This window comes from Sciurus carolinensis, chromosome 7 (assembly GCF_902686445.1).
Source record: "Sciurus carolinensis chromosome 7, mSciCar1.2, whole genome shotgun sequence".
In the NCBI taxonomy this organism is placed as follows: Eukaryota; Metazoa; Chordata; class Mammalia; order Rodentia; family Sciuridae; genus Sciurus; species Sciurus carolinensis.
The window spans coordinates 79,967,919-80,040,007 of NC_062219.1; the positions used below are offsets into that span (position 1 = coordinate 79,967,919).

The window sequence follows — 72,089 nt, forward strand, 5'->3', positions numbered from 1 at the left end:
TCAGCAAAAGAGTTTGCCTAGCATGATTGGGGAACTGGGTTCAATTCCCAGCACTGCAAAAAAATTTAAAATATAAAAATTAAAATAAAATTAGAATGGTCCACAACCTTTGACAAATGAAGTATGATTGTTTGTTTTTTTGAATTAAAGTTTGCAAAGTACATGCCATTTCTCCCTAGTGTAACAACAGCAAAGGAAAGTGTTTGCCATCTTTTGCTACTAAAAGGGAATTGGTCCCACCAATCCTCTTGGAATGGTGGGTATGTTCTTTCCCCAAAGGTCAATTTCCAGTCAGTTCTTCCTAGTTTATATTAAAAGAAGAGATTAACTCCATTTTGAATGAACAGAATTTTCATTCTGAATTGAGAAATATTCTCCCTTCCTTTCCTTCCTTCCTTCTTCCATCTCTTTCTTTCTCTTTTCTTTTTTCAGAATGATTAGTATCTATTAACTGAACAGGTTATGGATTTCATTGAGACTTCCATACATGCACCCAACGTGCTTTGCATATCCACCTTCCCTAATAACCTCTGTTATTCCCTGGTCTGTTCCCTTTTGTCTCCTTCCCCTTTCCAAAGAGGTCCCCTTCTATTTTCAAGTCTGCAGGAAAATGGATAACACTGAAAATTTTCATGTTAAGTGAAATAAGTCAGTCAGGAAGATAAGTATTGCATGCTATCCCTTATATGTAGAATATAGATAATTTAAAAAATAAAATTTAAAAAGAAAAGTGTTCTTTTACCAATAAAGACTTGGAATTCTTTTCAGAATTTTTCCAGGATTAGCATGACATTTCTGTACACTCAAATTTTCCTTGGAAGAAATTTAATAGGAAGCCATTCTTGATAGTGGTAATAAAAAATGCTTTATCTGTGTCTAATTTATGATAACTTTCAGATATCTAGTCTGGTCAATTCCTTAAAATTATTCAAGATTGAATGTGAAAGAAAACTAGTAGAACAACTTATTCAAGATGTTCTAGCTTAAAATGTATAAGTTCTTCAGTTACATAAAATTTTTTGTACAATTTTAACATATAAAATGCACAAAAAGTGCTGTGTCATTTATAAATTCAATTTTTATAATTTATTATTGTAAAATCACTATATGTAAATGAATAAACAGTTTTGATAAAACAAATATCAAAATCATGCACTTCCTTTCCATATGGATAATTTTAAAAGCATTCATTTAGAAATATATATTTAAAGCTAAATTCCTGAAAATCTCAGGATATTCTTCCACTAAATAAAAATAGCAGTTCATACTTGAGCAGGCAAGAGGGACTAGGTTGGAACAGAAACAGTAATAGAAGGAAAATGGAATAGATGGGTAGCATTGGAAGTAAGTGAATAGACTTGTAAAAAAATAAAAAATATTTTAAAAAATCTTGCACAGAAACATATATTTAAAGCCAAATTCCTGAAAATCTTAGGATATTCTTCAACTAAATATAAGTAGTAGCTCATGCTTTCTTGCGTGATAAACACAAAACAAGATAATTTAGCAGCACTAAATGTATGGAGACTCTCCAAAGTACTATAGTTGGAAAAGTAAATTTTAAAGTAGACATATTGCTTAATTTGTTTTTGACTACTAAATGTGTGTGTGCACATAAAGTATCACATGGGATTGTAAAACTAGGCAGAATTTAGTTGCAAAATCATTTTTCTTGTCTTCCTTGCCCACCCAAAAAATGGAAAAGAAAAAAAAGGACATAAACTAAACCAAGAAGCAGAGAAACAAATTCTGCTCTTATCACTTTATTCTGAGAATTAGAGAGCAACATAACAATTGCAAAACATGTATTTTCCAAATTAGATCTAGATCTTTATCATAACCTTTCAGCTCAGTTTACTATGCACCTGTTGCTGACAACATAGGGCATTATTTTAAATTCAGGGTCAATTAATTATTTGCTCTGGTTGCAGGTGAACCAACTTTATATTTGCTTATTTTCTCTACTCCTGAACTTGGGATATTCATCCTCTGAATGGGAAAAATGTGCACCATATGTAAAGGATTTTCCATTGTACTTAAAGATGTTGGCTTTGTGTCTCATCCAAGAATTCTACTTTCTGTAAATTTATCCTGAAACCACCACAAGCACCTATTAAGTATCCCTCAGCACTACTGAATTTGCAGTTAAAGTGGAAATATGATGCTTTCTCTGGGTTTGAATACTAAAAGGAAAATTCATAAAGTAAAAATAACATTGCAATTTGGATTCTTTAATAAATGTAAGCAATATATATTGAATTTGTAACAAAAATACTTTGCTTTTTTGTATTTTAAATTTTGTATAATTTATATTCACTTTCTACCCATTAATAATAAAACCTTTCCATGTGGAAACAAGTGTGACCATAACTTTTGCTTGGTCCCATTTAGAATTCCAGGATCTAAGGATTTTCCCTCTGGCTCTCTGTGAATCTTGTATTGGAATTTCAGTACTGTTCTGTCAGCTTTAGGAAGTATTTTATCCTTAGTCATAATGTAATGTAATATAATATAATATAATATAATATAATATAATATAATATATGATAGTTATATGTTAAAGACACTCAAATATTTTAAGGTGCATATCGATTTGCAGCTTTCAAACTAAGCTCTACTTAGTCCTGGCATTCCATGAAACATCTAGAGTAGACTCTTGAAAGACATGACCAAGAAAATTGGCTCAACTCTTTAACCTGAAGGTCTGTTATCTATGTAGATAGTTGGTATTACAATGCATAAGAAATGATCCTCGCAGTTTTCATGACCATACAAATGATGTGGTCATAAAGCTTTCTGTATAGAAAAAACATGAACCTGACTACACACAATGCCCTGGGAAGGTCTCAAGTCTCTAAGGGACATGGAATGGCTTCCTGCTTCTTAATGTCTTTTCCTGTTAGCAAAGGGGAGACTGCACAAGGTAAAAGAATGAAAACTTAAAATTGTATCCATGACTAAATATGGGGGTGGGTGGGTGGGTGTGGAAAGAGAAAGAGAGCACTCAGGAGAGAGGATTTAGGACATTCTTACATCTTTTTATTTTTCTTTTCACTCTTATTGGTAGATTATTAGTTGAAACTGCTATGTTTTGTTATGAAAATTTGTCCTCTAGACTGTTTTGTGAGTCTGGATTGGATAAACAATTCAGTTATGTTCATCTAAGTCTTTACTTGTTTTTACAAATTCATATTTTTTTCCTCTACAGCGATTAAATAAAAATAAAACATACTTTAAATATCTTTGATTATGTTTTTTTTTGTAGAAAATAATTTTTTAAAATGTCATGAGACTTTATCTGATGGATTGTGTGATCACTCTTTATATTTCTAATTTCTGGAGTCTTTAGTATTCACTATACTGAGAATTACCATCACGTGAAGGACTGTGCCTTTGTTATAAATATATTGAAAAATGTAAAATTATAAAGGTTTTGTTTTCCCAAGGGTTGTTAAAATATAGAGAAGATATCCACCATGCTTTTGTACATTTCTCTATAAAATATATAATTTTAATCCAAAGACTATTATTAATTAGTTTATTGTATTTCTTGCCTATCTTGTCTCCCTATAGGTAGAACATAGACAAAAGAAACAGAAGCAAGACGTAGGCTGAAGTCTAAAGTCCCTACTTTCAATTTAAATTTCAAATAATACCAATCTTTCAAAATTAACATTTAACACTCACCGATGGTGTTTCTAGGCACTTTTGTAGCTTACCTGAGTATTGGGAACTAGGAAGTGTCTACTACAATCCATAGTCAAGTTTCTTGGGTGTTACCAAATCAGTTTCCAGGAATAAAATTGTTTTTCTTCCTTCTTGTAGCCCCATTTGCAAGCACAAACTCTTATTCCTTGGGGACACACTTGTAACTTTCTAATTTTGTTTGAGGCTCTGTGGGGCAACATATACAACTTACTGGTTCCGGGACATCCAGAACAAGACTATTTCTCAAAACAGAGGATAAAATGTTAAAAGGACCATTTTTATGTAAAGAAGGAATTCAGATACTTTGAGTGCATCGCAGTATTCTATCTTTGTTAAAATCTATATAATTTTATTTTCTGTGGTGGAATGTGCTTGTTTAAGAATGACATTAATAGAATGTTAACCCCTTGGTTTGCTATGAGAAGGAAAGTATGTCCTATGTCAAAGCTCAATAGTCCTGCTCCAGTGACAGCCCATTAAAGATTTTCCAAAATAGAGGAACACCCTTCCCTTGGGAACCCGGTACTCACTAATCCTGTGTCCCTGAGTGAGACCTGGTCAGACTGCACTACCCTTCATCATGCTGCCTGGTGCTTCCTGTTGGACAGTCAATGGTACTGTCTTTTCTTTCCTGCAAAAAGTCAGTGATTTTTGCTCAGGTTGAGAATAAAAGGCAGAACTTGGAAGCTGGCTAGATTCAGTGTCTAGTTCTTCTACTTATTAGACACATGTCTGAGTCAGTCACTGATTCGCGAGTCTCTCTCTCTCTCTCTCTCTCTCTCTCTAAATATATATATATATATATATATATATATATGCGCAATATATAAGGAATATCTTGAACAAGTACAACTGGAAACATTTGTTGAGTATCTGAATTAGAAATGTGTTTACTTGTAAACACGTTCACAGAAAAGAATAAAACATATTTAAATATTTTTTCCTTTACCAAATATTTTCCCCATATAATTAAATAACTTAAGTTTCAGTCTTGATAGCAACTTTTTATTATTCTTGATTATTTGATATAGTCAGGAATATATGATGGCTCAATACATTTGTCTTGTGAATACTTTTTTAAAAAATTATTTTCAGTATTCAATGAAATAGAAGAGGATCTGAGATTTTCCTAAGGGATATCTCCTTATTTTCTTAGTAGAACCTGGTAACTAAAAGCATTTTCCTTGAAGCTATGGTTTGAAAGAGAATTACATGGCTTAGAACTTTGTCAAAATAACATTCCTTGGACTTCCGTGATTCAGGAGTTCTAGGGTAAAATCCTTGAATTTTTTTCAAAATCTCCCTAAATAATTCTGGTGCTCCCAAAGTTTGGTTTAGGAGTCATAAACAAATGGATATCAACTGGCATGATTAAGATGCTTCTGGATTGGAAAAGCCTGCAGTCCAAAATGCTAGGCACTTTGTGTGTGCTGCGGTCACAAAAGTGAATCCCTCAGGGTACATGTCCTCAATTGGCTCAGAGAATAAAGGGACTGGGATAGGAATGCGGAGAGAAGGAGAGAGTGGCACAGATATAAAGACAGAGACATAAATAAAGAGTGAGGCCAGGCGTGGGGTGCACATCTGTAATCCCAGTTGCTCCGGAGGCTGAGGCAGGAGGATCGCTAGTTCAAAGCTAGCCTCAGCAATGGCAAGGCGCTAAGCAACTCAGTGAGACAAGGTCTCTAAATAAAATACAAAATATGGCTGGAGATGTGGCTCAGTGTCAAGTACCCCTGAGTTCAATCCCTGATAACTCACCCTCCCCCAAAAAAGAAAGAGTGAGAGTGAGAAAGAGAAAAAGGAAGGTGGACAAGTAAGAGAGAAAAGATGAGTCAGCTCACTTAGAGAATGTGGCAAGACAGGGTGAAAATGAATCCTAAGAATTAATGGAGGAATAAGAAGGGTAGAAAAGTTTAAAGAAAAGAAGATAACTTCGGGTCTGTCTTGGATAGTTCAGAATCTACTTTAGAATGGTCCCAGACTTCTTCATGTTGAACAATGTGTGAAGGCAACTGCAGTTGTGGTGTGGGGGTTGCACCTGGCATTTAGAAACAGCCAGGGAGTCCCTGCATAAAGTGCCTGCAGGATCCCTCTGAGAAACTGCATGGGCTGATGAAATAGAAGTGAAAATCTCTGGTAATCATAAGAAAAAGAAAATGTGAGATAAGAATGTGGAACTACATCATCATTGCTGTATCCTTTATAACAACAATAATACAAAAAAATTAAGATTGGTAAAGGTTTCAAGTGACAAATTTTGCTAGTCTGATAATTGAATACCTATCACCATTTCAACTTGGAGATTTAGATTTGATAATACTGGCAGTGAAAACACTGAAATATAGTCAGGTTTTATTTTTTAGGAAGCAGCATAGAATGATGCCTTGCTTAGAGATCCTCAAGAACTAAGCTTTAAAATGAACTCTAGCATCTATTATTTCATAAATGCAATAAAGTCCTCTCAAGGGTATTCTTAAAACATTATTTTTAAAGTTTTTCCCTACATCTGTAGCATTTCTGAAATATGCTTTTCTTTGTTCTGCTATGTATGAAACTATTAATTGTCTCTTATTGTTAACCTTGTTTTCAGGATCCTTGAACAAAATTTAACAGGTGACTTTTCTACTAAACTGGAAATCCTGCTGATAGGGTCAGAATACTTGTGACCATCTAGCTAATGAGTACATATATTCCACTAGAAATAGACTTCAAAGGACACAAGGGAATTATTTGCTAAATATTTATTAATTTTGACTAATAAGACATACAGTAAGTCCTTCTATTTGTTTAATTATTTAAACATGTATTAGTTGTACATATTAGTTGAGTTCACTGTACTGTTTTAATACATATATATCATTTGCACTGATCATATCCAGTGAGGAAGTTCTTTTAAAACTGCCTCTGTCCAGGTTCTTGAATAACATTCAACACAATTCCTTTGAAAAGATTAATTCCTAATTCTCCACAGTCAAGAAATTCTGCTTGATTCTAATTGCCTTGGTATGCTTATGTGAATGAAGCTCTGAATCTTAGTATTTTTAAAAGTTTCAAATATACAGTTATCTTTAAGTATGTTGAATAATTTGATATTAAAGATTTTGAAATTATTGACATTTTCCTTTGATAGTACACTAACACAATGCTTCTTAAATAAAAAAAATTTTCCTGTGGTAGTAGGGAAAATTGAACAATTTATCTGTTTTGTAATAAAGAAACTGTAAAAGTGTTTTAAAGACATTTGACAAAAATCAAATATCTGATGGATTTGGCAGCTCTGGGACTCTGATTCTGAACTTAGGAACCTGTATTTCCAAGAAACAGCCCTTTTCTTCTACATTCTATTAAGATTCTCTATCAAGGCAGAGTCTAACTTGAAATAATTTGTCCAAGTTTTACCAATAGCCACAGAAACATATTATTTCAGTCTTGTCCAACTGTATTAGGAAATATCCAGCAGTGATTTGGTAGTGAACATGAGTCTTAGTGCATTGATCTTTACGTGTGACTAACTAAAATGATGTCATGCAACTGCTATCAATAAAATAAAAATTTGTTTAGAATTATTCACATCTGACCAAGTGTTCAAATTTTAAAGTCAAACAACCTTTCTTTCAGTCATTTTCTATACATCATAAACCATTGAACTTATATCTTCCTATGTGATTTCAGTCACTAAGCATGTAAAAGTAATCTGTTCATTCCATGAGAGAAGGCAAGGATGTTCATGGAATCAGTCTGACCAGAAGTTAAGAGTGGTTATCTGGTTTGACTCCTCAAAACATAAACTAAAATCTCTTGAGAGATTGGAGAGTAAAAATTGAGTACCTTCTAGTATTCATTGTTTCTTCCTCTAAGTTACAAATATTTCTGCTCAAAACTTGCTCTTACCACCTCCAACTCTAACCCTTAGGATGGCTAGTGGCTAGGAGGAATTAGTCTGAGACTGCACATAGCTCACTCAAAGGTCATTCCCATTCATGTGCTTTCACACAAAAAGCATGTCCTGCTGATGGAAGATTAGAAGCGTGATTGTTCTGTATGGGCATCCTATTTTCTCAGCACATTTTGGACTACAGAGCAAAAATTAAGATTTAAACACTGAATTAGTATGGACTGTTGAGGTCAAGATAACTCTTTCCAATGTTAAGAATGTCATGTTGGGGTAAAACAGTCATTCTTTCTAAGCCCTTTTTTTTTTTTGTTTCTTGTCAAAACTATTACCACTATGTGGGATTTTCAGGATTAATAAAATAAATGACCTATCTTAAATGTTTTATTAGTGAATTCTGCTGCTATTAATAATGAAGTCTCTCTTAGGTCCTTCATGGTTGTTAGTATTAGCAAGAAAAAAAAACAGACTGAGACTCTGAGACATAATTTAGCTTCATAAGCAGCACTTCTTTCTAGATAAACACACTAAGAGAAATGTACAAACTGTGTATATAAAAATTAAGTATCTGCAAATACATACAATAATTTCCTTCCTTTGACAGGCAACTCATATTCAGATGTGTAATTATTTGTGCTATAATTATGCTTACATTATTTAATAAGACATTGATGTCAAAGCAATAAATCAGTGTGCAAATGGAAAAAGAACAACACACTTTAAATTCTATTAATTTATAATATAACTTTATATAGAATGCATGATTCTTTTACAAATGCTCATCAGTCACAGAAGATTTTCAAAATGCAGAGGCATTATGAGTTATTAGTGTCACACAAGAAATAAATCTATTTTTCTTATTAACTCAAATAGCAGAGAATGTCTCAGTAGAAAATATTTTCATTCATTCCACAAGTTTTCATGGAGTTTTTAAAAATATTACTTTGCAAACACAGGTTATTTATTTCATATGGTTTATTTAATCATTTAGTGATTATTAAATGGGCTAAACAGAATTATATTTTGTCAAAACGAAAAACTATGGTAAAATAATGTTTTCATTCACTTTGTAATGTAGCTATGCAACACCATTAGAACCCTAAGAGAGTATTACCTCAAAGAATAGGTAAAACTCTTTCCTGTGTCCTTGGTTGAATTAATCTTTTATCACCACATTTCTTCTTATGTATTATACGTTTTGTGATTACATTAAAATTGAAGATTTTCTAACTCAAGGATAGTAAACATTTATCAAAATGAAGTGAAAGTGCATTTGCTAAATTGTACCAAAGAAAAGCAACAACCTGGTAGGGATTTTACCAGGGAGGTGATTTAGAGTCATTTTCTCTTTCTTAGCCTTGATAACATTGGTTCAAGCCTACAAGTATGTTATTCAGTGTAGAATTTGTTACTGGCAGATGGTCTAGGAGACAGAATGCTCACCAGAACAATACTAATATGTGACAGAAGTGTAAGACTTTTCTTTGAAATGTTGGAGTAGATTGCAAGTTGGCAAGTTAGACTGGTCTAATTTCACTTTACTTAAACTGTTGCACCTCAAATTTGAGAAAATATTTAGTGAATGCCTATTTTATGGCAGGTACTGAGCTCTTAACGCATATTGTGGGTTGCCTATGAGACATTTAAATCTAGGAAGTCCATCTAGAATTCAGTATGTTCAAGAACTAAACTGATTTTTTTTCACCCTCATCATCTAACCTGCTTCTTTTCCTGTACTTCCTGTATTAATCAATGCCCAGTCCTAAACCTAGAAGTTCAAGATAGAAATGCACACATCACTGAAATTCTTTCCTCTCCCTACATAAAATTTATTACCAAACACAGTTGACTTCATCCCCGAAATGCCTATTTAATTCATCCTGTAATTTGCATTATAATTCTCCTGGTCCAAAATAATCCTGAATTTCCATTCTGGACACTTTAATAGTTCACCAAATCTGAATTGAACTATTTAATCAGTCACCAATTCTGAATTGTCTGTGAGCACTGATACAGAACAGTGTACTAAAATATAGAATTTACAACCACACTTAATGTCTTATGTTAAATCCACTTTGCCTATATGACCATGTCAGAGTCCATAAAATCATCATTCTTGCCTTCTGCTCTTAACTTCCTTTCTCTGCTTATCCCCTATTTTTTGAAACCCACTATTTACATACTCTATTTACATGATTTTCCAGGTCTCTGTGACTTTGATTCTCTCCCTACCTACAATTCCTCTTTGTGACTGAAAGCAATTCTCCAGTTTCTTAGGATTCAATTTAAAGATTATTTACTCAGTAATGCCATTCTTGATGCTTCTTTTTAGCTTGTTTTTTCCCTCTTTCTCAACCCCAATTGTATTCTGTGCACACTATGGTTAAAGCTTCCTCATCATACTTGTGAACACTTATTAACACTCTCTACTAGGCTGTGATGATTAGTAGAACCTGCTAATTAGAGTCTGTCTCCTGCCCCTCATTCCACCCTTCTTCCATATTGTTTCTATATTATCTAAACCCCTTTGATTTTCTTTCATTGCTTATATGATGAAGTCTAAACTACTAGGTGCCCAAACCCCTTCACTCTCCATCCCTACCCCAATTCCATTACTCATTCTATGCATGCTATACTCTGCTACACAACAAATCACTCCTAAACTCATCATCATATTCACACTCTGTTTATTTTCCATTTCCAAGGAAAGTCCCATTTGTTTCTTTCAGGATGATAACACCAGCTCATTATTTGAAGGCTCAGATGATATACAGAGGTATGAAACCATCTCAGAACTCTTTGGTAAAGGCATCTATCCCTTTCTTTCCAGAATATCTGCAAAGGACACATTGCACATTGCAATCTTGTAATAATAGCCTGACTCTACTTATTCCACATGCCCCTTTGCCCCTTTGTCACAACAGATTGAGGAGCTGGAGCTCCAAGCCTCAGTTCTTGTGTTCTGACAAAAAAATAAATAAATAAATTACAGTCAGACATGAAGAGAAAGACCGGAATGAGAATTTTATTTTATAAGTGAAGTAAAATAAGGTTTAAGCTAATAACACTCTCAAGAGAGAGTGGGTCATCTCTAAGCAGAGAACAACAAAGGAAACCATGCTACTTCCAAATTTGTTATTGTTTTATGTTTGCCTTGAGAAGTGGGACCTACCTTCTGCAGTCTGTAACAATCAGACCTTTAATCCCTCTTTCTCCTCTGGAGGGGGAGTTTTGACCCTAGTTTCAGGAACTTTCACGGGAAAAATCCCATTGAGGGGTCTTCATCTACAAGTCAATCCTACGTTAATCCAGGTGCTGGGGTTCATGACCTGAAAAACTTCATCTTAGTGTGCCTGTACTGCTAAAGAAATTTTCCTTCTGAAAAACCTTGAGAAGCCTATGGTCATAAATCCTGTGAAAGGATCCCAGTTAACCCTGTCAGGAGTTAATCCCATCCATCTCTCCTACATGACATATTTCTTAATTAGCTCCCTTTGTTTCCCCCTGTGTATCCTCAGCATTAGTACACCTGTTATTTTTCTATAAATTACTGAATTATTTCATTAACCTTCAAAGCAATTTAAAGAAAATCCATGTCCCAGGAACATTACTGGTTTGCATTCCACTGCTCATTATTAGCCACTACCCAGCACTGTCAGTCAATCCTTAGAACAGGTACCACAGTGATTTGTTAAAAGAAAAATCAGATCTTGACTGTCCTCTACTCAAAAGCCTCCACTACTCTCCAGCCCATGCAAGTCTTGACAAGGCTCTGCCTGATCTCTTCTGCAAACTGCCTCACAGGACACTCCTCATCCCTCTTCTGCTGGCTGCTCTGTTCTTCATTAAACTCTCCAGAAAAATTCCTGGCTCTGGGCATTGGCACTTGCCTTTTCTCTACTGGGAATTTTCTTCTCAAAATAGGGGTATGGCTTCCCCTTCTCCTCTTCTGATGTTTACTTAAGTGTCACATCCTCAGTAAGGCTGTTCCCTGTTGTTTATTTAATACTGTATTCAACTCCTTTCCCACCCACGGTCCCTGTCTTCCTTCACTGCTTTCATTTTTTTCATATCTAATATCTCCTATTTATTTTTAACATTTCTTTTTGTTTCTTGATTTTACCCCTAGAAAATAAACTCCACAGAGCATGGCTTTTTAACTATTTTGTTATCTTAGGTATGTAAAATATAGTTTATGGTATAGAATAAGACTCAATTATATATGTTGAAGAAACATCCACATTCATGCTGTAAATTTTTTGAATGGAGAATCCATGTTTGACCCAAGTCCATGATTCCATATGGGAGTGAGCTGTGGCACATAATCATTAAATCCACAAAAGTTCCTAATGAAGAAATGAATACATTTGCCAATCCTTGGATATAATGTAGAAAAAAATTACCTGAATATGTAGCAGTTTGTTTGCTGAATTTCTTTTATTTAAATGTAGTTACTTATAAAAAAAGTATATGTGTAGTTACTTAAGAAGTTACTCAACTTAAGTGGAAAAATGGTCAATATTTTTTTTTTTTGGTTACTCATGGCAAAGTCCTTCATTTATCTAAAAGAATATTGAAACTCAACCAATTGGATAAGTTAGCAGGATTTGGGAGTTCATTTCTATTTTACTATAACAACAAATACATTTAAAAATTATTTTTGAAAGCCAAAACTGTTTTCAACCCTGTTTTCAAAGTCAAATCACTAGGGCATTATAGAAAATTCTAATGCCTCGTACCCCAAATCAAAAATTCTGATTCAATTAGTTGCCATGCAACCTAAGGACTGGCAGATTTTTCTTTTTTAAATCTCAGAAACATTGATTTCAGGAAGCAGAATCAAAGACCACAGTTTAAGAATGTGTGTACACTAGACTAACTCAACAGGTCTTGTGATTGCCACACACCACCTGTTCTTCCTTGACTATAAAGACAGGAAACTATTTTACATGAATGTGGTAGAAATGATGAAAGTTATATTGCTTATCTTTTTAATAATGCAAAATAATCTATATTTTTCTGATTCTAAGGATAGATTATTTTGTATGTTTCAAAGTTATTTTGTTGAGCTTATCATTTTATCAAGTGTAAAATTCCTCTCTTTTCAACCTTAACTATTGAATACAAGTGTTAGTAAAGGAGAGAAACTAATGTCCAGATTGACAATTTTATTATTTCCTTTAGAAAATTAAATTTTATCAATTATTTGCTTCTCTCCATGAATCAAAGTCTTATGGATGAATTTATCAAAACAGAGTTAAGAAAAAGCTATAATGGTGTTTTCCTTTGAATATTAAATGACATTGGAAAGAATTTTTCATTTTCCACCTATTCATTTCCAATAGAACAGTGAAGAATACATAATAATGGTTTCTTAGCTAACATGAAATTACCCTATTTGTACATATATTGATTTTAAATTTATCTGTCTGGGATATTTAGTTGTTAGCTACAATTTACTATTTATACAACAAAAAAAGAAAAAAGAATTTATTTTACCCAAATACTTTAATTTCTATATTCTTTACACAGAATGAGTTATATACACACAAATATTTGTACAAAGGAAAATTTAATCAGAAATCTATGCCTAGTTTATAGAAACTGTGTTTTGCCTAGTTTATAGAAACTATGGCTCAAAGGATGCCCATTTCTTCTCTTTTTGGTATTGAGTAATGGAGAAGACTTACAAGGATGATTGAATTTATTTCCACAGTTACACTGTCTGCATTTTTAGTAACACCTGGACTTTTGCTTTCTTGTTGTAATGAACTGTTTCTAGTGCCTGACTGTATGGAATGAATTGCAGAAAAAAATGACTGTTCTTACACACCACTCAGTGAATAATGACACTGGTGATGTTAATATTAGAGGCACTTGAACAAATAATGATCCATCAGCATGCCTCCCTTACTGCCCAAAAGACCATGTGCTCACAGCTTCTGGGGAATTTCCAGTTTTACATCACAACCTAAAACTAGGGTACCTCCAGGTTGTAAAAAGAACAAAAAGGCTACACTGTCACATTTCATCAGAGGAGAAACAAACAAATAAAACCTGATGTATTTAAGAAATTTTATAATTTGTGTTTAATTCATTCCTATCATCCTTTGTCTTTATGCCATTTTGTTTTGATTTTTTAAAAATGAGTTTTTGATGACTTCAGTCGGACAAAACTAGATTCTTCCTATTCTCCCTAACTCCACTTCTGTCTGTAAGTCCCATAACATAAATAAGTCCACGTGAATCACAAATCTGTCTGATTCTTAACAAAGGAAACTATCTCATTTGTCAAGATCTTTCTTGATTTTTAAAGAGTTATCTCTATATACGAAGGCAGAAAAATAGACTGACTCTAATATACAAACACATACATATAGTCTCCAAATTTTATTTACTTATTCATACTCAAAACAGAATAAGGTCAATTCATTTTTGTATTAATGCCATCAGTTAGATATTTAAGAAAGTTTAAATTCCATTCACTTACCCTACCTTTTTGCTTAGATGTACATATTTATTTAGACTTTGTTTTACCATCCCTTGTTAAAACAAAAACAAAAACAAAACAAATGAACCAAAGAATGACTTAGGAGGGACTTAGTAAGGTGTCCTAAAAATGAAAAGCAGAGCTTTGGAATCTGACAGACTGAGGTTGAGTAAGGTGGGAAAAGAGCGGGGCATTTCTCATCTCATTTCGATTATTCATAAAAGGTGAATAATTCACCTTACCTCCCAAGACTACTATGAGACTTAAGTAGTGAAATAGGCAGAATATGTACATCGGAGATCTTTTATTCAAAAATAAGAATTCCATTTTACTTCATTTTTTTTTTTTTTTTGTCTTTTAAATGAAAATGCTGACATCCAAGATCTTGTTATTGCTGACACTTTTAAGTGCCTGGGGGTGTGTGAATGACCAGCATATGTTCAAGAAGCATGGCTTGACTATTGGTGTCATCAGTCATTGGCAGCTTCAGTGGAGTATACATTAGTGGCTCTGAAATTGTTACTAACAGCCAAGGCATCAAAAGAATTAGAGGCTAGCTAATGTTCAAACCAAGTGCTTACTTTCTTATCAAGAAAACCATAAATATTTGACCCTTGGAAAGAGCATCTTCACAAAAATCAATTCTTTTTACAGTTAAATTATCATAATAGTTCTTTCAAATTGGCTTACAGAACATAACTAAAATCATTCAATTGTCTTTGGTGGGGATAGGTCATGATAAAAACAAAGACAGGCCCCAAAGAGGAAAATTGCATTAGATTTAGGGATTGAATAAAGTAGGTAGGATGTCTCCTGGATCTATTTTGAGGTGAAATAATCCAGATATATTATCTATTTAAAAACACTGTCTTGCTAATGTCTGTGTCTGGAGCTGCTCTAAAAAACATAGATTTGTCATAAAACCTGAAATAGAAGGTGCAGTCTCTGGCTGCAGAATACACCCTGGCATGAGATGACCATCTCAGCATCTGGTTAGTAAATTACCTCAGTAGAAAATCTGTCCTTTGTTGACAAATGGTCTAGCTACTTCTCAGTGAGACTGGAGGATAAGAAATTTCTGGAAACATAGTTTGTATTCAGTCCCTAAATATGGAAATTTGTGAAGTTCTCTAATCCAGGTGCTATTGTGAACTAAATGTTCTTATAAGTAAAATCAAATGCTTCTCTTCATGTCTTTTCTTCAAAAGCAAACTAAACTTGAGAAGTTAAATTTTAAAAATGCTTTTGTTGCAGTTTATTAATAACAAAACCAGCAAGAAACAAATCTCATATGGCATTTTATTAAAATAAATTTGAACAACTAGATTTCTAGGCTGAACAACTGAGTATTTCAAGATGTATTTATCAAATGACAACATTTAAAGCTAGGGAAATTCTTTTCCAAGGTAACAACCTCAATTCCTTTTATTTGGGCTTTTTCCATAGGAAAAACAAACAAACAAAAAGTTGGAACAGAAAAACAAGTCCATTTAATTAAAAAATATTAGTATTTGAAAAACACTTGGATATTCCCCATTCCAACCTATTTATAATATAAAGGAAATAACAGCATGAGATCTAAGCAGGTTTAGAAACTAGTCAAGATTATATAAAGACCTCCAATCTCTGTTTTCCTACTTTAAATTTAATCTTTCTTTCCAACACACCAAGGTTCATCTCCATGTTTAGCAAGGAGTTAACAGATAACTACAGCCAGGATAAAGGTCAAGAGAGAGAGGACAAGGCTAGGAAACTGGGCAGTAGAAAGTCACACCGATCTTCCTATGACAGCTGAACAGGCAGGACTTTATCCAGTGGAGAACAGGGATCCACTGCCAATAGTGTGGAAGCTACGTTAGTGGGCCAACAAGGAACGTAGAGCTGGTCTGAGATGTGTACATTCATGCTCTGCCCATGAAGCTCAGTAGACAACTTACCATCCATTTCACAGACTGCACTGCAGTGAATTCATACTTTTGCAGATTCCCTGGGTATCATGGTTATAGAAAGACCACAAAAGATAGAGAGGGAGCTAATTCTCTCTAGTAATAAATATAGCATGATATATTTAGAGAGGGAAGAAAAAAAGAAAAAAAAAAGATTTAATGATGCAAACCTCTTCTTTTTCTCCATCTAGTTCTCTTCGCTAACACTAAGGTTTCACTTCTAAATTCCAGTATACCTTAGAAAATGAGTTAAGATTACCATGATTCCTGACAGAGAATGGTGGGAGAGTTCGTTGTGAATGTGGAACTAGAAGACCTACAGCAATTTTGCAACATCTAGCAAGTCCTTTGGCTTAATTTATTAATGAGAGAGATTGATATTAATTACCTATATTAATCTTATGTATTTTAATGAGTTATGTGAGGTTCCAAAAAGATACTGTATGTGAATGTTCTGAGTCTAGGGTTAACAGCAGAAATCCAAATACTTTGTATGACTATCAATTCACTAAAAGTTATTTTACTTAATGAAAGTAGAATTGCTTTCAATGGTAAACCCTTCTAGTTCTAAAACACATTGTGATCTTCAAACAAGTTTACCTTTAAAAGAAAGATTCATTATTCTTGAATATCTCAGTTAGACATGTCATCTTATACTTGGAGGACTATGAGGACTTAGCTATGTTGTGTCAAACATGGGTCAAAAAAACAGAAAATCGGAAAAATTCACTTCAGTTAATCTAATATTTTGTCAGCATAACTTTTAAATTAAAAAATAATTAACTTGCTCTCTAAGATAGCAGTTATGTAAGAAAGCAGTTAATATTGAAAAGAAATCTTTATGGTATGATAACTGTTTCACACCCCCAATTTAAAATAAATTATTAAGGAATTATAAAAAGGATTATATGGGATTTCTATTCCTGGTGAGGACATAAAAAGATACAAGAAATCATTGCTTTTATCCTAACAACTGAAAGAAGCTGGATAGCTTTCAAAACCACATGGTCCTTTTTGAAAAATCCTTCAAAGAGCTGAGGATGCAATGAAACCTAGTAAATTAATTTCCAGACAAATGACAAGCCATTCACAGAAGAGTTCCACAGCTGTTCTAATTTTCTGTGAAACAGTGGAGGAGGAGGTGTCTGCCATAGGAAAGGGTAAGGAGAAACCAGCTAAACTTTTGATGAACTTTTAATGGCTGTGTGTAGGTTGGCACAAGAGATTAGATTTCAAGGAGCTAAACCACAGAACAAATCTACAACCACCCACCAAATCTTTCCTACAGGTCTTCAACTAGTGATTGGGTATGCTGGGCCAAAAGGCTAGAGACAAGGCAGAAGTTGTGAGAGATGCTCCCAGAGTTATATAGATTCTCCCCTAAGTACTACTGCAGGAGAGAAGGAGATGAGAAATGCTGAGACCTGCTGGTCTCTCAGCTACACAGGTTGGGACAGGGCAGGAAAAAAGCTTTGAGACACTCCAAGTCTCACAGCAAGGAAAGCAGCTGCTCTTATAAGGTTGGGGGATGAAAATCAGGATGAAAAGAGATCTTCAGAGTTGAAAATGGTGAATGACACTGGAAAGTAAAGATCTCTTTCCAGTGAATCAAAAAGTTGTCATCTGAGCCACACAATAGAAATATCATTCATGTACAAAGAGGCGGAGGCTCAGTTCTAAAGCACAAAGAAACTCTTGAATTGAACCAGTGCTTAGAAGGGTGAAGAGAGAGTTTAGGTCCTCCCTGCAAAGCAGATGAAGCTATTTAATTGGATGTAACTAAATCAGTAATAAAGTCACCCTAAATCAACTACGTATAGCACTGATGAAATCTTTCACTCGCATCCATATAAAAGAAGGGACATAATATTTTATGGATATAATTCATTTTAGGCTTTCCAATACTTTCATGCAAAGATCTTTTTTTTTTTTTGGGTGCTGGGGTCATGCAAAGATCTTGCATATAAAAATTTAAAAGAATCTGAGAACCACTACAAACAAGATAATGAGTCCTATCTCAAAAAAGAAAAAGTCAATAGAAGCAGACACAGAGATGGTCAAGAGTTTGGATTTATTAGACAGATCTCTTAAAATAACTGGGACAAACTGCTAAAAGATATGTTAAAAAGTATGTCAATAAAGATATAATGAAGGGCAATATCTTTTACTCAAAGATGATAAATATTATAATAGGTAAAATAATAACAATAAACAAAATAGAAAAATCAAGTGGGTAAAGAAATAAAAACAGGATATAAGGAGCCACAACCAACTGATAAGCCTCCCCAAGATCGCCACAGTTCTGCTTAACAGAAAAATCACCACTATGGCCTCAGCAAGATCCCTGAAAATGATGTGGGAAGAGGTTACATGCTCTATATGCCTGGATCCTGTGGTGGAGCCTATGTGCATCAAATGTGGCCACAGCTTCTGCCAAGAATACATCTCTCAGGTTGGTAAAGATGGAGGCAGTGTCTGTCCTGTGTGCCAGCAGTACTTTCTGCTCAGGCACCCCCGACCCAATGGGCAGCTAGCCAACATGGAGGAAAATCTTAGACAAATAGACCAAAATGCCAAGAAAGACATACAGGGGGAGCGTTGTGCCATGTATGGAGAGAAACTTCACCTTTTCTGTGAGAAAGATGGGAAGGCGCTTTGCTGGGTGTGTGCCAATCCAAGAAACACTGTGACCACACCATGGTCCTTATTGAGGAGGCTGCTCAGGAATACAAGGAGATGCTCCAAAAGGCATTAGAGAAACTGAGAAAAAAGCAGGAGTTGACGGAGAAGATAAATGCTTGCAATAAAGAGAGCAGACTGGAAGAGGAAGGTTGAGACACAGAAATCCAGGATTCATGCAGAGTTTGTGCAGTAGAGAAACTTCCTGACTGAAGAACAACAGAGGCAGATGCAGAAACTGGAAAAGGATGAGATGGAACACCTTAGAATCCTGGGGAGATGGAAGCTGAACTGGCCCAGCAAAGCCAGGCCCTGCAGGAGCTGATCTCAGAGATGGAATGGAAGAGTTGGGACTCAGCACTGGAGCTCCTGCAGGAGGTGAAAGTTGTCCTGGAAAGGAGGAGTAAGTCCTGGAACCTAAAGAAGCTGGACATTGTCTCCCCAGACCTAAGAAGTGTCTGTTGTGTGCCAGGACTGAAGAAGGTGCTGAGGACCTGTGGAGAATACACCACTCTGGATCAAGACACAGCCAGTACGTGGCTCATCATCTCAGAGGACAGGAGACAAGTGAGACTTGGAAAAACCCGGCAGATATACTAGAAAATGAAGAGAGATTTGATAATTACCCCACAGTCCTGGATGAGAGTTTCAACTCTGGAAAACTGTACTGGGAGGTTGATGTGAAAGGAAAGGAGGCCTGGGACCTGGAGATTTGTAGAAACTCTGTGCAGAGGAAGGGGTAATTTTTGGTCAACACTGAGAATGCTTTCTGGGCAATTTGGTTGTGAAACAAAGAAAAATATGAGGCTGGCCCTGTCTCCAGACTCTCCTCCACCTTCAGGTCCTCCGTGCCAAATCAGGATTTTCCTGAAGTATGAGGATGGCATTGTCTCCTACAACATCACTGATCATGGCTCCCTCATCTACACCTTCTCTGAATGTGCCTTCACTGGACCCCTGCAGCCCTTCTTCAACTCTGGTTTCAATGATGGTGGAGGAAATGCAGGCCCTCGGCCTTCTATCCACTGAATACAGGATGGGCAGAATCCACTGACTATTGATGGCTCTATCTGGACACTGTCCCCCCATCCCTGTGGGTGTCCCTTCTCAGCCATGAACCCTGCCTCTTTTTCCCATGAACTATAAACGACCATGTCTCTGTATAGGTCTCTCAGCAAGCAGGCTTTAGCAGGGAGATCACTGAAAGCCAAAAGACCTTAAATATCAATATTTCTGCCCTAGGTTCCTTTTAGGATGCCCTCAAGTGAAGCTGATTCCTCATATTTGACTCAAATTCGTCAACCAAAAATCTTGTTTCTGCCTCCTTTGTGTGACTTTATTGTTTTCTTCTATCTCTAGTCTATTGCCTTTGTCCACATCTTTTTATTTTTCATGGTTTGAAAAAGGATTTCCTAAATACATTGTGCTTCAGTCTCCAAAAAATAAAATAAAAATGAAGTTTCATTCTAAATTTATCATGTTGGTTGTGTCTTGTGTGGAAAAAATAGGGAATTCTAAGATGGAATAGACATTACCAAGATAGTAGAGGATAGATTGTTATGAAATGGTATTGTGTCAGCTAGTAGGGATGAATAAATACAGAGGTAAGAGCAGGGCAGCTATATGGGTTTGTGGATTGTACAGTCATAGAAAGGCCAGTTCTCAGAAAGAACTTGTGCATGGTTCAGTGCTTTGCTGTGGCCCAGTTGAAATTCTTAACCTTTGAACAAGGTTCCTGTTACGGTTTGTATATGAGGTGTCACCCCAAAAGCTCACTTGTGAGACAATGCACGAAGGTTCAGAGGAGAAATGATTGCTTGTAAAAGTCTTAACCCAATCAGTGATTTAATTCCCTGATAGAGATTAAGTGATATCAAGTGGTAGGGTGTGGCTGGCAGGGATTGAAATTGAGGCATGGCTTTGCAGTATATATTTTGTATCTGGAGAGTGGAGACTCTCTCTGTGCTTCCTGAGGATACCAGCTGCTTCCCTCTGTCACACTCTTCTGTCTTGATGTTCTGCTTCACCTTAAACTTGAGGAATGGACCCACCCTTCTGTAGACTAAGACCTCTGAAACCATGAGCCCTGAAATAAGCCTTTTCTCCTCTACAATTTTGCTGATCAGATCATTTAGTCACAGCAATGAAAAAGCTGACTAAAACAGGCCCTCACATTTTTATTTTGTACTTTGATTTGCAAATTATGTACCCAGTCCTGATTGGGGGAGACTACCAGGAGGAGATGTGGGAATTAGATTGTGAAAAGTTTTGAATATGTGATTGTGGGGAGTGGGGAGTCATCATATATCCAAAGTTCTCCAGGACAAGTCTGATTTAAACCCTTCCCTTATCTTAATTTTTACTGGATTCTCCTGTCACTCAATAGTGTCCTGATTTAAGCACAAATTTCATAGCTATCCTATGTTGCCCCAAGGAACCAGTGGATATTTTAAAGCAGTGATGTGCTCTGGGTATATATATATTCTTCAGAGAAACTTTATAGATTTTAGGGTGAAGAGTAGTAGAGGAAACTTCATGATAGTAGGTAGGAAGGTTTGGCAGTTCATAAATCACCAAAAAGCAAAACAAGGACTGGGAGTAAGAGTAGAATATGCCAAATTTGGCAAATGTTTGGAGGTGAGCAATACTGGAGAGAATGATCAAGAGTGACATCCAGGTTTCAAAGATGCTCTGATTCAAGATTCAAAGGAAAATCAAGAGAAGGGTTGTTTGTGAACTTGTTGGATTTAAAACAGACCCAGGATAAAGGTACAGGTACAGATTGAAAAAAAGGGTATAGTACTGATTTGAAGTTTGGAATAGGGGTCAAGACTGAAAATATGGATTTGGGAAACACAGGAGGCTGACTTCTCTGCTTGTTTTATTCATGACCATGGGTGCCTGTCCTTTTGGAATAGGAACCTGTTCATAACAGAAAATTACCCACTGAAGTAGGTACTTCATGGTGAATGAGGAGGAGCAGGTCTTAACACCTGCTCAACGCTCTCTCCTGTGTTCATTGCAGAATGTGATTTCTGATACAATATCACTGAAGACCTACATTGCTCTATCTTTTTCCCTTGCTGTCTTCCTGTTTGTTTAAAAAGGGGTCAGTTCATCTTGTTAATAACTATCTTGGCATTGTTCTGGTCATTCTTTTTGCCCTGTTGAGTGCTTCTTGCTTTTATTTTCTTATTTCTAGTTCGATTTGTAACCTTCTGCTTTAATTTTTGGCTTGCTACTTCTTCCTTGTTTTTGTTTATTTTTGATTTATCTTAAAGTATCTTTTTTTATTTCTGTCAAAGAAAAAACAGATGTTTTAAATTCTGCATTGATTTTCAACTTTCAAAAACTTTTTAACTGAAATTTTCATTGAAATGGTTGTGGATTCACTTGCAACTGTAAGAATTCATGAAGTTTCTATGCTTGAATGGTTTCACTGGAGAATTCTACTTAACATCTTAAATGTTTAGAATGAATAGAGGGAATTATGTCAACATGATGAAGAGGATCTACAACACACATACAGTATATTGAAAAATACGGTCTACATTCTGGACCTTTAAATTCCAGACCATAATTGTGGATTTATCTTTTTCTCCTTTCAGCTTTTCTGCTTCTTTACAGTATTCTGAGGATCTGCCATGCTGAGGCTACACATCTAACATCATTATGTCTTCCTCCTGGACCGATTCTTTTACCATCCTGTTATCCCTCATCGTCTAGTAATTTTCTTTGCTCTGAAGTATATTTTATCATGTATTAATGCAGTTGCTTATGATTGCTTCCATGGTATCTTTTTTTAAATCCTTTTAATTTCAACATACCTATGTCTGAATTTGAACAGCATATAGATGGATCATATCATTTACCCATTTTTCTGACCTCAGTCTTTTGATTGTCATTTTAATGTATTTGTGCTTAATGTAATGATTATCTTAGGGCTTCTCTTCCATTTTATCATTTGTTTTGTGATTGCATCTTTAGGTTCTCATTTCTTTGTTTCTCTTTTCTTATCTTCCTGTAGAGGTACTTGAATTCAAAGAGTCATTTTGGTTTATATACACGTAGAATATCCCTTGTCAGGAATACTTGAGACCAGAAGAGTTTTGGATTTAGGACTTTTGTGGATTTTGAAACATCTGCATATATTTAATGAGATAGCTTGGAGATAAAACCAAAGTTTCAACATGATATTCATTAATATTTCATATATTCTTTACATATATTATTTGAGGGAATTTTATATCATATATTTAGTGTTTCAGTGTTTCAACTGTGATCGGTCACAGGAGGTTGAGTGCAGAATTTTATCCACCTGTGGATAATGTTTTGATGCTCTAAACATTTTGAATTTGGAGCATTTCAGATTTTTAGATTAGAGATTCTCAACTCATATAGTCATTTTGAATGTATCTCTTTGTATAGTTTTTTTGAGGATTGAGGATTATTTTAGGCTTGACAATATATAGGCAGTCATGGCCACATAAGGATGTTTCAGTCAATGGCAGACCACATACAGATATAGCAGTAGTCCTTATTATAATAGAGCAGAACATTCTAATTGCTTAGTGACACTGTAACACCACAGCACAAAGCATTACAGGTTTATGGTGTTGCTGGTGTAGACTAACCTACTCCACTGCCAGTCCTATAAAAGCATATTGCATAGAGTTACATAAAGTATAGCTTGTTACACCTCGCCTACAAACCCGTATAGTCAAACTGCTGTATAATATGCTGTAGACAACTGCAACACAATGGCAAGGATTCAAGTATCCAACAGAAAAGGTACAGTAAAAATACTCAACAGTAGGATTTTTTTATCTTTATTGGACTCTTTCACGGGACCACCATTGTATACTCATGTGTCATTATGAGGTACACGAGTATATCTGATAATAAACGACTATGCTGCTGGTTATCTACTTACTATACATACTACTTTTTAATCATTATTTTATAGTGTTCTCCTATTTATATAAATAGACATAGAATATATGCTATGTTATGCTGGCAGCAGCCTCTTACATTTTTTTGGTTACTGTGTACCTTTATTGTATGAAAAGACCAGGTTAAGCTGGGCCCAATGATGCACACCCATAACCCCAGCGGCTCAGGAGACTGGGGCAGGAGGATCATGAGTTCAAAGTCAGCCTCAACAAAAGCAAGGTGCTAAGCAACTCAGTGAGATCCTGTCTCTAAATAAAATACAAAATAGGGCTGAGCCTCTGGCTCAGGTTAAGTGATTGATCTATACTACCTATATTTGGGTAAGTACACTCTATAATGTTCACACAATGATCAAATCACCTAATGCATTTCTCAGAGTGTGTCCTTGTAGATAATGATTGTCTGTGATTTAGAACAGTTACTGGTGTCAATTTTTTACCACTTCAAGTGAAGTGTAGAAGCCTCGACCATTTCTGTCTGCTAATCTCACAGAATCTCTTGATGGAAAAAGGAAGACAGAGAAGGTCAAGGAAAAGGCATGCTTCTTTTTAAGCCACTTGTTACTGGGAGGACTCCCAATCCATCTCCTTTGCTGGTGGTGTTGGACCTGCTTCATGTTGCCTGAGACCCTTGTGGTTGTCCTGGCAGAAACATGAACCTACCTGGGCCTTCTTCTTTCTGTAGATTGTGGGTTGAGATATGCCGAATCTGGGTGATCTTCATTTGTTAATAGGGGTTCTCGTTCTGTTCCTCTAGTCCTGGGTCTCTTCTGTAGAGAGTTGGAGAGATTTGGGACCTGAAATGTGATCATAAAAGGAAGGAACAAACAACAAACTCTGTTTGATGCATTTATTTAGGGTTACATGAAAGAAGGGAGATCCCTCATAACAGAGTTTTATGGAGGGACCATCTTGTTGAGGGAGAGCATGGGATCTCTCAGAGAGAGAATTTTTATTCCCCTCTCTCAGAGAGGGGAATTTTTATTTTTCTGATTATTTTCTGCCAACAGCAGAGCAGGGAGTCTGGATCAGGGAAATCCAAGGGGCAGCAGGGTTTGGACCCTTATAAATTGCATGACCCTATCTTATCAATAGATAACTTCCCTCAGAGGAGTTTTCTGGGGAATACAATGTAGGAAGGCTCTAAATGGCTAAAGCTTTGTTGTCTGAGATATTTTTAAAATAATCTAATGTGTAATCTGACAATAATGTCATTTATTATCAGATATACTTGTGTGCCTCATAATGACACATGAGTATACAGATTTGAGTTTGGCACAGGTGGAATTTTGAACTAATGGCCCTTAGCCTACAGTGATAATAAATAGCCTAGGTGACAATACACAGAGGTCATTTTTTTCTTTTTTGAAAATGGATTGTTGGATCCTGTGGTAAATTCTGTTTAGTTCCCTGTCAAAATGCCATATTATTTTTCAAAAAAGGTTTACCATCCTGCATTCATACCAGCAGCATGTTAAAGGTTCCAATTTCCTCTTAATTTATTTTTATTATAGCCGTCTTAGTGCATGATTTGCATTTCTCTAATGATTAGTGATGCTGAGCATCTTTTCATGTACTTGTTGGCCGTTCATATATTTTTTTCAGAGAAATGTCTACTCATATATATATATATATATATATATATATTACTTATTTTAATTGGTTTTTATTATGAATTTTTAAAATACTCTATATACTAAACAGGATTTTTTATGTATAAAATTATGTCATCTGAAAATGGAGGTAGTTTACTTCTTCCTTTCCAAACAAAAGTCTTTCTTTTTATTTCTTCTTCTTGACTTAATTTTCCTGGCTAGAATATGCAGTAAAATTCTAACTTCTTAGCCCAGGTTTATTCACTATGAGAAACCCACTCTATGTTGTTTCACCGGATACCTCATTTCTTGTACATCTTATTCAACTGATTAATTAATTTTACATTTGTAATGTGCTGATTTTCATGGATGATAGGAAACACAACTGATTATGTGAAAGCTAGATACTGTGTAGGGATCAGTCATCAGTATTTCATTCCCAAATGAATACTCTATAGTCTTAAAATAAGTAGTTTTTATATTTCTTATTAAATACAGCTCATGTAAAAATCTCCATGTGCATGAGTTCTGATTTTTAGCCAATTGAAGGGATTGAGACAGAATAATTTTTTTTTAAATTGAGTTTCCTTGAAGATATTTTCTGCAGAATGAGAATGTGATGTACTGAAATCATCAGAGTCATGTATTAGAAAGATAATGTAGGATTATGGGTAATAAAATTGGTGGACACTAGCAAGTTTTTTATTTTAATGCCAAAGAAGAGGACAAAACAATTTAGCATTGTTCCTACACACCTCTATGATTCATAGTTGCATACGTGAACAAATATATTTAATTGTTTATTAGGCACTACTATAAAAAATTAAAATATATAAACTGGTTTTGTTCTTTCTTTAAGGACTTATAGTCAGGTTGAGGTTATAAGTCTTACTATAAGCATGAAATTGTGTAAACTCAGTTGAGAAAAAGACAACAAAGAGTTACTGGAGATGTGGCTCATGGTACAGTGCTTGTGTGGCACACATAAGGTCCTGGGTTTAATACCTACCATGGCAAAAAAAAAAAAAAAAAGATAATTTTACCAAAACAAGTGAAATTCATTCAATTCATTCTCACTGTACATGATTTCAGACTGTACTGATGAAAACACATAGACTTTATAATAGTTGTTTTCTGTTGCTATAACAACAGAAAAGTTATTTTATAAATAAAAGAGATTTATTTAGCTCATGGTTTTGGAAGTTGAAAAGCAACATGGTGACATCTCCTTGGCCATGTTGAGAGCTTTCTGGTAGGAGGACTCACATGATGAAAGAGAAAGCAAGAGTTTGAGCTGAGACAGCTAAACATGACTTACGACAACACATTCTTACAGAAACTAATCTAATTGCAAGAAACATGTATTAATACCTTCTAATTAATACCTTCTAATTACCTTCTACTAGCCCCACTTCTTAGAGGTTACCCTACCCAACACCACCACACTGGGACCAAGCTTCCAGAACATAAACCCTTGAGGACACCCTCAAAACATATGCAAACTATAGTAGACCTTCTCAAATACCTACCAGCCTGGTAAGAGAGATGAAATTCTGGATCCCAACAGTGGCCCAGAAGGCTCAGGCAGAATAAGCCCAAGTTCAAAGCCAAATTCAGAAAATTAGTGAGGCTCTAAGCAAATTAGTGAGAACTTGTCTCAAATTTTAAAAATAAATAAATAAAGGGATGGAAAGGTAGCGCCATGGTTAATTGCCACTGGTACCAAAAAATGGATAGATAAAAAGATAGGTAGATGGATAGATAGGTAGATAGATAGCTAAAATCCTAAACAAATGTTTCTACATGAAAGGAGAAGTATACTATGAAGTACCTGTAGTGAGTCAAAGTAAGTATGGAAATTAAGGAAGAATTCTTTAGCATAAGGAGGCTATTAATATGGGTCTTCAACTGTGCATGTTTTTTAGTTTTTATCATTTTTATTATTTTTTACATGACAGTAGATTATATTTTGAAATATTATATATACATAGAATAAGTATAACTTGTCTCAACTAGGATCCCATTATTGTGGCTGTACATGATGTGGAGTTATATTGGTCTCTCACTGTTGTCATCCAAAGCTTTGGGGGAAAAAAAGGATGGCTCATTTTCAGAACATAAAGTTTGGAGGAAATCTGTGGACCTCTGAAACTTCCGACCTTCACTCGTCATTGCTCAAGGCATAAAACCAGCTTTCTCTGGTTTTAAATATCATAGGGTAAACAGTCTTGATTTGTTTGTGTCTGCTTCTTGGGTGGGACACGAACCTTTACAAATGGTCCTTAAAATATCTTGGGCATATATAAAGAAATATTGACCTAATTTCTCAGGCTATTTTTTTCCCATTCTGGATTTGAAAAAAGATCAGATACATACTGTAGTTTACTTGGGAATGTTTATCTCTGTTGAGTTCATCTTTGGCTTGTGGACTTCAATCCTTTTATTACTGTGTCATTCTGGGTCAAGATAAACTGGAATCCCTTAGCTCACAAAGGTGATGACAACAGAAGATACATCTACTCAGGATACTTTTAAAAGTTATTCTTGAGTGAGGAGGAAAATAGGCACTAATTCTTGGAACACTGGGGAATTTGACAGTTGGGAAGCCAAAAGTGAAAGATTCAGAATTAGTTTGCTTCTGCTTTTCTAAGACCTGAAGATGTAACATTAGATTGTTTACTTGTGCTCTTTTTGTTTGTTTGTTTTAATTTAGTCTCTTAATACTGTGAACTTAGAATGCCTCTTAGAACGTCTTCATGGTGTCTCAGATATTTTGATAAGTTGAATTACTACTCTTGTTTGATTCTAGATTTCATTCTTTTTTATTTCTCCTCCCAGTAGAAGACATGCAATAATTAAGATCAGAACTGAAATTGATGAAATAGATATTAAAAAATGGGATCAATATGACAAAAGAGGAGACAACAGCCAGGCCCCATAGGACCCCTGGCCGTACTGACTGAGCCCTATCTCCAGGATCCCTCAGCCCGACTGATCACTCCCTGCCTCTGGGGCCCTCACATCGACTGAATGCTCACTGCTGCCAGGACGCCCTGACCAACTGACTGCACCCTATCACTGGGACCCCATACCGACTGATTGCAACCGGCCTCCAGGATCCCACAACCACACCAAACACACCCAACCTCCAGGACCCCTGCCTGACCAACCACATCCCACCTCTAGGACCTCCAGCTGACCACATCCACACCCTGAGCTGCAGCTCCCCACTTTCCAACACATTTCGAAGCCAGAGTGGCCATCTTGGAAAATCCTGGAAGCCTTAGCTCTGATCTTTAGGTGGGGCAAATCCCATCCTGAGACGACTGCTGGAGGATTGAAGCTCATTGTCAGGTTCCTCTCATGCATCAGGCTACTGAAGACTGGGAGGTTTCATTACTATATGACTGTTATACTGTAGAATTTCTTTTTTCTCCTTATTGAAAAAATTTAAGTTTTTATTTCTTTACTTTTCTTGCTCTCTTTTCCTTTTGCTTACCTGTTCCCTCAGTCTCTTTCTCCCTTCTTTGCATGATAACATCCAATTGATTTTGATCACACTCTCACCCTTTCTATTATCTAGAACTTCTGTATATTCTTTTCTTATTCCATTAACAGTCAAATTCTACATCCCTCTGCATCCTCTTTGTCCTCCATTAGAAACTGCAGACCTTATTGCAAATCAGTTTGTTTTACTGAAGATAATATTTGAACTCATTCTTTTTATTATGACAATTTTGTTATTGTCCTCATAGGGGCTATTTGGTCTAGGATTGCATAGTGTCTGAATTGGGCACTGCTAATATTTATCTCCCCTTAAAGAAAAGATTTTGGAAACCTATAGAGCCACTATAAGCCTATAGGGGGAAATCTGCAATACCCAAGATCTGCACTGCTAGAGGGGAAGATACATGAACAACATGAAAAAACAAGGGAAGAAAATGATCCAAACAAATCTAGATTCTGTATTACCAGAATCCAATGATAGTATGTTAGAATAAATGTCAGAAAAGGACTTCAGATTATACATGATTAAGATGATTCACGAAGCAAAGGATGAGATAAGAGAGCAAATGCAGGCAATGAATGATAATACCAATAAGCTGAAAGAGCAACTACAGGAAGCAAAAGATCATTTCAACAAAGGGATGGAGATCCTAAAATAAAAAAAAATGGAAATCCTTGAAATGAAGGAAACAATAAACCAAATAAAAAACTCAATGGAAAGCATCACCAAAAGACTAGATCACTTGGAAGACAGAACCTCAGACAATGAAGACAAAATATTTAATCTTGAAAATAAAGTTGCCCAAACACAGAAGATGGTAAGAAATCATGAACAGAATCTCCAAGAACTATGGGACATCATGAAAAGACCAAATTTAAGAATTATTGGGATTGAGGAAGGCACAGAGATACAAACCAAAGGAATTAACAACCTATTCAATGAAATAATATCAGAAAATTTCCCAAACCTGAAGAATGAAATGGAAAATTAAATACAAGAGGCTTACAGAACACCAAATGCACAAAATCACAACAGATCCACAAGGCACATTATAATGAAAATGCCTAACATTCAAATAAAGATAGGATTTTGAAGGCTGCGAGAGAAAAGCATCAGATTACATATAGGGGAAACCAATACGGATAGCAGACGACTTCTCAACCCAGACTCTAAAAGCTAGAAGGACCTGGAAAAACATATTTCAAGCTCTGAAAGAATATGGTTGCCAACCAAGAATCCTATACCCTGCAAAACTAACCTTCAGATTTGAAGAGGAAATAAAATCCTTCCATGATAAACAAAAGTTAAAAGAATTTACAAATAGAAAGCCTGCACTACAGAATGTTCTCAACAAAATATTCCATGAGGAGGAAATGAAAAACAACAATGGAGGTCAGCAAAGGGAGGAACTACCTTAGAGAAAAACCACTCAAAGGAGAAACCAAGCCAACTTAAAAACCAAAAATAAGTCAAATGACTGGGAATACAAATCATATCTCAATAATAACCCTGAACATTAATGGCCTAAACTCATCAATCAAAAGACCTAGACTGGCAGAATGGATTAAAAAAAAAGACCCAACAATATGCTGCCTTCAAGAGACTCATCTCATAGAAAAAGACATCCACAGACCAAAGGTGAATAGATGGGAAAAAAACTACCATGCACATGGACTTAGTAAAAATACGGGGGTTTCCATCCTTATATCAGATAAAGTGAACTTCAGGCCAAAGTTAGTCAGAAGGGATAAAGAAGGACATTTCATACTGCTTAAGGGAACCATAAATCAGGAAGACATAACGATAGTAAATATTTATGCCCCAAACAATGGTGCATCCCTGTACATCAAACAAATCTTTCTCAATTTCAGGAATCACGTAGACCACAACACAATAATTCTGGGTGAATTTAATGCACCACTGTCACCACTAGATAGATCCTCCAAACAAAAACCAACCAAAGAAACCATAGAACTCAATACCACAATCAATAACCTAGACTTAATAGAAATATACAGAATATTCCATCCATCAACGAGTGAATTCACTTTCTTCTCAGCAGCACATGGAACCTTCTCAAAAATAGACCATATGTTATGCCACAAAGCAGCCCTTAGGAATTGTAAAAAAATAGAGATACTGCCTTGTGTTCTATCAGATCATAATGGACTGAGAGTAGAAATCAATAACAAAATAAAAAACAGAAATTACTCTAACACCTGGAGACTAAATAATATGCTATTGAATGAAACATGGATAACAGAAAACATCAGGGAGGAGATAAAAAAATTCTTAGAGGTCAATGAGAACGATGATACAACATATCAAAATCTCTGGGACACTATGAAAGCGGCACTAAGAGGAAAGAATGAAAAGTCAACAACTAAATGACCTAACATTACAGCTCAAAGCCCTAGAAAAAGAAGAACAGAATAACAGCAAAGGTAGTAGAAGACAAGAAATAACTAAAATTGGACCTGAAATCAATGAAATTGAAACAAAAGAAACAATTCAAAAAATTGACAAAACAAAAAGTTGGTTCTTTGACAAAGTAAACAAAATAGACAAACCCTTAGCCACACTAACAAAGAGAATGAGAGAGAAAACTCAAATTACTAAAATTCGTGATGAAAAAGGAAATATCACGAAAGACACCACTGAGATACATAACATAATGAGAAGCTACTTTGAACATCTGTATTCCAACAAAATAGAAACTACCAAAGACATTGACAAATTTCTAGAGACATATGCTCCTCCCAAACTGAACCAGGAGGACATACACAATTTAAACAGATCATATCAAGCAATGAAATAAAAGAAGCCATTAAAAACCTACCATCCAAGAAAAGCCCAGGACCAGATGGATTCTCAGCCGAGTTCTACAAGACCTTCAAAGAAGAACTCATTCCAATACTTCTCAAAGTATTCCAGGAAATAGAAAAGGAGAGAACCCTACCAAACTCATTCTATGAAGCTAATATCACCCTCACACCCAAACCAGGCAAAGACACATCAAGGAAAGAAAATTGTAGACCAATATCCTTGATGAATACGGATGCAAAGATCCTTAACAAAATATTGGCAATCTGTAGCCAAAAACGTATTAAGAAAATTGTGCACCACGATCAAGTGGGGTTCATCCCTGGAATGCAAGGATGGTTTAACATCTGTAAATCAATAAACACAATCCATCATGTCAATAGACTTAAGGATAAGAATCATATGGTTATTTCAATTGACGCAGAAAAAGTGTTCAACAAAATCCAACACCCCTTCATGCTCAAAACACCAGAAAAAATAGGGATAGTAGGAACATACCTGAACATTGTAAAGGCTATTTATGCTAAGCCCATGGCCAACATCATTCTTGAGAGCTTGTTTGGAGGTTCTAGCAGGGGAGCGCAGCTACTCGTATTCCCTTGACCGAAGAATGGTCCTCCTCTATCGGGGAAGGTCATCCTCTTCGACCGAGCGTGCAGCTTCGGGAGGGACGCACATGAAACGGTGAGGGAGGAAGGGGACACCTGCCTAGCCAGCCAGATCAGCCGAATCAACCCTGGCGATCAATGGGGTGACAGATGTCGCAGCCAGATCGCCCTCACATCCACCAACATCATTCTTAATGGAGAAAAACTAAAACCATTCCCTTTAAAAATGGGAACAAGACAGGGATTTCCTCTTTCACTACTTCGATTCAACATTGTCCTCAAAACTCTAGCCAGAGAAATTAGGCAGACTAAAGAAAATAAAGGGATATGAATAGGAAAAGAGGAAGTTAAGCTGTTACTATTTGCAGATGACATGATTCTATATTTAGAGGATCCAAAACACTCCTCCTGAAAACTTCTAGACCTCATCAATGAATTCAGCAAAATAGCAGGCTATGATATCAACACACCTAAATCTAAGACATTTTTATATGCAAGCAACAAAACAGCTGAAAGGGCAATGAGAAAAACAACTCCATTTGCAATAGCCTCAAAAAAAAATAAAATACTTGGAATCAATCTAACCAAAGAGGTAAAAGATCTCTACAATGAAAACTTCAAAACATTGAAGAAAGAAATTGAGGAATATCTTAGAAGATGGAAAGATCTCCCATGTTCTTGGATAGGCAGAATTAATATTATCAAAATGGCCATACTACCAAAAGTGCTATACAGATTCAATGCAATTCCAATTAAAATCCCAATGATGTACCTTACAGAAATAGAGCAAGAAATTATGAAATTCATCTGGAAGAATAAAAAACCCAGAATAGCTAAAGCAATCCTTGGCAGAAATGGTGAAGCAGGGAGTATCGCAATACCAGACCTTCAACTCTACTACAAAGCAATAGTAACAAAAATGGCATGGTTTTGGAACCAAAATAGACAGGTAGATCAATGGTACAGAATAGAGGACATGGACACAAGCCCAAATAAATACAATTTTCTCATACTAGACAAAGGGGCCAAAAATATGCAATGGAGAAAAGATAGCCTCTTCAACAAATGGTACTGGGAAAACTGGAAATCCATATGCAACAGAATGAAACTAAACCCCTATCTCTCACCCTGCACAAAAATCAACTCACAATGGATCAAGTACCTTAAAATCAGACCAGAGACCATGAATCTTATAGAAGAAAAAGTAGGTCCTAATCTTCAACTTGTTGGCTTAGGATCAGACTTCCTTAAGAGGACTCCTATAGCACAAGAAATAAAAGCAAGAATCAATAACTGGGATAGATTCAAACTAAATAGCTTTCTCTTAGCAAAGGAAACTATCAGCAATGTGAAGAGAGAGGCTACAGAGTGGGAGAATATCTTTGCCACTCATACTTCAGATAGAGCACTAATTTGCAGAATATATAAAGAATTCAAAAAACTCCACATGAAGAATAAAAATAACCCAATCAATAAATGGGCTAAGGATATGAACAGACACTTCACAGAAGAAGATCTAAAAGCAATCAACAAACATATGGAAAAATGTTCACCATCTTTAGTAATAAGAGAAATGCAAATCAAAACTACACTAAGATTCCATCTCACCTCAATTAGAATGGTGATTATCAAGAATATAAGCAACAATAGGTGTTGGAGAGGATGTGGGGAAAAAGGTACACTCACACATTGCTGGTGGGGCTGCAAATTAGTGCAGCCACTCTGGAAAGCAGTATGGAGAGTCCTTAGAAAACTTGGAATGAACCCACCATTTGACCCAGCTATCCCACTCCTCAGCCTATACCCAAAGGACTTAAAATCAGCATACTACAGAGATACAGCCACAACAATGTTAATAGCTGCTCAATTCACAATAGCCAGACTGTGGAACCAACCTAGATGTCCTTCAATTGATGAATGGATAAAGAAACTGTGGGATATATATATATATATATATATACAATGGACTATTACTCAGCTATAAAGAATAATAAAATTATGGCATTTGCAGGCAAATGGATGAAATTGTAGAATATCATGCTAAGTGAGATAAGCCAATCTCAAAAAACAAAGAACAAATGATCTCGCTGATAAGCGGATGATGACACATACTGGGGATAGGAGGGGGCAAGAATGGAGGAAGGAGGGACTGTATAGAGGAAAAAGAGGGGTGGGAGGGGTGGGGGGGAGGAAAAATAACAGAATGAATAAAACATCATTACCCTATGTAAATGTATGATTATGCAAATGGTATGTTGTTATTCCATATACAAACAGAAACAATATGTATCCCATTTGTTTACAATAAAAATAAATTAAAAGAGAAAAAGAAAAACAGAAAAAGAAAACTATATGACAAAAGAGTTGGTTCCTTGAAAAGATAAACAAGATTGATAAACCCTTAGCCAAAATACTGAAAGTGAGAGAAGACCCAAATAAACAAAATCAGAAATGGAAAAGATGATATCACTACAGATATTTATGCAATACAGGGGATCATTAAGAACTATTTGGAACTTCTATTTGAATAAATTGGAAAATCCAGAAGATATTGACAAATTTCTACACAAATATGAGCTATCCAGATTGAACCAAGAAGACATAGAAAACCTAAGCACAAGACTATCAAGCAACAACATTGAAGCAGTAATAAAACAGCCTCCCAAAAGAGAATTCTAGGAATAGGTGGATTTTAAACTGAGTTCTATCAAATCTTTAAAGCAGAACTAATGTCAATCATCTTCAAATTATTCTAGGAAATAGATAGTGAGGAAACACTGCTAAAGTCATTCAATGAAGCCAGTATCACCATGGCACTAAACTAAATAAAGAAACATCAAGGAAGGAAAATTACAGAATAACATCTCTACTGAACATTAACACAAGAATCCTTAAATAAATATTAGCAGCTCACATTAAAAAATGCATTAAGTGGATTATGCACCATGATCAAGTTGCTTTCATCCAAGGATGTAAGGTTGGTTCAAAATGCACAAATTAACAAATGTAATTTATCACATAGAAAAAATTAAGCACAATAATTACATGATATAATCATCCAATAGTTCACAAAGGTATCAAAAAAGCATACATTGGAGAGATGGTAGTTTTTTTTTTAATAAATAATGCTGGGAAAACTGGATATCAGCATGTAGAAGAATGAAACTAGATTCTTGTCTCTCACCCTGAATGAAAATTCAATTTAAAGTGGATCCAAGACTTAAGAAGTAAACAAGAAACTCTGCAATTGCTAGAAAAAAACAGAGTCAACACTCCAACATGTTGGCACAAGTACAGACTTCCTTAATAAGACCCCTACAGATCAAGAAATAAAACCAAGAATCAATAGTGGGATGACATCAAATTTAAAAGTTTCAGCCAACACAGGAAACAATTAAGAATCTGAAGAGTCTATGGAATTGATGAAAAATTTAGCCAGCTACTTCTCCAACACAGGATTAATAGCCAGAACTTATAAGGAACTCAAAATATTTCACCAAAACCCCCAAATAGCCCAATCAATAAATGGACAAATGAACTATAGACACATTTCTCAAATGAAGAATACATATGACCAAGAAATACATGAAAAAATGTTGAACATATTTAGCAAGCAGGGAAATGCAAATCCAAAGTATGCTGATATTTCATCTCACTCCAGTTAAAATGGTAATCATTAAGAATATATAAGACATTCACGCCAACACTTTTTATTGCTTGTGTTCTTGATAATAGCCATACTAATTGAAGTGGTTTTAATTTGCATTTCTCTAATTACTAAAGATGATGAGCACTTTTTCATATATTTATTGATCACCCATATATCTTCAGTGAAGTGTCTACCCAGTTCCTTAGCCCATTTATTGATTGAGTTCTTTGTATTTTTTGGTGTAAAGGTTTGTAAGTTCTTTATAAGTTTTGGAGATTAGTGCTCTGTCTGATGTGTGTATGGAAAAGATTTTCTCCACTCTATAGGCTCTCTTTTCATATTATTGATTGTTTCCTTTGCTGAGAAAAATCTTTTTAGTTTAAATCCATCCCATTTATTGATTCTTGCTTTCATATCTTGTGCTTTGGAGATCTTCTTAAGGAATTCTGGTCCTAAGCCTAGGAACTAGTCTCAGGTCTAATTCCAATATCCTTGAACCATTTCGAGTTGAGTTGTTTTTTTTTTTTTTTTTTTTTTCAAGATAACGAGAAACACAGAGAAAAGTGTATTTTATTGGCATTTTGGTCTAGCATAGTTCAATTCAAATAAAATGGAACTTACATAAGCAAAGTGAATATAACAATTATAAGTTTTCTGTTTTACCATCATATGATTGTGTTCATGCAAGTAACAATCATCAAAACTGTCTTTCTAAGCATATATCAGAGCACCACCTTTCATTTGCAGTACTTGATATGTAAATTTCATTGTCGAAACATATCCGGCTTTAGCAATGTAAACATACTATAAGTAAACTTTAAAAGGTAAAAGCGAATGTTACTAATGAATAAATCAAAACAGAACTACCATCACATGACATAATTAAACATTATATAATACTGTTTCAATAAGAACCACAACTTAATAAAGTTCACACAAAGGAAGCAGAAATAAGTGTAAACTCTCAAAATAGTGTTAAATACTGAAGGATATAATGTAAAATTTACCACAGAAAAAGAAGGGGAAACAACAAAATGATATTGTGAAAACCAAATTTGGTTTAGTAGTTATAACAGTCATTTTACTGCAAAGGCTTTCTTTATGCACTCTAACCAAATGCTTTATTTTCTGTCTTCTTTTCAAAAAGAAGTTATTGTGGTTAGTCACATAAGTTAGGTACTTTGTGGGAATTTCACATTTATTGTCAGTTGTGGGAATGTTACCCCCTCCAAAATTTTTCATCTCTAAATAATTTTCCAAATAATCAAAAACATTAAATTATCTTCATGAAAATTACCATTATAAAGTCAGATCATTTCTAAGCAAATCATAAAATAAACCCACCTTAACAGGGTAAGTCGAGTTGAGTTTTGTGAGAGGTAGGTGAGAGATAGGATTTTAATTTCATTTTACTGCATATGGATTTCCAGTTTTGCCAGCACCATTTGTCGAAGAGGCTATCTTTTCTTCATTGTATATTTTTGGCACCTTTGTCTAGAAGGAGAAAACTGTACTTTATGTGGGTTTATCTGTGTGTCTTCTATTCTGTATCATTGGTCTACCTGTCTATTTTGGTGATAATACCATGCCGTTACTATTGTTACACTTGCTCTATAGTAGAGTTTAAGGTCTCATATTGTGATACCTCCTGCATCATTCTTCCTACCCAGGATTTCTTTGGCTATTCTGGGTCTTTTGTTCTTCCAGATGAATTTTATGATTGCTTTCTCTATTTCTATGAGGCATGTCATTGGGATTTTAATTGGAATTGCATTACATCTGTATAGCACCTTTGAAAGTATGGTCATTTTGATAATATTAATTCTGCCTATCCAAGAACACGGGAGATCTTTCTATCTTCTAAGCTCTTCTGTAATTTCTTTCTTTAATGTTCTGTAGTTTTCATTGTAGAGGTCTTTCACCTCTTTTGTTAGATTGATTCCGAAGTATTTTTAATAATAAGTATTGGCGTGGATGTGGGGAAAAATTGCTAGTGGAGTTGCAAATTGGTATAGCCACTCTTGGAAAGCAGTATGGAGATTCCTCAGAAAACTTGGAATGGACCCACCATTTGACCCAAAAGACTTAAAATCAGCATACTACATGTTCATATCTGCTCAATTCACAATAGCTAGATTGTGGAACCCCTAGATACCCTTCAGTTGATGAATGGATAAAGAAACCATGGTATATATACACAATGGAATATTACTCGGTCATAATGAAAAATAAAATTATGGCATCTTCTGGTAAATGGATGGAATTGGAGAATATCATGCTAAGTGAAATAAGCCAATCCCCAAAAACCAAAGGCCAAATGTTCTCTCTGAGAAGTGGATGATGATACATATTGGGGAGGTCAGGTGACAGGAGCAGGGGGCAAGAGAAGAATGGAGGAAGTTTGGATGGTGTAGAGGAAAATAGGGTGGGAAGGGGTGGGGAAAAGAAAGATAGTGGACTGAGACAGATATTATTACCCTATGTACATGTATGATTACATGAATGGTGTGAATCTACATTGTGTACAACCATAGAAATGAAAAATTGCACCCTATTTGAGTACAATGAATCAAAATGCAGTTTGTAAAAATTAAAATTAAAAAAAAGGACAACAATTGCTGGTGAAGATGTGGGGCAGATGGTAGACATACACATTGTTCATGAGATTGCAAATTATTGCAATTGCTTTGAAAAACAGTATGGAGATTCTCAAAAGACTAGGATTGGAACCACTGTATAGCCCAGCTATTCCACTCCTTTGATCTAAAATCATCATATTATACACTCCTACCCATGTTTATAGCAATGCAATTCACAATAGTTAAGTTGTGGAACCAGCCTAGGTGCCTGTGAACAGACAAATGAATAAAGAAAATGTGGTATATATACATAGTGGAGTCTTAGTCATAAAGAATAATGAAATTATATCATTTGCATGTAAGTAGAAGGAACTGAAGAACAACGTGTTCAGTAAAGTCAAACTCAGAAAGTCAAGATTCAAATGTTTTCTTTCATATGTAGAAGCTAGAATAAAGGAATAAATAAAAAGATATAAAAAAAATAGGGATAGACCAATATAGTAGAGGAAAAAGATAAAGGGGTAAGGAAGGGGGTACATGAGTGAATGAAATCTACCAAATTACTGTATGACCATGCACAATTATGCCACAATGAATCCAACTTTTATATATAATTATAATGCACTAATTAAAGTAATAGTGATAATAGAAGAACAGTAGAATGGAATCAGCAGATCAGGAGGAAGAGGAAGAGAAGGGAAACAGAAAGGACTGAGGAAAACACTTAAGTTATGCGTGTACACATATATGAAATAATGAATTCCACTGCTATGTATAATTATAATGCACTAACAAGAGAATTTTAAAAGTTAATTATTAACAGCTTTGGTATTAGTCCTTTCCTGCCACTGTAATGAAGTGTCTGATCCTGGGTAATTTATAAAGAACATAAATTTTTTGTTCACTGTTTTGGAGACAGGAAGTCCAAAATCAAGGCACTGGCAGGTGTAGTATCTATTGAAGCCCCATCTCTGTTTCCAAGATGGCACCTTGAATGCTATCTCCTCACTGCAGAAGGTAGAAAAGCAAGAGTGGCAAAGAGGTATAGTCTTTTCATAAGGCATGAATTTTATACCCAAAGAGGCAGGTCTTCATGTTGTAAAGGTTGCCCATATTAACACTGTCAATAATTGAATTTCAATACCTGATTTTGAGATATACATTCAGAACTCAACACTTGGCAAGAAAACCTTTTTATCATTGCAGCTGTTCATAAATCAAAGGGCAATTTCATTGTCTGCACTTATGTAGCAAAACTATTTTGTTTTTAAATTTTTATTTCAGGATTTAATGAATCAAATGATTTGATTTAATGAATCAAATATACAGCTAAATATATAATTATAAAATATGGTGTTATGCAAGAAAAATAAATAATAAATTTTAATTTTTATATTCTTTTCTCTCAAATAATGAATCAACTTTTCCAGCACCACTTAATAAATAATTCTATTTTCTCACCTACTTGTGATCTTGACTTTATGATTCTTATTGTATCATTATAGTCTCTATAATTAGCTATCATCTCTATAATAATTCTGTTCTATTTAGTATGTTCATTTTATATTTCCTTGGTTCTGCCTCTACAAAATCTGTTTTTTAATTCCATTACACTTGGTAGTAATAGAAATAGGATATAGTAACTATTTTAAAAAAAATTCTTAGTAGCTCAAAATCTGCCCCTCCCTTTGTTCTGTGAAGTGACTTTCATGAAGTCAATAAATTACCTTAGGAAAAATTGACATGTTTATATTAACTACACTACCTGTCAGTAAATTTAATATGTACTTGACCTTACAAGAAAAGGTTGACGTTATTCTTTTTATATTTTAGTTTTGATCAAGAGTACTCCCAAGTATTGTACATTTTGTTATTATTTTTTGTTTTTAAATATACATGACAGTAGAGTGTATTTTGGCATATTACACATACATAGAGTATAACTTCCCATTCTTGTGGTTGTCCATGATATGGAGTTACACTGGTAATGTATTCATACATGAACATAGGAAAGGGTATCATACACTTTTGTTCTTTTGTATAAATAGTAATCTTTTATGTACCATGAGAGTGGTGAAACTATTGAAATTTGAAAATCATACTAGATATACTGATATGGAAAAGATTTTTTTCAATCAGCATTTTACTAACTCTTAACAGATTGAATACTTTATTATGTTTTTCTCAGGTGTATTTGTCATACTTTTACACTAGCAACTACTAATAACTTTGTCCACCATTTTGATTGTATTTAGCATGTGCAATGTTTCTTGCTTCCCTTTTTTCCCCTTCTGTATCTCTCTCTACTTGTGTGTGTGTGTCCATGTTCTGAAATTATTTTGAGTTACTGACTCATGTGTCCAAATATTGGTTACTGAGGGTTGAGAATTAATAACTTCCATGGAGGTAAATAAGACACTGCTTTCATGTATCTTCAGAAGCAATGTCACAGATTCCCAAATCTTGCCCAAACTCATTATCTATTTCTTTCCAAGTATCTTCTGAGAACTCTCCAAGAATCATGACTTATTCTTAGGGATGCATGATCAGTGCCCTCTAAGCTCTTTACCATATTTGTCACTAAGAGGATACCTGAGATATACTTTTAGGGAGTAATGATTTCTGATTTGGGGCTCTTCGAGGCATATAAACCTTTAGGACACTTTCTTCTTGTGATAATCATTGTCCTTTGTGCAAAATCAGACTGTCCATTTTTAAATCATATCTTTACTAGAACTTTACCTCATTTGTAAAACTATAGTTTTACAGGTTGAATTGAAAAAAAAAGTACATCACTCAATTATTTTCTAAAACCTGAAATGTCATGAGGATTTCTGAGAAGTCTATTTCCTACAACAGAATTCTACTGTGTCCAGCTCCAAAAGACCTCACATCTCCCAAGAAATGATAGAAGAAAACTTTTAAAATTCTTTATAGTTATAGTATATGAAATTATTTTCCTTCTTCTTATGCATTATAAGCATGAGCACTGTGGAAAGCTGTAAAATGTTGGTTTTCCTGGAGCCAAGAAACTGCTGAATCATCACATGAATCTTTGCTGCCAAGGTGGGAGCATTCTTTCTGCACTTGCATAAATCTTGTAAAATTTCAGAGGAATATTTTTAAAAGTTTACCAGAGTTTAACTCTTTTCCTAGGAAACTTAGACCTTTTTAATTTTTGTTTATCTTCCTGTATAATTTCATTTCTCTCAGTATTTTTAGGATGCAAGGACCAAGTAATACAGGCTCTATAAATGATAAAACTGTACTTCTCCAAATCTACCTAGAGCCAAGATCATATTGGAAAATGTGCCCCACATTTCTTTTCACCTCCATCTATGCCTCTCAATCATTTCATGGCTCTGATGGGCTCACGGGAATCTCCAAAGAATCATAACACACTTTTCACAAACATCAGGAACTTTCAGTTCACCTCATAATTCTAAAATTCTTCTGGATTCTCAGAATCCCTTCTTACAGATTTCAAACTAAGAAAGTACTAGTGTTGACTTGTGAACTATCAGTTCACACTTTATGAAAATTTTCCAAATGTAACTGGAATTCTATGCTTGTTAACTCTCAGATTGTCCAGGAAAAAAATCTGCAGGCTTAGGTTTGCTCACAATGGCAAGCACACTTATTCAACATTTGTTGAATGCCTATGATACACAAGCCCTTTGTACTGGGGAATAGAAAATTGAATAAGACGAAGACTTTATCTGACATAGACTTTATCTTACACATATACCTCTGTGTGCTATCAGCAAAACTATTTTGACAAAAGTGACCCTGTGTACAGAAGCTTGATGTCCCCCATTATCAGAACATAGTCTTCTAGGCCATGCATTAAAGAGCAAATGAAAGGGTGCTGCCACAAAGGACCAAGTGAGATCTGTTCAGAAAAGTTGCTGCCTGGGCAGTTTTTGTATAGTAGCTGCATGCATGGCAAATGACCCATGAAATCATGGACCTTGACAAAATAAACAGTTTCTCAACAATATCTCCAAAAGACTAGCTGTACTTAAAGGCAGAATTTCAGGTGGTCTAACATTATCTCAGCAACATAAATGAAAACTTTTGTGAAATATAACTCTAGTATGCCCCAGACAAGGGCATATTAACATTTGTTTGTTTAACTTACAAAAAGTCAGTTAGCATGATATAATTATATAAAGAATTCCATTCTGGAAGAATGATAATGAGATGAAAGACACATGAAACTGCTGGCATGACCCTAAAACTATACTGCTGCCACTGCTGCTTCCCACCTTCGACCTGCTCAACTCAGCAAAGCAACTCCTTAAAGGTACAACCCCTTCTTACTAAATATTAAATCAACAAAATGCCCTTAACCTCTGTGTCTCTCATTTAAGTATAGCTTCCCTTGTAGGGAAAAATAAAGTGACAAATGTATTTCTTATTGCCCCGCTTCTCCTTTCTCCTTTACTTTCTTCCTTTCCTTCCTTCCTTCCTTCCTTCCTTTTCTCTCATTCTTTACACATTCTTTCATGTGACACTGGTATCCTATTCCAGACATAGTCAGAGATGGTGAGGTGATTTTGGGCATCTGGTGGAGGCAGAGAAAGAAGGAAAAGAAATGAAAGTGATATGAAAGATGATATAATAGATATCAAAATGACAAGTTTTGGTCTCTACACCAAAATACAATGTTCAATCAGGCAGAGAGATGTTAAAAAAAAAAAATCTGTTAAGTGGACCAAGTAATAATAGCCTAGGAATGCATAGCATGTGCACTAGTCAGGGAAGTGATTTGATCACAAATTTAAACCCTGGCCTGAAGTGTCTGAAAATGAGTAAAGCTGATTCTACATTTGCCACAATCCTAGTAGAAGGATAGCCATTGCTGTGTTACATTTCACTCCTATAAGTATCAACACAGCACTTAGTTAGGTACCAGACCTCCTGATAGAAGCCAGAAAACAGATTTTAAGCACAAAATGTGGGCAGAGAGCAGTCAAGTGATCAACAAGACAAGGAAGTGTAGGGTGTCTGTCATATGGGTGTAAAATACAAAGCGCTTTGGAGTTTATAAAGAAGAGCAAAACTCTTTTTAATTTGGGGATGTAGAGCCAGATACAGGAAAATTCTGTGGTGGCAAACTTGTACCATCCCTCCTTCCAGCTTCCTCTGTTCCTGAACCCCAATTCTTTCAGCTTCAGCCCAAATTGTCTTACAATTTAATTAATTCCAATAACCAATTCCTGTTAATATGGCCAATAACTTAATTCCTGTTAATATGATAATAGATAATAATAGGTTAATCTGGAATGGCTTTAGGTATTATGTTTGCATTTTTAGTGGACATTTTATGATAATTTCCCAAAGGAATGGTGTGAAATTCTCGGGTAACACCACAGGCTGGTGGCAGAAATATTTTTGGATAAGTTGGTAGATGTCTTTCAAACCATACCGCATAACCATCAACTTTCTCTGCCATCACATAGGGCTGTTCCTTAAAAGCATATTCATCTTTAAAAATATTAAGATGCAGAAAACTCTGTCATTCAGTTCAAAATTAGTTGTGATACCACCCACAAAGAACTCTATGACTTGCCTTCAGCACCCACAAGGTAGTCTTGTGTATTTTAGGGAAGCCAAAAGTGACCGGTAATTACAAGTATTTGTAATTACACCTCTATTTTGTTTTGTGTTTGCGTTAAATGTATCTTTTACACATTAAAAAGAATTATTGTATTACCAAACCAATTTCTTTGGGTGGTAAAGATATGATTTTCTTCCATAATTCAGATAGAAGTTAGCCTGGGGAAACTTAAGGCCCACTTGTTAAGTCCCTCTTGGCAGACATTGCCCATTTTAGACCCAGATGTCACTCGCGGTTGCTTGGATACACTACCACCCTTCTTCCATACTCACCATCTCCTAAACATTCCAGATATCATGTTTTGTTTTGTGTTTAAAATCAAACTAATTAAATACTATTTTACTTTTAATATTTTGGAAGTATTTCATATCTTTCAAAAATACTGTGGTGTTTGGTATTGTAAAAATCAAGTTGGAAGATAAGTGGAATAGAAGTCAGAAAAAGGGTATGATTTTTGCTTAGTCTCACAAGAATTTCTTCTGCATTATTGCGTATTTTCTTACATGAGGGTGTATTTTTTAGCTATATAGCTATTGATAAAATGATATGTGAATATTAAAATAGATATTATTTCTTTCTTACCTATGCATTACTTGATTAAAAAGACCTGTGTAATATTTTTTATTTAAAAATATGAAACTCTGTTTGGATATAACTTTATTGAATTAACTCCTCTTACCCTCCATACAGACTGTTGAGATTGTTTCTACCTTCAGTCAACCTCCTGATTTAAGGATTAGTCTCAATGAGCCTCTCAGCCCCTAAATGACAGATACGCCATTCCTCATTCTGGCCTGATGAAAGCAGACACATTCATGGCCAGCATCCCATTATTCCCTCTTAGCAGTCGAGTTGGTTTGGTGGCCCCTGGAGTACTTTACTGAAAAATGGAAGGAAAATAGAGTTATAAGAAAAGCTAACACATGTGCTGGCTGAGAAAATTTTAGTATCAATTGTTAGTAAAAAAAAATAAATAAAAATGAAAACAGAAAACGTCCTTCCTGTGCTCTGGGTTTCCTCTCCTCATTCTTCTCTACCGTTCCTTGGAATGGTATTTAAAAGGGAACACTGCTTAGGTGGTTAAAACGGGAATCAAGGCGGCATTGGTCTGTGACTTTTTTGGCAGGCTAGGTCTTCCTCACACATAAACTTTGCTGTGACAGAACTTTGCTTTTTTCCCCTTTTCCTTCCATGGAACAACCCCAAAGGAAAACTGAGAAGGATCCCAGTTGGATGAGTTCTGAGTGAAGTATTTCAAATGGTTGTGGCTCCTTCTCTCTCCTTGCTCTGTTCCCATTCTTTAATTTTGTTTTGTCACAGTAAAAAATGGTATGTAGACATCTTTAATTAGGGATCATTCATTTTCACACATCACTACTGAATGTCTTGGGGATTTAAAAAATTATCAAAATGTGATTGGATAGGTTTAGAACCCCTACTATCAATCAGAAGTTTTTATTACTAAATAATTGTTGAAAATATTCACAGAGAAGTCCACCCATGCACATACATATACATGGTAGCAAAACAAACATATTGAGGTATGGAACAAGAATTTATGACAGAATCTTTAAAACGATTATGGTTTTCAAACCAGATAAAGTTTTAAAATTAGGAAAATTTAAATTGGAACTAAATTGAAATTATTCTCAAATTTATATATTAGATATAGTTTTTCATTAAACTATTCAAATTGTATACATAGAAGTATGTTGTCTGATCAACTTTGATCTTAAATAAAGCACGACATTTTGTCTGCTTCTGGTACTTGTTCTGCATTTAATATTACATCTTCAGGAGAATGTTCTTTTTATGAGTGGTGCTAGAAAATAATTCTATAAAAGGCAAGTATTTTGGTGTTCAACTTTTTACAGCATGTATTTTCTTTACTAAAAAGGGAGTAAGAGAAGGAGAATAAGTGGACTAAGAAGAGGCTGAGAGGGGAGAGGGAAGAGAGAAAGGAGAAGTAGGAGGAGGAAGAATGTAGGATTGAAACACTTTCTGCACCAGGTGCTATAGGACCTTTTGTAATTTGTCATTCATAATAGCTCATCCTGAACTCAATTTGGCATTGTTTAGAGACATAGAATAAAAGACAAAAGAAGATTCTAGTGACTTGATTAATATTAAAAAGTCTGGGGTACAGTTTCTTCATCTATGGGAATAATTGTTATGTGTCTTGGACATCATCACCAAGCCATTCAGCAAAGTGTGATTTGATAAGATAAAACGGGAACATTCTGCAAGCTTTTCAAAGTCTTTGAAAATGTATTCCTCTAACTTGGGTTTGAACTTGAATGTGGGAATAACAACATGTGGCATTCTTTGCAGTGGTGGCATTTTTTAAACTGTCGACGTTATCAAAGTCAGGTTTGGAATTATTTAATTAACTAATACTGTTCCTTGTTCCAGGAAAAGTGTCCTATCTCTTCCATCTCATTAAGATACAGGAGAAAGTAAGTAATGGAGAAAGTAAGCTATATCAGAGTTGCATTATGCAAAAGTCACCTTCCAAATTCTGAGAAAAGCTTTTGGTGTCCTGACTCCTTCAGCACTGAACTTTCTTTAATAACTCTTGTATTACCTGTGAGTCTGAGATGTAGTTTCAGCTTAACATTTGCCTGTAAAATAATGAGCTTAGCTGGCATTTGTTTACAGAGTCTTTAGTCCCTAGTCCCTTTAGCAAAGATCAAATGGGCAGTTTCAATACAGCAAAATCTTTCATAACAAAAATTAAATAAGAACTTCAAAACATGTCTTAATTCAAATAACTTATGCAAATAACTTTATTCAAAAGTATGCTTTGAAAACAGTAGTGTTATGCAGCAGCCTGACTTCTCTGTTTAAATCTGCAATTATCTTCCTACATTGAGAGATACAGATTCTTACAGTGTCTATTTTCAAAGATGTGTTGCAAAATGTTTAGTCCTGGTCCAATGCAAATCTTTGCTGAGCATGAGGAGTCAATTGTTTTAATGAACTAGATGTTCTGAGTAATGACAAACCCCTCAGAGATCCAAAAGTATGCTCAAGTCCCATTAATTAACTTTTCTTTATACCAATTTATTCATCTCTTATGTTGTGATTTGGAAAATAAATTTGGAGATTTTCACTAAATGTCAATTGTAGACACAAGTGTATTTGAATAGTTATTTCACTTAATTTTTCTCTATAGCATGAGATTGATTTTTTAAATTATTAATGATTAAAAAGATAAATTAAAAATATTTATTTTGCTTAATTAAGCTGGAATGACATTCAATAAAATTTCAGATTCCAAATAAAAGAGATGTGATATAAAAGAGTTTTTTAATATAATCTTAAATTGGAAGGGCCCAGAGATGGTCATTTAATCATTTAATCCAAACTCCTTCTATAGAGAGCTCCACAAAAATAGAACTGATACTTCCTTATTCTCTACTTACTTACTTCAGGGGATGGAAAGCTCCTTTCTTTCTTTCTTTTTTTTGGAGAACTCCTTTCTTTGCAAGATAAGCATTTAAATTTCATAACTTGAATGTTGTACACCTTGCTGCATCCACTACCCATTTGTCTTCTATTTTATGTTTGAAATATTAGACAGAATAAGTCTATTCTTTCCTGCACTTGATGACCTCCCCACACATCCCAGTATTGAAAAATTCAATTATGTTTTCAATTAAATCTTTCTGTAGTTTTGCTACCATTCTTTTATTGCATAATACCGAATCCCAACACACCTTTTTTGTTCGTTTAAATTTTGAATTCTTTCTAGCTGGTCCCAAATCATGATATCCAGAAATGCATTCCATATTCTAGATGTTATCTGAGTAGTGCTAAATTAAAAATTTGAGAATCTCAGCTGATATGAACCCTAATTTTCTACTAATGTAATGTAGAAATATGCACGTGTTGTGTTGGCAGAAGAATTTGGTTGTGGTGGTGGTGGTCTCATTAGGCTATCAGGTTTGGTTGCTGGATTCTCTGGTGAACTCAGGTTCTTCAGATTCTTTTCAAGTCAACCACTGTCAAGATTATCTTTCTTATTTAGTTTGTGCATCTTTTTTTGCTTGTTTGTTTTTGTCAGTTTTGATCTTCAAGTAAGAACTGAGTGTTGGTCATGTTAAAAAGCAAAGTTTGGGTTCTGTCATGAACATTTTAAATCTTAATTCTCTTTTCTTAGTGTTTGGCACTCTGCAGGTTTGTGGCTCTGTGATGTTTATAAACAACAATTTTTTCTTAAAAAAAATTCCAATAAAAATGTGTAACCTGGCAGAATCAAGAATAATTGGTTTCTAATTGTTCATAGAAGTCCTATGATGTGCTGTATAAGATCGTCATCTATACACTAGCACACTTAGAATGTGGACATTCAAGTAAAAAATAACTCAGAGGGAAATGCATCAATTTCAAAATCCAGTGTCAGGACAAAGGAGAAACACCACTTGGAGGTGAAAGGTGCTAAACTCTGGTCCAGTATCAGAGGACAGACCTGAGCTCTGGAGTCTACAGGCTATGTGGGCTTTCCTTCGTTTTTCACCTTCCATCCAAAGCAGAAATGATGATCATGAGAATGATTATGAAAGACCCTGCATCACAGAGTTGTTTTAAGGACTGAGTAATGTGTTTACAGTACTCAGGAAAATAACTGACAAGTAGCAAGTACAACACAGGGGCCAAAATTAACCCTAACATACATCTGTTCCATCTGTTTTGGATGGAACAACTGTATGCTTTACCAATTCTTCAGGTATTTTTTTAATGGTAGAAAATCAAGAGATTAATATTTTGTTCTAAAAATCTACCTAGAAAAAAATGAAAACTATTTGCAATTTTCAAAACCCAAATTTTCTATTTTTTAAATTAAAGTGGTGAATGATTTAAGGATATAAACATGAGACTGTTTTATATATATTTATTTTGAAAACTTCTCAGAATAAAAAAAATAATGAATTAAGTTTTTTTCACATATTTATAATTACATTAGCAAAACATATAATTCTAAATTAAAGAAAATATCCTTAATCTTAAATTCATTATATTAAAAAGAAAATTTTACTGCTTCTAGAACACAAATGTTAACATAAAAATCTATGCAAGCATATCCAATAGGCTTTAACTAGTTCAAAACTGTTTCCCCATGAATAAAGAATTTGAGATCTCTCCATAGCTTAAGTAAGAAAGAAATCCTAAGAGAGTTTGTCCTTAGAAGCAAAAATACAACTCTTATTATCAAAACTTTTAGAAATATTTCTTGAAACAAAAATGCAAATCCTTCTATGGATTATATTAAATATCTATTCATGCCCAATAATTCTTTTTCTGTGTTACCAAGATGATAGGGTGGAGTCTTTTCAGTTGCTTGATATAATTCAATCTTTGTTTTTATATAGTGATATAAATTCATAAAACTGGAAACTTGTGTATAGTGGGGGATAGAGGTGGCGTGTGACTTGTTGAGAATTACTGCTCTTCGAACAGACACCATGCAGAGAGACAGACAGACACACATGCGCACACACACACACATACACATATTCCATACACATGCTCATAGATATCACTACTGAAAATATGTGGTCCAAGACTGAGATGGAGCCTGTAAGGGAATCATCCAAATACAGAGAATTACTCCAGACAATATTCAATTTAACGAAGGGATGAGAAAAGGTATGCTTTTCATTCTATTTCTTCCCTCAGTAAACAGAACTATAAATAATCTCTTGTCCAGTCAAGAAACCTGGGAGTTTATCAGTTCCTCTTTCTTAACCCAATATCCATAGCACTGCCAGAAGCTACCAACTCTAACTTCTAGAGCTCTTGTGCTCCAAATAAGTAAACAGGAGTTGAATGATGAGTGTGACTAAGGAACTCATATTTTAATTTACTTACTTAAATTTAAATTATAAACAAATACTCACCTACTTATTAGAAAACTTTAAAATATGTTCAGAACAGTTTACATTTGTTAATCTACTTTTTGAGCCATAACTTTCTCAAAATTTAAACCAAAAGGAAGTTCTAGATCAGTCCAGACAGATGTAAATGAAGAAGAAGTGATTATGAAGATATTTAGTGTAGAAGTTGAAGGGTGTTCCAACTGCAAAATAGACAACAGATTTTGATGTCTGTGTATCAAAAAAAGGAATGTAAAATCTTATTCATACTCTGAGTATTTTGTATACATTAAAAAGATAATATTTTGGATATATTTGATTATATAGAATGTATCATTAAAATTAGTGTCACCTGTTCTTTGCACTTTTTCTTCATGTGGTTAATAGAAAATTATTGGGACTCTTACAATGTTTCTATGTACACAGTAGTCTGGATGCATCTATCTCCTTTCTCTCTGAGCAGGCTGCTAGCAGAGTTGGGAACACTATAATATTTTCCTAGCTGGCTTCCAGTATTTTTACCTCCAATCCAACATTCACCTATTAGTCAATGTGATATTTCTAATGCAAAATCCTCTTCTGCTTGAAATGCTTCAGTGACTCTTTTCTATTTTTCCAGATTAAATTCTGATGACTTTAAGTAGCCTAAATGGTTCACCTCAGCTCATCTTTCTGAATTCATGTCTAACCAATCTTCTTCAACTGCAGTGTGCCAGCCACATTTTGCAATTGCTAAAGGGACTTCGCCCACAGTGCTTCCTCTGCAGGACATATTCTGTGCTCTCTTCATGGATTATCTCATACAGATAGTACTTAACTCTCTGTTAAGTGTGCCTTGATACCCACCCTGAGGTTTCTTTAGATCTTCTCTGTTCTTCTGTACATTTTTATACTACATTATAATTGTTTGTGTCTCATTAAGACAATGACATCCTGAGAGCAGAAAATACACAAGGAAGACACCTAGGTAATAATCATGCATGATTTTGAGTTTTCTTGAATAAGGTCATCATCCTTTTAACTCATGCTATTTTACACAATATCCTCAATTCCAAAGTGCCTTTTGTCTGGAAATACCTCCTGGATGAACCTTATTATGATAACTGGCCACTGAAGTCTGCTAAAATATTTGGGAAGCTTAGCTCAAGCTTCTGGATAATTTTTGAATAAGATCAATGTGCTACTCTTGAAGAAAAAAGAGTGTATTGACTGACAGATTTCTGGGAGTCAAAACCAGCAGTTTGCCATGCTGTTTGAATTCACCCTCGCATGGCAGAGGTCACTAAAGACTAGATTCTTGGGCTTGAGTGTATGCCTACTTTCCTCCTTGGTATGCAGCAAGGAGATCTGATCTCTCGCTTTCTCGGTTTCTTTTCCACTTTATTTTTTTAAATCCACAAGAAAGCACCAGACCAGTTTTGCCTTTCTTTCTCACCCTTCCAACCTCACCAGAGGTGATACAATCTTTAAAAAGGTAATCCAAAAATCCCCAAACTCAATTTGATGGGGTGCATGGATATGTACTGGTACAATTTTGTTATTCATATATTTCTTGTTTGTAATTAATGAGAGTGCCTTGATATGCTCCCCTTTTCTTACCTTTTCTCTTGGTATGTGATTTGTCTTAAATGATTACCTTGGGAAAGCCTGATCTCAAACGGTGATGCTGTAATCACAGAATCATGTGGTATTCTTCATCATCGTTACAGAAAGGCTACCATTCATTTGCCAGATTGGCATAGTCTCAGCTTTGGGCTAAGACCTGAGGAAGCATACTGCATGTAGGAGATAGTTTACTGCAAACAGCAATGTCTACTTCTCCATTCCAGAATGAAAGAGAACATTACCTTTTCAATAGTACTAAATCATCAAGAGTGAATTTTTCTTCTTCTTTTGGATCTCTATCATCTTGAAATAATTTCCTCTTGCATTTATAATTTAAATAGGTAGAAAGAAAAGTACCAAGATTATGTTGAAATTAGGAATTGGTTGAGTAGGAAAATAAGGATACTGTTAATCATGTGATTGATTGAAAGGATGATAGTAGAAGCAAACAAAAACTAGTTTTTTCTTCATTAAAATCTTTGTTTTTATTTTAGAATTTATGGAATTCATCCACTTGGAGTGTTTCTTGTGGATGATGTTACTAATCTTACCTTCATAGACTTTTCTTATACTGTGCTTAGGTAGATAAATCAAGGGCAATGAACACAAGGCAGTGTATCAAGAGTGCTAAGTAACATGTGCTTTCTCTACTTTTAAAATGAAATGAAGTAGAGAATATGGTTTTGGATTCCCATGGGCAGATGCTGAGGCATTATTAGCTCTGCCAAAGAGTTTAACAGGATTGTTGTGAATCTTTAGTAACCTCAACTTTTTAACTTTTTCTCTCTCTCCTTCGTCCCTCCCTCTATCCCTCTCTTCTTTTATTCTTTCTTTCCTTCCTTCCTTCCATTTTCTGAGTTACTGGGGTCAAACTCAGGGCCTTGTGTGTGCTAATCAAGCAGTAAGCAATCTACCACTGAACTATGATCTCAGCCCCTTTCTTTCTTCCTCTCTCTCTCTCTCTCTCTCTCTCTCTCTCTCTCTCTCTCTCTCTCTCTCTCATTCCCCTCTCTATCTTTCCTAGATTGCTCTCTTTCTTGGTGAACCAAGGGCAATCTCTAATTCTTAGGATTTGATAATGATCAAATAACATAACATATATAAAATTCCCCAAAGCACTAGATATTCTATAAATATTTATTTCCTTCCCCTGATAATTTTGGGAAATAGTTATATTACATAATTATTAATGAAAATTACATTCATATATTCACATTGTATACTAAAGACTTAACCTTTGTTTTAGAGAGTATATATATTTCTTTTTACAATATTTCTGGTTCAAAGTTTATGCTGGAAACTCTCAAATTGAGAGTAATAACTTTCAAAAATAATTACTAACACTGAGGTTAAAAATTCCCAAATTATACTATCTCACTTATAGATATTTCTGGATAAAGAAAAATTGACTTGATACTTTATATTGATACTGAGAGGAAATTTTAAGCAAAAGGGCAATGAAAACTGATAGTGGAATGAATCTGCTTGCAGTAGCTATTTACCACAAGAAATTAATGATTTTCCCTTTCAATACATTGGTTTTCCTTAAAATAATTCAGAAACTAATTTGATGTAAATTTCAATGATTTGAGGTCCAACTTAAAATTTTTAATTGAAATAAAAGCAAATACCTATTATGGTTTTATTATAATGTAATGATGGTAGTGCTAACATTTTTTAAATTTGTGATGAATAATACACCCATGGCATCTCAGACAATCCAGTAAATGCTACCAGATTGCAACATTGTCAGAGTACCAAGATTTAAATTTAGAATTGGGGAAAACTTGTTTGGAAGTCATTGAATATATTTAACTAAGGGTTGATGTAAAATAAGGAGGAACACATAAATTACTATTTGCTCTTTTATAATTGCTCTTCACTGAATGTCCTATAATTATAGTAACTGGGATCCAAAGTGCTTTCAAATTATTTTTCTCAGAATGAAAAATAAATTTTATATTCATAAATTTGTCAAAAAGTTATCACTTTAATTTTGTTTAACAGATGTTTTTCCACATAATGTAGTAGAAATGACAGCTCTTTTCAACTTTTGTCTTTAGAAAAAAAAATTCTTTTTTTATGGCAATAATGCTTTTATATAATTTGTATCTAGAATAAAATAACCTTTCTTACAAACAACTTCCACAATAATTTCTTCTGAAATTCAAATTACTTTGAAAGTTATTTAATGGAAGGAATGGGGTTTGTGAGAACATTTAGAGCACTTTGAAGATTATTTTGTTCGACACTGTTTTCCTTTTGCATAACTTCCACCCCATTTCAGAGAGAAACACAGTCATGTTTCAGCCAACCTTTACTTGCAGTCTGTAATTAAGTAGCCATCTATCTTTCACCTCCAAGCACATCAGGTTCAGCATCCTAACAAAACCAGTATATTTTAAAAGAAAAGTTTTACATCAATACTTTGGAGCATAAATCCTGAAATTTCATGGAAGTGGTTGCTAAGTTAACAATAGCTCCCAAAAATCTATCTAATCAATGCTTCACCATAAGAATATCAACTCTTGAGGCCAGAGCCACTTCCCCAAGAGTAGAATTACAGGATGAAAAAACATATGGGGACAGGGTTTGTTGGGGTCACAAGTGGCAAAGGTGATGGGACAGATGCCAGATTAGGTAAAGCACCAGACACAGTGTTAACACTTACCAAACATTTACTGTACTGGGGCTACTTATTATAGGTCTAAGCATACATACATACACATAAATTATAACATCATTATTACATTTGCTATAAAATAGATGACATTATTGTGCCCACTTTCCAGGAAAGAAACTATGGCATAGAGTTGTTAAATAATTTGCCCAAAATAAAATTCTGACTTAAAATCTAGAATTTAAAACATCAGAGACTATTATGAGTATAATATTCATGCTCGAAGGAAGAGAGGATCAAGCATCTGACACCCTTTTCTTCCCCAATTGAAGGAAGCCTGAGCCTTTATTAAAGACTCTTATAGGAAGGTCGGATTCCCACTTGTCCAAAATGGGGCCACAGTTCCCCATAAGTGAATATTCCCTGAAGAGTCAAAGGCAATAGAGAAAATATCCAGATCAATATGCATGCAGTACCTGTTGATTAGAGAAATGAATAGTGTACAGTGTTTCCAAAGACTAGGGGGCCATGGAAGGGCAAGAGAGGAGAAAAGACTACAGTGGATACTAGTTGATTTTAGACTTTGTTATATATCAAGTTAAGGAATTCAGGAGATTTTCCATTGATAATGGGGAGTCACAGAGGCTTTAGGTCAGGTATGTGACTTTATGCACCAAGTGAGTTTTTGAACAATAGATAAATGTATTGGCCTAAGTTTTATTCTTGATGCTAATTTAAGTTGTTAGAATCTGCTTCGTACAATGCTTTAACTGTTTTTTTTTTTTTTAAACCAGAAAACTTGGCGATTTCATCTTCTTTCAATATGATTTTGATTGTGAATAAGTATGTGTGAGGAAATATGCTATGAAAATCAAACATTTTCATATACCGTGTCTCATGTTATGTTAAATTAAAATCCTCAAGTTAAGTGACATTTTAGAAAGTTTGGCTAGTCTAAATATTGGATGATGCCCTCTGAAATAAGTGAAGGCTAAAAGTGCATTTCACCTGCCATCAGACACATCTCAGCCTTCATGATTTTACTGAACTCTTGGAAAGGAGTTTGGCCATTTGTTTTTTGTTCTTTCCCTCTTCCTTTATTTCTTCCAATGAATTGAGTTTGAATGTGACCATTGTATTCTCCTGCTAAATTCATTTATTTTTCATTAAATATCTATTCCCATTTTGTTAATTCATATTTCTTTGTTTCAAAAAAAGATTTTGAAGAGACATATTCAATGGAAAACATATCTTAGGTTAATAAATGAAATGGGAAAGGGGCATCAGAATAGGAAAGAGAAGAGCATCCATGAAGGTTAGTTTAACCTAACTTGTGAAGGATAGTTTTTGTATTGGGCTTCACATCAGTTCAATATCATTGAATTTAAGGCAAAATACTAGGAGTTTCAGAGTTTTAAGAAGATATATTTTCAAGAACTACCTTCCAATAAAAATTTCAATTATGTGACTTCATATGGAGTATACTGAGAAGAAAGGGCAATATCAACAACACTTAAAAAAATAAATACAGTTAGGCATGGTGGTGCACACCTGTAATCCCAGTAACTCAGGATGCTGAGGCAGGAGGATCACAATTTCAAAGACAGGCTCAGCAACATAGTGAGGCACTAAGAACTTTAGCAAGACCCTGTCTCAAAATAAAATATAAAAAGGGCTGGGAATGTGGCTCAGTGGTTTTGTGCCACTGGGTTTAATTCCCAGAGCAAAAAAAGTAAAATAAATAAATAAATAAATAAATAAATAAATAAATAAATGCAGAAGCAAATTTCACAGGATTAAATCATTGAAAATTAGTTTCACCAGAGTATCTAGAAATAAACAACTCTCAGATACTAAAAATAAGCTCTTTTGTGGTGAACTTGTTCAATATAGGATGAGGTAATTTTAAAATATTTTTATGGAGAAATTAAGAACAAACAACAGAGGACATGTATACTATCTTCTATAGGCAAGTTTTTAGCTTTTCCATGTCTTATTTGTTCCTTCCTTCTGTTAGTAATTATATATCTATACAATGTGGTAAAAGCTGTTTCTGATTAATAAGAAAATTACAATGTGTTATTAGCATATGATAGATTTATTTCCCTTTTGATCCTGGCTGAAGGAAAATGTCTTTAATTGTGGAAAAAACAATTTTTAGAGACTGCTTCAGAATCTTTTCCTACTTAATTTCTATCCCTTCAACTGAGTTATGATTCCTTTTGATTTCTTAATAAACTGCAACATATGTCTAGGTACTTGTTACGTTCTTACCAAACAGATGACATTTAAATTGTCTTAGACCATGCTTTTAAGTTTTGTAAATGAGATGCATTTTATTTGCTCATTACTTCATCAGGACTAAAGAATTTTTAAAGAATCTACTAATGAGAACTATCTGAATGTTCTATGCTGAGATTCTCACTAAGACCCTTCTCACAAGAACCATAACTGCCTCACCCAATTTCACAGGGTACTAAAAGCACTGCTGCATTGAAGGCACTCTAAGTCCCTGGATAATGAACTCCCCAATAAGAAATTTTGTTGATTTTCACTGTATTGTGGTATGATAAGTAAAGACAAAAAGAAATAGGAACTGAGCTTGGTCAAAGGAAAGATCATTTTATAGATTCAAATAAATAGCACATATGTATTTAATGTTTATTTCCAAATGAACTTAGAACAAACCCCAAATATACTCGTGTTGGCCATGCATCAGTCTTCTTTCACTATTTTGGATCTTTTCTCTAAGTGACTTATTTCACTAATCCAAGCCCAGAACACTTTCCTATTTATAAAGCACTTAATTAGCATAACAAAAATGACTATTTAGGTTTAGGGATTTATTGTCTTAGGATGATGATCAAATAATTTGTATATTTAATGGCATTGCAAAGGGAATAATACCAGCTGAAATTCTGGATTTGCATAATGTAATCAAAGCAAGCTGCACTGCTAAATTTAAACTATTTTAAATATGTGCAAATAAATATAATGGCACATTTCTTAATGAAAGGAAATATCTATATTTTATCACATTGAAACCTGATATGAAATGGAGCCTAATACATTCTGTTCACTACCTCATAAAGGGCTAATGACTATCTTACACTTAAAGGCCTCTCAGTATTTGCATGTTTACTAGAGCCTGAGGCGCTTTATTAACACATGCTTTAAAAACACAATTCATTCAGGTGCACCTCAGTAATATAGAATTATTTTAACCATTAAATTCTATGTGTTCCATGTGTGCATGTAAAATGAGAACCCTGAGTACCACCACAGCAGGGCACCTCAAAGATGTTACCTGTATGATTTTCTTTCATGTTTGCTGTATTCATCCTAAATAGCTTTATTTTTATACTGAACTTTGTCACTTCAGAATTCTTACTTTCTGCAGGTGTGTGTGTACTTTTTTCCAAATTTCACAATTGCAACAGGATGAAATTGGAAATTCTAACAGATAACAGGTAGAATCTGCTACACGGTCTCTGCAAGCACACTACAGGGCTACCACCACTCCAAGGGTTAATCCTAGCAAGAGCTGGGGGTCGGGGGTGTATAGTAGCCAGGATTAAGGAGAGAGCAGGATTTCTTTTATGAGACCCAGAAGTTCTGCAAGCCAATTAGTGATGGGGAGGAGAAAAGAAGTAGATGTCCAGGAGGGAATGTTTAGGAATGGGTTGGACAAGAAAAGGATTAAACTAGGATGATCCCAATGGCAGGATGATGTGTCCAGAGGGAATATCATTAGGAATGTGACCTCCAAACTCAGAACTGAGGTTCCTACAAGGGAGGACAGGTAAAATGAACAGATTATGACTCTGAAGATCAGGCTCTCCACACCTGTCTTTTCTTTTCTCAAAGTGACCAGATTCCAAAGGCTCTGGTCAACAGGGCCAGACCAGACACCTGAGAAGTATGAAAAGTCAGCTCTCTTTTCATTCTTACTCAAGATCATGTCCGAACAGGAAAATTTCATTCAAAGTAGATTCCAGAATGAAAAATTTAAAAATGGAGACTGGGGTTGTGGCTCAGTGTTTAAGTGCCCCAGGTTCAATTCCCCAAACCAAAAACCAGAAAACAAAGAAACAAACAAAAGAGACCATGACTTACTTTCACACTCTATGGGAGTCATGAATCTCTATGAGTGCTACTCCCTCTGGCCTGCTTGCCCTTCCACTGGAAGAACCTGGCTTTCTCACCTTCAGGTTTATGACTTCAGCCAGAACTGACTTGAGCATGGGAAAAAATCGTACTCTTGTTTCTTGTTAATACAAGGGATGTGTTTTCTTAAAAATGTGGAGGAAATATCCAAAATTTAAATTTGGAATTGAGAATGAGCTTTGCATCATTAAAAAAAAGGCAATCTACACTTGCCTTTCCAGAAAAGAATAATGTTCCATGTGGTTCAGTCCTTCCAAATGTTTAGTAATTAATAAAATGTGTTCCTTTAGTTAACTGTGTTTGGGGTACATATTTCTATCCAGAAACTCAAGAGGAAGGGTGATTGGTTCTCTGAATTATGATGGACCTTGGAAGGAAGCATTCATAATGTCATCTAAGCACACAATAAGTTATTCTCTAATTATTGGTTTATGTGTTGTCCTTTCACTAGGGACTGTGGTCTTGGAGGCAATTGAACAGGGTTCTTCTGTCTTAGGAATCCTACTTCCTAGCTCATTGTAGATCCTTTACAAATATTTTATTTTATCACCCAAACAGAATTAGATTCATATTTGACTGATATTTACTGGATACTGTCTACTAGGAACAATGTACTAGACACTTTGACATAGGATCTTCCCAAATACCTCTAAGTTGCATATTATGATTTTTATTTTACAGCTAAAGAAACTGAAATTCCCGGAGTATAATTTACATAATGTCACATAGTAAAAACAGGGCCAGAATTTTATCCCACGCCCCTTCTAGTTTTTGTACTACATTATTTCTTCTATACTATGTTGTCATTTTATAGAAAAAGAAAAATATCTTATGATTTTACTTCCTATGGAAGAAATATCAACAGTTTAATACATGCCTCAAGTTTTCCTAAAATTTGAAACATCAGATTTTCAAGTTAATGTTCAAAGTTTTACATTTAGAGATACTTCAAAAGTCAAAACAGAATCTTAGAGAATCCTACCTGAATATTTTCAAATTCCATGACTAAACAAAAGGTAAGAAACCAGTCTCATAACTTGGTGGGCTGACTTTCCTTACACACCTCTACAATAAAGAGGTTGGGCAGCCTCAGCATATCTGGAGCTCCCCAGCCTTCATTTTTATCTTAAAACAGTGCTGGTGTTTCTGATGAAAACTTAGAATGTCCTAAAAGATGTTGTTGATGTTATATGATTGGGAGAACATTCCTTTTCCATGAGGCCTTTATACTTTCTGTGTGCTTAGGACATGGACTCCTCCCTGTGACCTAGAATATCTGTACCCAAAATGATGTCAATCCCCTCTTTGAGGTCTCCTCTCAGTAGTGTGTTTTCTGCCATAGACCCAGGAACTGACGTGGACAGAGGCAACTCCATCAGCAACAGAGTCCATCATCCAGGGTCATGGCCTTCAACAAGTCCTCAAGTGGCTTGAGAGAAAGAACACAGAGGAATCCGGTATTGTGGAAGGAAGAGAATGGCTTTGGGGTCTGATAGACTCAGCTTTCACTTCAGTTCTGCCACCTGTTTGACCAGTTCATGTTGTAACTGTGAGGAAATGCCTGGAGAGGTACTTAGAGAAGACTTAGGACCAGTGAATTTGGATTGACCTAGTCTAGAGGTTCACTGAAATGAAGAATTGAAACAGCCCAAGATGGACAACAGGAACACCAGTCTTGTTGCCAGAATTGATTCTGTCAAGTTCTCCTTTGATAAAATTTTCATACAAGGGAGAAGGTCCATCACCAGGAAAAATTCTCCACTTCGTCTTTTCCTGAAAACAATGATAGAGAACAGTGAGAATGGGCAAAGCTGATGCTCAGCTTCAGAAAAAATTGAAAAACTAAACTCTGAGGACCGAAGTTTAACATTTAGTGCCTCACGAGAAATCAAGAACCATCTGCCAGGTATTGTGATAACACAGCAAAAATCCCCATAACTTTTGTGAACTGCCCACCTTTATTCATTTATTCATTATTCATTTTACATGTTTTTGCTTCTCCATGATGAAGCAGTTGTACCCTTAACATGACTAGAATGGTCTCTTGTTTCAGGGAATATTGGGAAAGAAGGAAATCAGATATATTACATCTTACTATTTCAATGCAGAGAGACTTGACGGAGACATTTTTTGGATAGAGGAGGAGAGAAAAGGGGATGAGCCCCAAGTTTCATGGGACAGAAATAAAAGAAGGGAAATGAATCCAGAAATGATAAGGCTCAGTTGAGATAACAGAGTGTCCCTGGGAAATTACTTGCCATTTTTAAACCTGAGTGTTCTCTTTGTTAAAATGAAAACAATCCCTTCTCCTTTATAGTGTTTCCTGGAGACTAAATTGAATGACATATGTATTGTGCTTAGAAATTTTTCTGTTGCATAATAATTCTGAGTGGAACTGTGTTTGATGTATTCAATAAATAGTTGTGCCTTTCTCCCAGTAAATATTTAATTTTTTATGTGCTCATTTGTGGTGGTAACATTTGTTTCTTTTCAAAGTTTGTGTTCTGGTAGTCTTATGACTTACCTGTCTTTCACTGGGAACACAGAAGCAGAAAGGACACTGCCTGTGGATTTGTGGATTTACTCCTGTATAACTCCTCAGTACCCCAAACACATCCTTAACCCAAGATTCCTAAGAAGTTTGTTAGGAAGCAACTGGTCTCATTTCTCATGCCTGTAAGCCCAGAGCAGGGTATGAATAAAAGCTCACATACCTCATATCTAAATATGCGGAAGCATAAATCAAGCTGACAAACTCTTAGTTTATATTCTATCTTCTCACTACTATAAAAGTATCTATAAAAATTTAAATGCTTTAGGCAATGATTTTTTTGTGATTAAAAGTAAAATAAAGTATTAAAACCACTGAATTTAGTTTTATCACACTTTGAGTGTTCTGTTGCTATTTTGTTAAACATTTGCTGATGTTTAAATGAATTTGAAAAGACATACATAATTCATAATTTATTATCTATTTGCCCAATCCCTAAAATTCTTTATTGTCTTCATTTAAATAAAAATGTTGATCTTATAGGTAAAATTAAGACATATAATTTGTATTCTATCCATATCAATCCGTTGTCTGATTAGAAAACTATTACTGAATCATTGAAGATATTAGGTAGCTTTCATTTAAAATGAGCTTCAATTTAGTAAAACTTGGCTGTGTTGAGATAGGAACAACTGTATTTGCCCATGAATACAAATATTTATATTTGAAATGAATGAAAAAATTTTATATATCATGTTCAAAAATGATAATGGGGTCACATAGGACAAACTATTGTTAACCAGAAAGTATGATAAAGTATCTTAATTATATCTTATAAATATCTGTCATTTTAGTGGAATTTTCATAAATTCTTAATGCAATAATTCTGTCCATATACAAAATCAGCATTACACACACTTCACAGATAATGTCTAGATTTTATATATATATATATATATATATATATATATATGTCTACAAAGCACATTTATATAAATACATACATAAAATTTTAGGGTAATATGAGTTATTCAGTATTTTTAGGGAATTGGTTCTATGATTCCTGTGGATAACAAAATCCAAAGTGCTGAAATCTCTCATGGTATTTGCATTTAACCTATGTACACCTTCCCATATACTTTAAATCATCTCTAGATTCCTTATGTTTTATACAATTAAGTGCTCTAAGAATAGTTGTTATGCTTCATTGTTTAGGGAATAATGACAAGAAAAAAAAAGTTTGTACATGTTCAGTAAGACACCATAATCTTAGTCTGGACTGCATTTTTGTAAGTTGGTTAAACCCCTGGACATGGAACCCACTGGACCGGGAGGGCTAATTCTATTTAATACAGAAGATGGTATCTCAGCTGTCATTTGTAAACATCATGCTGATTTGTGAGTAACTCTGAGACAACAGATTAGAAAACAAAGAAAAGCAAATAAATGCTTGCTAGTAATAGAAAGTTACTTTTTATTCATGAAACAATCTAAAAGGAAGGATTTAGCAAGTCAATAAATGTGCATTTTTCTTATTTGAACTTTCTGCACAAGTGTTCTTCCTATTCATTAGCAACTTCTTTATCTGAAGTTTTCAATGATACAACCTATGAACTTTGAGCTCATTCAGACACAGCTACCAGTCTCAAAGCCACTAATCACAACGGTGGTTGTTCGGGGTTATGAACAGTGGGTAGTACTAGACACTGGAACCTGAGTGACAGAGGACCCGATAGACATTTCAGCAAATTTATTTTATACATGTTTGTGACATGTGGGCCCTTCTATAACTGGGATCTCAGAAACAGGGATTCCTGGGGGCAGAAGCATTATAATTCTAATACAGTGGTCATATTACTCCATCGAAAAAATGACGATGGAGCAAGAACTTCCAGGGGTAGATGGAGTGAGCTATGTGGTTAAGTGAGGGAAGAACATTCCAGGCCAAGGGATGGCCAGAGCCAAACCACAAAGCTGGCAGTGTTTGGGCTGTGTTGATGACTTAGCAAGGAGGCCAGCATGGCTGCAGTTTGAGAGAAAAGAAGAGAGTTGTTGAAGCCATTGGTTGGACCTTTCTTTCACTGTGAGTGAAGCAGAAGACCACTGGGGGTCGCAGGCCACTATTCTCTAACTTACTCTTGACATCGGTAGCCACAGTCATTTTCCTAAAGCACAGCTCTAATCCTCCCACCTCTCCTTTCCCTGGGCTATTCCCTGAAAACTTCCAATCTAGCTCTAATCTGACCTGCACTTGTTCCAAGTCAAAGGAACTATTGAAACAAAGACATTGTCTTTTCTCAACATTCCCGAATCATTTACGTATGGGACTCTGCTCAAGACTTTTCATCTATAAATTGGCCCTCTTGGTCTCCTCTAGTATCTCCCTGAACCTCGTCTTTTCAGTGCAATCTTCTCTGAAAGTGTCAGAAATAGTTCCCACCACCCAGAGAGTCTACACTCACACCTCTCCTGGATCGAATGTCTCCTACCAGTTATCAGAATCATGATAACAGGACGCTTTTACTATTGAGGAAGGAATTTTGGCTTATTTACTTTTGTATTACTTTCAGTATGCTATATCTAATACATACTTAATAAATGTTTCTGAATAAGGAATAAATGAAGTGTTTTCTTTCTAGTTTAGCCCAGTAAAAAGGCAAGATCACAGGTCAGCCAGAGGGATACAAGTAAATGTTCATCTAAAGTTCATCAGGATTTCTGGGTGGTCTAGTGTGTATATGGGGATTATATCTAGAATAGAAATGACTATAAGAAAGAAGTGCTGACTCAAATAACCTACAGTTCAGTATTTTGTATCCTATAATTAATGAGTATGTCACATTTCATCTGCACATGTTTCAATGCTGTTATAGGATCTCAATTCAAAATAAATAGACCACTTTCCCAAACATTATTCTTGCATTAACAAAGTTAAAAACTAATTATATATTTAGAATGGAATTAGAACTCTGGATTTTTCCATGCTATTTTAGTGGGCCTTGTTGTTTTCTTTATGAAGTGCTTTCCTGTATGATTATTGAAAAATAATAATAAATTATTTTGTAAGTTTAAAGCAGTGTGAGGTTTGTATTTCTTACTTTTATTACATACAGACCTTTTAAACAACACAAAATTTTATCAACTATACATATTTTGATAATTTACTAGGATTTGGGATTTAAATTTTTAAGCATTATATCTAAACTTGCAATATCTCCCACTTTTCAGATTTTATATTTGTTTCTTTAGAATCTTGAATCTTTTTCTATACCTGAGTTGTTGAGGTCACTTGTGTTGGCCACACAAAGACTTTGGTTCCCTCTTCTTTTGTTATAAAAACAAATTAATCCAGGCCAGATGCAATGGGATTTTGTTAACCAAGTAGAAATGTGTTTCTTTGCTCCAAATAGTATAGTAAATCATGTAATCATGTTTATTACCTTAAAGATAATTGGCCTTTGACACTATAAACTTACATAACATCATCAAAAAACCCTTAATCAATATGATGCACAATTATTTTATAAAGTTGAGTGTTTGGAAAACTCAAAACCATTAGTTATTTAACATGTTGAGAAATGGCAAATAAATGACATCCAAAATGATGGAGCATTTATTTCTGGTAAGTAATAAAGAGTAAAATTCAAATAACAAAAACAACAATTTGAAAAACAAGGTTATAAAAATAGCCAACTTGTGAGAGGGAAAGAGAAAAAACACAGTGTCAAAATAAGGAAATCTCTCTCAGGGACAGCAATGTCCACGTCTGACAAACTAGAAAAGTGCTGAATATGGCAAGATACAGTAGAATGATAACATGTTTATGAAAAAAAGACTTGGGTAAAGACTACACCTTTTGTGTGTATGTGTTTGGTGCCGGAGATCCAACTGAGAACCTTGCACATGCTGGGCAACTTATGAAAAGACTTGCGATAGTCTTCTAAAACTATTTTGTTTGCATCAGCTGCTTAATGTAAGATTTCAAGAGAGAGGTGTTCTTCTCCATTCTACTTGCCATTAACACACTTAGCAGTGGAGCTACTTTAGGGTGGTGATCCTAAAGAAAGACTGAGAAGCAGCAGCAGATGTGAACTTGGAGTTAACCATCATGCAGTCCATTGCAGGTGTGTTTACACAAGCCCAAGTAATGGTATAGAGCAACTATTTTACTTTCCCCATCTACTTCCCAATGATCTATGTATACTCCCTTCCTATTACCTTCCTTTCTCTATAAGTCTCTAATTTTCCTCATTGCACAGAGGCTTCTTCACCCCTCATCTTTCCATGGAATTCTGGTTCTCAGTCCATATTTTCCATTTGGACCCAGAAGATGAAGAGAAAAGTGGGTACAAGATGAAACTGGTGCTATTTCAGTTCCTTAGGCATCAGAGTGAAATATTTATAAGCACATGTCTTCCTTGTTAGTGTTGACTAGCTCTCATTACATGATTTCCCTGTGTTAATGGAATATTTCTTGCTTTTATCCATGTAGTAAAGATTCTGTTTTATTATTCTAGATTGGCACAGAACATAACTTCAGGAGGGGTGTGGGAAAGGTTCCCACTTCAAAATGTGGTTGAGAATGGAGTGAAAAACTTAGCTATCTCGCAGAGATTTGAGAAGAAAGTAGAAAGAATTCATCATGGGCATTATCTCAAAGAGAAACATCAATCACATAATTTGAGAAAGAGTAACTTAATTGTCCTGTCTGAAGCTAATTCATGGCAAAGGCAAGACCAGGTTGCTCAGGGTCCTCACCCAGAACCCTCAGATCTAAAAACACATTGACTAAGGACTTGTCCTTCATCCAAACTAGAACAAAGTAGTATACATTTGTCAGTAGATTTTTGTTTAAGCAACTTCTAAAGAGATGTTATATAAAAGCTCAAAAATATAATAAAAATGCCTACAAATAAAAGCAATGGAAACACAAACTATAGTCGTACACTCCTCACAGTCTTTAAAATGTGATAGATTCAATGGACTCCGGGGTAATTACCTAACATAATTGGGTATATTTACCATTAGAGTTTTTCAATAACATAGTAGTTAAATGGATAAAATTGTTGAGGCTTATTTTCTTCTTTCCTAAGTTTTTTTTTTTTTTTAATAACAGAGAACAGTGACAAATTTTTCAGACAGCTGCTGAAAATTTAAATGTTAATGTATTTTACAACTTATAAATTCATGTTTTGATTTTTTATGTTAATTTAGGGAAAGAACCAAAGTGTAATTCTAGCATACAAAAAATAAACACATAAGAGTGGACATAATATGTTTTCTGTAGATAAAGAGGTCAGACATGCCCCATTTGGCTTCTTGCTTTATTAAATGCCACAATGATGAAACTGAAATTATTCGCAACCCTTCTGGGCAAAAAGAATACCTACAAGAACTTTCTGCCCTAATTCTAGAGATATTTGAATGTTAGTTTTAAAATGCTCTCTTACTACTTTTTTTTTTTTTTGGCAAAATCTTAACTCTTCTTTTTTTTATTTATTTTTAAATTTCTTTATTGTAAACAAATGGGATACATGTTGTTTCTCTGTTTGTACAAGGCGTAAAGGCATACCATTTGTGTAATCATAAATTTACATAGGGTAATGTTGTTTGATTCATTCTGTTATTTTTTCCCTTCCCCCCCACCCCTCTTTTCCCTCTATACAGTCCTTCCTTCCTCCATTCTTGCCCCCCTCCCTAACCCTAACTCTAACCCTAACACTAACCCCTCTGACCCTCCATTACGTGTCATCATCCACTTATTAGCGATATCATTCGTCCTTTAGTTTTTTGAGATTGGCTTATCTCACTTAGCATGATATTCTCCAATTTCATCCATTTGCCTGCAAATGCCATAATTTTACCATTCTTTATAGCTGAGTAATATTCCATTCTATATATATACCACAGTTTCTTTATCCATTCATCAATTGAAGGACATCTAGGTTCGTTCCACAATCTGGCTATTGTGAACTGAGCAGCTATGAACATTGATGTGGCTGTTATCTCTGTAATATGCTGATTTTAAGTCCTTTGGGTATAGGCCAAGGAGTGGGATAGCTGGGTCAAATGGTGGTTCCATTCCAAGTTTTCTAAGGAGTCTCCAACTGCTTTCCAGAGTGGCTGCACTAATTTGCATCTCCACCAGCAATGTATGAGTGTACCTTTCTCCCCACATCCTCGCCAACACCTGTTGTTGCTTGTATTCTTGATAATCGTCATTCTAATTGGGGTGAGATGGAATCTTAGGGTGGTTTTGATTTGCATTTCTCTTATTACTAGAGATGTTGAACATTTTTCCATATGTTTGTTGATTTCTTGTACATCTTCTTCTGTGAAGTGTCTATTCATTTCCTTAGCCCATATGTTGATTGGATTATTTGCATTCTTGGTGTAGAGTTTTTTGAGTTCTTTATAGATTCTGGAGAATAGTGCTCTATCTGAAGTACGATTGGCAAAGATTTTCTCCCACTCTGTAGGCTCTTTCTTCGCATTGCTGATAGTTTCCTTTGCTGAGAGAAAGCTTTTTAGTTTGAATGTATCCCAGTTATTGATTCTTGCTTTTATTTCTTGTGCTGCTATGGGAGTCCTGTTGAGGAAGTCTGGTCCTAAGCCGACATGTTGAAGTTCTGGACCTACTTTTTCTTCTATAAGATGCAAGGTCTCTGGTCTGATTCCGAGGTCCTTAATCCATTTGAGTTTGTTTCGTGCATGGTGAGAGATATGGGTTTAGTTTCATTCTGTTGCATATGGATTTCCAATTCTCCCAGCACCATTTGTTGAAGAGGCTATCTTTTCTCCATTGCATATTTTTGGCCCCTCAATAGACTTAAAGTCAAGAATCACATGATTATTTCGATAGATGCAGAAAAAGCATTTGATAAAATACAGCACCCCTTCATGCTCAAAACACTAGAAAAAATAGGGATAATGGGAACATTCCTTAACATTGTAAAGGCCATCTATGCTAAGCCCATGGCTAATATCATTCTAAATGGTGAAAAACTGAAAGCATTCCCCCTAAAAACTGGAACAAGGCAGGGATGCCCTCTTTCACCACTTGTTTTCAATATCGTCCTTGAAACTCTAGCCAGAGCAATTAGACAGACCAAAGAAATTAAAGGGATATGAATAGGAAAAGAAGAACTCAAACTATCCCTATTTGCTGATGATATGATTATATACTTAGAGGAACCAGGAAATTCCACCAGAAAACTTTTAGATCTCATAAGTGAATTCAGTAAAGTAGGGGGAGATAAGATCAATGCACATAAATCTAAGGCATTTTTATACATAAGTGATGAATCTTCAGAAAGAGAACTTAGGAAAACTACCCCATTCACAATAGCATCGAAAAAAATAAAATACTTGGGAATCAATCTCACAAAAGAGGTGAAAGACCTCTACAATGAGAACTAAAGAACACTAAAGAAAGAAATTAAAGAAAACCTTAGAAGATGGAAAGATCTCCCATGTTCTTGGATAGGAAGAATTAATATTGTCAAAATGGCCATACTACCAAAAGTGCTATACAGATTCAATGCAATTCCAATTAAAATCCCAATGATGTACCTTACAGAAATAGAGCAAGCAATTATGAAATTCATCTGGAAGAATAAAAAACCCAGAATAGCTAAAGCAATCCTTGGCAGAAAGAGTGAAGCAGGGGGTATCGCAATACCAGATCTTCAACTCTACTACAGAGCAATAGTAACAAAAATGGCATGATATTGGTACCAAAATAGAAAGGTGAATCAATTGTACAGAATAGAGGACAAGGACACAAACCCAAATAAATACAATTTTCTCATACTAGACAAAGGGGCCAAAAATATGCTCTCTTACTATTGAAACTATTAAATTCACTATATTATATATAGTCAATACAGTTTTAAAAATACTCCTGCTCCCTGCAATTGATTTTAAGAAAGAAAAAACAATTTTAAGAAATCAAAAGTTTTAAAGAAGTTGTAAAATGATTATCATAGTTATCTTTAAGGAAAAATACCTCTAGCTGGCATGGTGGCACACACCTATAGCTGTTCAGTAGGCTGAGGCAGGGGTTCTCAAGTTCAACGTCAGCCTCAGTAACTTAGCAAGGCCCTAAGCAATTTAGGAAGATACTGTCTCAAAATAAAAAAATAAAAAAATTAAAAGGGTTGGAGATGTGACTCAGTGACTCAGTGATTTAGAGTCCCTGGTTTCAATCTCTGGTAGCAAAAAAATAAATAAATAAACAAAAGAAAAGAAAAGAAAGGAAAAAGTACTTCTATTTAATTAATCTACAAAAATATAAATTTGTATTTTTCGTTACTAATATTGAGGCAATTTAATCTTCTTCAAATTATATATTTAACATTTCATTTTACATAGATGGTGCTTTACAATAGATTTTGTACTAGCAAATGAAATGCACATGAAAGTTGGAGGTAGGCTCTTGATTCACCTTCCCATACTACCATCAATCTTCTTTGCAAAACTGAAACAGGAAAGATAGGATTAGGTCATTGTTTTTTGGACTTATACATGGAAATCTAGGTTTTCTAATAGGAATCTCAAAATGGTAAGTGACTGGTTATGGGGAGAATGATAGGTTGGATGGTGGAGTCAATATTCACATAAAGAAGACAACTTATCTTTATTAAACATTTTATTGTTTCATTTGTGATTTTTTAAAAATCACAATTATTTTTAAACTTGAAATTTAGTGAACGTATTTCTTATTAATTGGTATATAATGCCAATGTTTAATAAAAAAAAATCATATTTGTTAAGGTAGAACAACCAAAGTCAAATCGTAAAGAATCATTTAAAATATAAACAACGGTGAGACTTTTAAAGTATATTCTAATTTTTCCAAAAGTTTTATTTCATAAAAAAGTTTCATGGTAAAATAAGCTTAGAAAATGTTTATTATTATAGACATGTAATATATGCTAACTGACTAAAGACACTGTTGACTCATTTTGTTCAACATTGTGTTCTTCAACCTTACTCATTGATGGACTTCATGTTAGCACACTGTCTGTTTCATTTTCAGAGCATGCTGGCTTAGTAACAGGAGTGTCCTAGAAGTAAGGAAGGGAACATATAATTTACTTATCATTGTCTCTGTAGGCAGTAGTTGGTGAAATCATCAAAAGCTTTAATGAACTTTGTTACTGCCTATGTTCTGACATGTATATCTTTAGTTCTTGCTAGAACACCATACCAAATACTTCCTGACATACTGGGCACATAAGATTTCCAATACAGGCAAAATCTGACTTAATATAAACTACATTATAGAAGATTGTGGACTGAACAAGCAGTTTGAATTTCCTTTCATTTCATGTTTTTTTAAGTAATAGAAATTAGATCCATTTAAAAAGAGGCAAATGGCATTTCATACCTTGGTGGTTATCATTCAGGTGCACACCTTAGTGAAACCATCAAGCTGTATGCTGAAGATTTGATTTCTGCCACAGCAACAATATAGATTCATACTTAGGTGCCATAATAATATGTATTTATTCATAAAGGAAAGTGAGCAAAAGATTTCAGATGAAAAATTTCCATTATTTAGTGGTTTCACAAAGTATTAATTTTCTCATCCTAAAAATAGTAAAAACATTAAACTTTGAGTTTATTTAGGTGTTAGTTTAAAGAAGTTTATTTCTTGCATCAATGGTGTGAAATAGCATTCTTTTCATGTAAACTAGCATACAGTACTATGCTTATGAATTGAATTAATCTGTTATAGAAAGATAGATATAAATAAATCAATGACTAGGTTAAGAAGGCATTGATGATATGCTTATGACTTTCTATTACTTTATATTTTAGTAATAAATATGTGAAAAAAGAATATTTAAAAATATTTTATTTTAGGAAGCATTTAGATTATAAAATAATAAAAGATATCTTTTTCATATAATTTAATGAAGAAATTAATCTTTTTTTAGAATATTTTGATTTAGGTATAAAGAAATCTTCGGCATATGGCTTGGTGAGTTTTTATATAGGTAGGCACCTAAATTACCACCACCAAGATCAAGGTATATAACGTTGCCTGCAGCACACAAGGATCCTTTATGTCATTCCTGGTCAATATCCCAAATGCCAATACAATAACCATTATTCTGATTCATTTCAGCATGAATTAATTTGCCTATGTAGGTGATGTCATACAATTTTCATGCACAAAGTCTCCTAAGAAATAAAATTCTTAGAATAATCATGGAGTCATGAAGACAGTAGATGATGTATTTCAAATGACAAAAGGAAAAAGAAAAACAACATAATGAAGCTTGTCAACAAAGCATTTGTATCTGGCAGAACAATTCTTCAAGAATGAAGGGGAAATTCAAATATTTTCAGATAAAAACTGAGACAGTCCATTCAGAGCAGACCACCTTACTAAAAATATTATGTGTATAAGATGCAAACCAATAATAACAATATGAAAAGGGAATGGAGGGATGTAACTGAATAGGAGCAGAATTTTTGTTCACTGTTGAACCAAGATAGTTTTTTTTTTTTTTTTTTTAACTAGTCTGATTTTTACAAGTTTTAGATATTGGAACCCTTCTAGTGGCCACTAAGAAAATAAATTCAAAATACACAGAAAATATACAGGAGCGGTGGCTCATGCCTGTTATTGCAGATATTCCAGCAGCTGATGCAGGAGCATCACAAGCTTAAGGGTAGCCTGGGCAATATAGTGAAATCCTGTCTCAAATAAATAAATAAATAACAAAACAACAGAGGAGGGTGCTGGGGATATATGGGATTGTAGCTCAGAGGTAGAGAGCTCCTGGGTTCAATCCCCAGTACCACACACACACACATAATTAAAGCAAAAAAAGAAAAAACAGAAAGGAAGTAAGGGAATCAAACTATATGTTACATAAAAATCAGAAGAGTGAGTAACTGTAAGACAAAATAGATTCTGAGACAAAAATATGCAAGAGATAAAGAATATTATGTTCTGATAAAAATGTGAATCCTTCAAGAAAATAAAATAATTATAAGTATTTATGCACCTAACAGGAAAGACCATAAACATCTGAAAGTCGACAGAAAGGAAGAAATAGAGACTTCTATAAAAATAATTAGAGATATCAGTACCTCATTCTCAAAAATGGACAGAAAAATCAGGCAGAAGATGAATAAAGAAATAGAGGACTTAAACAGCACATTTAAAGAAACTTTCGGCGATCCAAGATGGCGGCCTAGAGGGAGACTGCACCCCCTGTCACTCCAGAACCCAGGAGTTAAGAAGGGGAGGCATTGA

At 34.7% G+C, this 72,089-nt stretch overlaps 1 pseudogene; it reads left to right on the plus strand.

Annotated features, from left to right (window-relative positions):
• Positions 1-18,365: 18,365 nt before the first annotated feature.
• On the plus strand, positions 18,366-32,276 carry LOC124989252 (E3 ubiquitin-protein ligase TRIM21-like; annotated as a pseudogene).
• Positions 32,277-72,089: the final 39,813 nt, after the last annotated feature.